General features: G+C 33.8%; 1 long non-coding RNA gene across 2 annotated transcripts; it reads right to left on the bottom strand.

Moving 5' to 3' along the window:
- Positions 1–15,314: 15,314 nt before the first annotated feature.
- LOC129061054 (uncharacterized) lies at positions 15,315–65,878 on the bottom strand. 2 transcript variants are annotated; one of them, XR_008528024.2, is made up of 5 exons: positions 65,722–65,878; positions 32,493–32,605; positions 28,874–29,022; positions 17,368–17,601; positions 15,315–15,824 (listed from the first exon to the last, which is right to left on the bottom strand). It is a non-coding gene; the product is annotated as an uncharacterized LOC129061054 (long non-coding RNA). The 2 variants fall into 2 exon arrangements; XR_008528023.2 differs by lacking the exons at positions 15,315–15,824; positions 17,368–17,601 and adding an exon at positions 25,719–25,872 and having other exon boundaries at positions 65,722–65,868.
- Between the last annotated feature and the right edge of the window lie 6,211 nt (positions 65,879–72,089).

The following is a 72,089-nucleotide window of genomic DNA, read 5'->3' as shown; positions in this document are numbered from 1 at the left end:
CCAGGTTCATTGCTAAGGAGCAGTAATATTTCGAAAGGAATCTTTTCTTTTTCCTGAGAAGTAGGTCTCAAGAGTATGCTTAAAATATGTAGTAAACCATACTGTATACAGTTGTGTTGTTGTCCAGGCTTCGTTGATTCCTTTATAGAGCACAGGTAGAGTAGATTTAGCGCAATTATTAAGGGTCCTAGAATTTGGGAAGTGGCAAATGAGCATTGGCTTCAACTGAAAGTCACCAGCTACATTAGTCCCTAACAAGAGAGTCAGCCTGTCCTTTGAAGCATTGAAGTCAGACATTGACTTCTCCTTTCTAGCTGCACAAGTCCTAGGTGGCATCTTTTTCCATTAAAAGGATGTTTCATCCACAGTGAAAATCTGTTGTGTAGTGTAGTCACCTTCATAAATTATCTTAGCAAGATCATTTGGATAACTTGCTGCAGCTGCTATATCAGCACTTTCCGCTTTATGTTCTGTTCTGTTCTGTTATGTTATGTTACGTTGTTGGTTTCTTTCCTCAAACCTCATGAACCAACCTCTACTAGCTTCCAACTTTTCTTCTGCAGTTTTCTCACCTCTCTCATCCTTCATAGAATTGAAGAGTGTTAAGAGTGTTTGCTCTGAATTAGGCCTTGACTTAAGAGGATGTCGTGGCTGGTTTGATCCATTCAGAACACTAAAACATTCTCTGTATCAACAGTAAGGCTGTTTTACTTTCTTGTCATTTGTATGTTCACTGAATTGGCACTTTTAATTTCCTCCATGAACTTTTCCTTTGCATTCACAGCTTAGCTAACTGTTTGGCACAAGAGGCCTAGCTTTTTGTCCATTTTGACTTTTAACATGCCTTCATCATTCAGCTTAATCATTTCTAGCTTTTGATTTAAAGAGATGTGAAATTCTTCCTTTTACTTGAATACTTAGAGGTCATTATAGAGTTACTAATTGGCCTAACTTCAATATTATTTTGTCTCAAGAAACAGGGAAGGCTGAAGAGAGAAAGAGAGATGGGGGAATGTCCAGTCGGTGGAGCGGTCAGAACACACACAGTATGGATTGATTAAGTGTGCCCTCTTATATGGGAATAGTTTGTGGTGCCCCCAAATAATTACAATAATAACATCAAAGATCATAGATCCCTATAACAGATACAGTAACAATGAAAAAGTTTGAAATATTGCAAGAGTTACCAAAATGTAACAGAGAGAAATGAAGTGAGCACATGCTGTTGAAAAAATGGTGCCAATAGACTTGCTATATGCAAGTTCTCCACAAACCTTCAATTTGTAAAAAATGAAGGAATTGCAAAGCATAAAAGAAATGAAGCACAATAAAATGGGCTTACTTGTATAAATAAATTCATTGCTCGATTAATAATGATAGTATCTTCTACTTGTGTAGTACTTTAAAACTACCTCTCCTATACATTATATCTTTCAATATTTACTATTATTTCAGATTTTACAGATACTCAATCAGACACAAGTTATATGTTTGCCCATCATCGCTCTGTTTGTAAATCAAAGAAGAGAAAATCGAATCCAGGTCTTGTTTTAAATCAATGATAAACATCATTTATGCTTTGAAATAGAAATTGTAATAAAAGCTAGTGACTTTAAGTGTGTCCAGATGGTCTTTTTGCCCTGTTGTAACTATATTGTAGATATATTAATTTGTTTATTCAGAATGTGAATTTGCTTATGCCTGCTCTAAATGTAGCCACTTACAATCTAAGTATGCAAGTACCCATGTCCCTGCAGAGTCTGGGTTTGGTTAGTTAATACCATGGCTCCATTTGCGTGACCACAGTTTTCACCTAGATGGTGAAACTTAGAAGTTACGTATTATTCCTGCTGTGTCATCAAAAGCGTTTAAATTAAGTATACAGTTGTCCACATTATTCATGGATTCCATATTTGTGAATTCACTGACTTGTGAAAATTTTTCAGGCCAAATCAATACATAGATACTGTAGGGGTCATTTGTAGACATGCTCAGAGCAGGAACAAATTTTAACTCCCCATTGTGCACATTCCCAGCTAAGGTCAAATAATGCCATGCTTGGCCTTCTTGTATCAGCTGTCACACTGTAAACAAGTGTCCTTTGTGTAGTCCATTGAATGTCATGTTTTTCTCAGTTTTGTGCTTTTTATTGGTGATTTCACAGTTTAAAATGTTCCCAAGCATAGTGCTGAAGTGCTGTTTATTGTTCCTAAATGCAATCCTGTAATGTGCCTTATGAAGAAAATATATGTGTTATATAAGTTTTGCTGTAGCATGAGTTATTGTGCTATTGGTCAGTTCAATGTCAATGAATTAGCAATATATATCAATAAGATGTTCTTCCTCAGAAACACACATAAAACAGGGCTATGCAATGATTGCTTAATGAAAATGTTGTGACCAGAGGCTTGCAGGAACCTAACCCTGTGTTTCCTCTAGGAGCAGTGGTTCAGTATTCACTAAGTCAGTGTTCCTGGTGACTTTACAGAATATAACTGCTGTGAATGAGGATTGACTGGACTGTACATGGTTGTGTCAACCACAATCAGCCTAACTCCAAATGCCTTCAGCAAAGACCACAAATTCTTTTAAAAAAAATTATAGACATGTCTTTTGTAGTAATATAATAATGTGAAAAGGGCAGAATTTTGATGTTTATTGTATAAAGGTTAAATATCTTACTATCTTTTGATACACTTAAGATGCAAAAATGAAGCCATTAGTGAGAGTTTTAGCAGGCCATATGATATTTGACTTTTAGGAGAGAGAAGGAGGCAAATAATATTGGATACGTCAGGTATGTTGTTCCTAAAACACACATATAAGTAGGTGTTATATTCATTTTTCTTCTTCCTATTAGAACTTATAATATACTGCCAAAAAAGTACTTCAAATATTTTATTATTATGCTGTCCGTGACAATCACATTTGTATATACATTTTTACATACATAAACACTTATTTCCTTTGGATAATTCTACGGACATGTTAGATTTTAGTACATGCTGAGAAACTATACTCAAGGAAGGGCATATTAACCCACATATCCTCAAACATAGTATAAGGATGCTGTTTTCCTAAACAATCTCTATGTCTGCACTTAAAAATTCTTCAAAAGAAAAATTCTTTTTTTTTGAAGGCCCAAAGCAATGCAATGCAAAAAAATCACAGATTATACAATTTTCATTTATTTTTGTATTATTTTACTAGATTGACTATTTGTAGTTGATTGAATAACCCTTCAATATATCTTTTGCCCATTTTCTCTTAAGGTGCCTGTTATTTTCTAATTCATTTGTAAACACTTTTTAAAATGGATATTCATCCTTTATCTTTGATATCTGAGTATGTTAATGATTATTTTTCAGTTGCAAATAAAATGAAATATAACTCAAAATAGCCTTTAGTAAGACAAGGGATATATTGGTCCATACAACTGATAAGTCCAGAGTGGATATCAAATATACATGTATTCAGGCATCAAACGACATAGCCCAGACACTGTTTTCCCATCTCTAGTAGACATCCTCATTCATACTCTCTCTATGTGGTCTCATGAGGTTTTATGGTAAGAGTAGCCTTAGGTTTACATTCTACCAGCTTACTTATTCTAGTTTTTTTTTCCTGATAATCCAGATTCATTTTTGGGAATTACTCCCAATTTGCTAGATTTGCCCCACCTTGGAACTGTGGGGAAAGAGGTAGTTATGTCTGCATGTCCTAAAACATTAAGGCTAGCAGTTGGGTAGGGATATTTTTGAATGAAAAAGAGGTATTGTTTCCCAAAAGAAAGGTAACAGATTCTATGCTGGCAATGAAAACTAATGCTGTCTACATGCTGATACATTTTTCCCCTGCTTATCATTTCTCTGTTTATGTTTATTCAAATTTATTTTATTATATGAGTTACACCTGTGGTGTCATGCTTAGAAAGTAATTATCTTTCTTAATAATATAAAATATTCTCCTAGAATTATTTTTGGCCTAAAAATCGAGCTTAGATGGAATTCATTTTTATGTTAGGTATGAGATATTTTCCCCACATTGTTAGCCAGTTGTCTCAACATCATTCATTCAACCATTCATCCATATTTTCCCACTTATTTGAAAATTTCTCTTTATTATATATTTAATTCTGATGGATATTTAGGTCTGTTTCCAGAGGTTAGCTTCTTCAAATAATGTGTTTATTTCTGTGCCACAATATTTTGGATGGAATTTAATTTCTAATTCATTTATTATCATTAAAACTTTAAAACAAGTAAAATAAATTTAAGTTTTTGTTGTAGTTCTGTGAGATATAGACATACATATCGGGAAGCCACCACCACAGTCGGAAAGAGAACAATTCCATTTCAAAGAATTTCCTTATGCTGTCGTTTGTATGTTTAATTTGCACTTCCCTAATGATTAATGGTGTTGTTTCTTTTTCTGTGCTCATTTGCCATTCATATATCTTCTTTGGAGAAGAATCTGTTCCAATCTTCTAGCCATTTTTACATATTTGGTTATTTTCTTATTTTTGTGTTTTGAGAGGTTTTTTTTTTTTTTTTTTAACATTTGAGGAACAAGTTCATTGCCTGATATGTAATTTGAAAATATTTTCTCCCCATCTTGGGAGAAAATACTGTTTTTTAATTCTCTGAACAATATTCTTTCCAGAGCACAAGATTTTAATAAAGTGTATTTTATCAATTTTTTCATTTATAGATTATGTTTTGATGTCATATCCAAGAACAATTTCCATGACTTAAAGTCACAAAAATGTTCTCTTATATTTTTCCCTTCAAATTTTATATATTTTTACATTTTGATCTATTTTAGGTTAAATTTTACATACAATGTGAGGTATAGGTTGAAGTTCATTTTTTCTATATGGATGTCCTCGTGTTTCAGCATCATTTTTAAAGAACTGACTTCCTGCATTGAATTATCTGCAATGTCTCTGATTGAATGTTTTATCTCATCATTTATTCATACAAATTTATAGCCTATTTTTTATTGTTAATTACTCTAAATATAATTTGGAATTACTTGCTTAATTGTCATCCTACCACTTAAAAATCCATTTAAAATTTTGATTAAAATTTGATTAAAATTTTGATTAAAATTACATAAATTGAGATAATTCATATTCATAAAGCAAAGTTTTATATCTATTAATGGTACTCAATAAAATTTTCTAGTTTTTATATAGATTCTCAAGATGTATTTATTGTCAATAATTTTATATTTGTGTTGCTATTGTGAACGTAATATACATCTATTATATTTTCCAAGTGATTCTTTCCATTGTATAGGAAAGTGGATTTCATATGTTTGTTTTTAAAAAGTTAGTATTTCTGAAAATTTTCCAATTCATTCTCTAGGATGTTCCAGATATTATATACAAATAAAATGTGTCTCTGCATATTAAGTTCTTATATTTATAATTTATTCTTATTCTGATTGCAATGTCTAAAACTTCCAGAATATCAACATCAGGCATCCTCGACTAGTTTCAATATTAAGTGAGAATGCCAAATTTCATCTTAATGCTTATTTTGCTAGTGAGTTCAGATAGATAACCTTTATCTTTTAAGGGAACTATCTTCGATTCATGGCTTAATAAATGTATGTTTTTCTTTTATCAAGAATTGAGGTAAATCTTATCAAGAGCCTTTTACATAATGATATAAAATGATAATTTCAACAGGACTCTACAGTTGTATTTTGGGTTATAGATATTTGGTGTCTGTTGTAGAATGTGAACATAATTTAAAACAGTCTTTCTAGGAGAAAATGCTTTGCATTCCAAACAATGAATTGATATACAAATTAAAGAATGACTATATCTACTTTTAAAACAGAAATACTTTGAATAATTTTTGTCACCTATTTCATCTCTCTTTACATGTCTTTTCTAATTATTTTTTATATATTTTAGACACAATAACAAACAAAATTATAGAACCAAGAAGGAATGTGTCATATGTGCAGTTTGGCTTATGTAATCACTAGCAGTTCTAACCTATGTGAGTCTTTTATTCCTACCTGCAAACCCAAGGAAACTATTTCACAAACCTCCTGGACTCCATTCTTCTCAACTAAAGCACTCTAGGATTTGAGAACTTCACCATACTCACTGCATTCCATGTCTGCCATATTTCTCATTCTTTTCTTCCAGTTTATTCCCTTTCCTTCCCTAATATTGTTCATTTTAATGTTTTAAATATTAAACTGCACTGCCTCTCCTTTCCACAATGCCAAAGATCTAAAATCAATGCAACGTTGACCTAACCTGAACAAACTGATGCTTAGAAAACTACTCTCAGTAGGACTTCTACCAGTCAGACACTTCCCAACAGGTACTCAAAGCTCTCCAGGATTTATTTGCGAGGACATCAAACCTCAACCAAGATAATCCTGAAACAGATGTTCAAACTCTGTTGCCCCAAAATTTTTCAAGGGGCATTGTGCTCACAGTGTACTATGGTGGCCAGCTTAGTAGGTATTAACAGCAAACATTTCCTCGATATTTATGTTCTTGGGATCATGTAAATAATTCTTTCTAGAGGCTGTGAGTGCTACCACTAATAGTCTTCTAGGGCTTCCAAAGATTTTGAGTTTACCCATGCAGAGCTGGAGTCTTAGTGATGACTAGAATTAAATTTTGTGGAAATAGACTTGCCATTAAACTCTATAGAGTTTAACCAGTTATTAGAAATTCCAAAGACTGCAGCCCCATGGCCAAATTATATGTCAGCCTTAAGCATTTAGAAAGCTAATATTTGAAGAGTAAAATAAGAATTATCCAATTCAAAAAGGAAGAAAAGATGTTTCTCAAAACATATGGAGAAAAACAGTATGGAATAGTTGGAAATGAAGGTGAACATTTTAAATTACCCGGAGCACTTAGTACTTGTTCTCAAACTCATGCATCCAGAAGATGACCGGCCACCTAAGAACTCGTGTGTTTGACTTTTTTTTTCTTTTTTTTTTTTTTGTTTTTTTGAGACAGTGTCTTTCTCTGTTGCCCAGAATGGAGTGGAGTGCAATGGCATGATCTTAGCCCACTGCAACCTCCGCCTCCCCAGTTCAAGCGATTCTCCTGCCTCAGCCTTCCAAGTAGCTGGGATTACAGGCGCACACCACCACATCCAGCTAATTTTTGTATTTTTAGCAGAGATGGGGTTTCACCATGTTGGTCAGGCTGGTCTCAAACTCCTGACCTCAGGTGATCTGCCCACCTCGGCCTCCCAAAGTGCTGGGATTACAGGGGTGAGCCACCGCATCTGACCGGTTTGACTCTTAACCTAAGATACAGGCATTGAAGTAATAACCAATTCATCAAAATCTAACTCGACAATCAGAGATGTGGTGGCTTCATAGGACACCAAAGGCAACAAAATGACGTCAATATTAACTAAATGTTGGAGCATCTAGTACATAGAAGGCATTGTCCCAATGACTGAAATTATTTAAAAAAAATTGTCCCCACACTATGGCTGGTGAGTTTGATTTTCACAAATTGGCTGATATTATTTCCAAAACATTCTCTCGTCTAAATGTGGGACCTTCTGTAATCCTTTCTCAGATTCAGAAACAAATCCATATTTTACCCGTTAAGATGGAGGTAAGTATCAATATACTCATTTTAAAGATGAAGAACCCAAGACTCCTCAGCTCTCATAGTTACAAAGTGGCAGAGCCAAACTGTAAACCCAGGTTTCTTTTGATTCAAAACACAACCAAAATATGTCTGAGATTCCCTGTTATCCAAGCCAGCATGGTAACATTTGAACCCAGTTCTCATCTATATGCAGCAATGTCTCTCCTGCAAGCTAGGTTTCTTTAGTTCTCTCAACTGATGCTCATATGAAATAATATTATTTCTTTACATGTCTCGCTATTTCATTGTGAAGATGTGTCTCTAGCTCTTTAAAGACAGACATTAATAACTGACCACTTTTTTTCTGACCAGCAGAGAAATATATCTCACATCTTAGCGTCCCTGGACTTCAATTTTCTGCCACTAGATATATAGAGATTTTAATTATCTATTTCACAGAGTTAGTGTGAATTTCAAATGAAATTGCCTGTTGAAACATTGTAACTATACAGTGCTATATTTTGTATACTAGTATTGATATTATAAGAATGGTTGCATTAAAAATTTAATACCATCAAAAATTATCTTCAGTAATAAACTTCTCTTGTTAAATACACTTTCTATTGAAAAACATTTTACTTTCTTCAAAAGATCTCTAAGTATTAGCTTAGCATTTTGTATGATACACAGACTGATTATATATTGTACTATCTCTAATTTGCAAATAGAAATAGACATGAAGTAGGAACCATTTGGTAAATTAATGAAACATTTAACAATTATACAGATTTTGTGACTCCAAATCAGTACATTAAGGCTTTTGATTCACTTATCTTTAATTCATGTGTAGTTCATTGATGCAAATGTTTTGTCTATAACATTTCTATTGAATCAAACATATGGTCCATTAAAATCTCCATGTGACCTTAGGGCCTTATCTGACTTTTTAGCTTAACTCAGTGATGTTAATGATGGAACACATTCTCATTTCCTGTAAATTTGTAGAGCGCTTTCATACCACTGCTTTGGGAAATGATTGCTCAGTAGCCACTGGTAGCAATTTTTAGCATAAAGAAAACTTGTGTGGCCTTTGTTTGCTTTCTTAATTTACTTGATTAGCATAGTGACAATTTTTTACCTATTTTACTTTTAATGTAAGATTTGAAATGCATAAGAAATAGACATGGACAAAGAATAATTTCAATAAGTAATGCCAAGAAAATGAGTCATTATATTAAAATTGCATTGATGTATATATTTTCAGATTTTTTACTCATGTTTTAAACAGTCATGTTTTACAGTATGCTTCTTTACTAAACAATATGTTGTAAACATTTCTCAAATCAATAAATACATTTCTTCAAAATCTTTTTTATTAATCTCTAAGATTTCAAAATGTAAACAAAACACAATTGTCTCAATCACTCTCTACTGAAGGACCTTTAGATACCACTTTATTTATTAAGTGATTCAACAATAACTATATTTGTTTAAATATTCACCTTGATATTTCAGTTTTATTGTTTTTTTGGAACAGGTTATTAAAAAGGGAACTGCAGAATTTTCAAGGTTTTATATATGTATGTGTAACCATCTGTCTATGTATTAATTCAGATAATGGTTTTATGAATTCTAATGAATTCACTTATTCGAAATCCATCTCCTTGTTCCAAGACAACAAGGGGTGTAGTCATTTGTAATTGCTGAACAATACATGATACCTTCTTGAAAATTGAATGTCTTTCTGAATCATTATGTTTATTAATATGTTATTAGCCATTTTATATATTCTGCATAGCTCATTTTTTGTCTTGATCATAAGTTTAAGGATATTAACTTTATGTTTGGATTTTTTAATCTATTTTGAATTTGTAATTTTTCAATATGAAATTTTAATATGTTTGGAATATAATTTTTCTTTCTGTTTCATATGGAAATATATTAAAAATATATGTAATCAAATTAGTATTTAAATGTATGATTTCTTCCTTTGTTGTAACATTTTAACATCTTTTCTCACCGCAAAATTATATATGTATGCATATTTTAGTACTCTCATTCTGTTTGACAATTTTACTATTTTAGGAATTTTTTTGATTTATGGTTTTCAAAATCAAAATAATATTTTGGTTATTTTTATCAAAAGTGTTATAAAATAATTTGTTCTTTTCTACAGATTTGAACAGCAGCATTTATATTTTTGTATTTACTGATATCTATTTCTGAAGTTTCTTTCCTGATGCATTTATTTTGCCTCTATACCATTACCTCAATACCAAGTTATCTTAAATAGTAACATTTGAATACTTATGAGGATAAGCTTTCTTATTATTTTACTGCTCTAAAATACAAAAAAAAAATCATTCCATCAAGTTGTAGAGAAAAAGTTACTATCATTGTATAAAGATTATATTAAAATTATGGGTTAATTATGAAAGAAATGACATCATGAAAATACTAAATCTTCTGAACAAGGATACAGAACGTATTCTCAGTTATCCATGCACCTTTTATGGCTTTAAGTAAAGTGTTTAAAGTCCTGAACAAAATTAGTTTCTTCATTTTGATAAGTATACCATGGTCACATAAAACGTTAACATTAGAAAGCTGGATGAAGTGTTTATGGAAACTCATTTCTGTATTTGCAACTTCTCTGTGAATGTAAAATTATTCCAAAATAAAAAGTGTATTAAAACTATTATTTTGTGTTTTTTGTTGCAGTTTATATTCATTTAATAAATATTTCAAACACACATTTCACTGGGCTAAGGTGAATATTATGATAATGAAAGCGAATGAACCACCCACCTAAACAATTACATAATTATTGTTTTCAGGGATTGAATATAAACAAGAAAATCTCAGTAAAAAGCAGAAGATCACTGAGCCAACAAAGTTTCTTGAGATTCTGTCTTTTCTTCCTCCTTGTCCTCTTTATTCCCCACAAAGAATTTATCCAAGTGTATGGGTGTTCAAAATGTGCAAAAGATGAGAAGAGTCTTGTCTCACTGTTTAGTCCATTTGTGCTGCTAAACAAAATACCTAAGAAAGGGCAATTTACAAAGAAGAAAAATTTATTCTGTCACAGTTCTGGAGGCTGGAAAGTCCAAGATCAAAGTGCTGGCATCTGATGTGAGCCTTCTTTCTGCCTTCTCACATGGGGGAAGGTGAAAGGAGAAAAAAGGACAATGTGTCCTCACATGGCAGAATTGCAAAAGGAAAGTCAATCCAGTCCCACAAGACCTTGGGATAACAGCATTAATTCATTTATGAAGGCTCCAGTCCTCCCTAACGCCTGACTCCCAATACTGTTGCTTTGGGGATCAAGTTTCCAACACATAAATTTTTGAGGGGACAAAACCATTAAGACTATGACTCTCACTCTTGTAAAGAGGTTTGTTGCAAACACCACACCACAGATGCAGTAAGAAGACATGGAGGCACAGACCTGAGTCAAGTTTGCCCAATAATTAAACAAGTAAACCTCACAAGATAGCAACCACAGGTGGCTAGCAGACCCAAGGACATTGATCTGGACAATTCAGCTCCATTAAGTCCTGCCTATAGACACTTATCCCCCTTTGACTAGACCATACAGCATAATAAAGTCACAAAAATATGAATTTCTAGAGACAAACATTACATATATTAGTTTTGGCACTTAATAACTATATACCATGTGCAAGGTATTCCACATCTCCTGCCTAACTTACATCATCACTGAAATAGGGTTACTCTTTCACATCTCTGTGCCTATGCCCCATATGTATTTGTATCTTAATCTTCTCAAACTATGTGTTAACTTCTTCCAAATATACAATGAAAGGAGACAATGCGGCAGCCATTGTCATAGGTGCTGGTGATACATTAGTTTCTATTTCACCCACTAGATTGAGTTATTTGATGTCAGATACCATTTTTTATTCATATTGGCATTACCACCCTGCGCCAACTAGCTCTACTAAGAGTTTAGCAAATATTTAAAAGAGGAATTTCCTTCACAGCAAATGTAGTTTCAAATATTCTAAAGCTGCTGAAGTTTCTCACCAAGTTTACTACAGAAGAAGTCCTAGTGTCTCAGAAAAATTCCATTTGTTGTTTAGGAAATTATTGAGGACAAGAATTATGTCTACACAAAGAATAGAGGGGAGAAAGAAAGCTATTTATATCAGGTGCTGCTTGTATAATCTCTTTTCTAGATTTACTGCCATAAAGTAGAGAAATGCATGCATCCAGTGGAATTGTCACAGTAGAAAAGTTTGCAAATTTTTTAAGGAATATGTACGTACCTATGGGAATGTATCTATGAAATGAGGATATTTTCCTGTTGTGAGCTTCATACAAAATTATTGAGGCTAAGGTCATGTTTGCCTAGGTAATTCAGATGAAAAGGCCAGTGCAACCACAATGACCAAATGAAATACAGGAAGCCCTCTGGGTTTGTGGACTAAAGATTTCCAGTGTTCAGTATTTATCATCAACATGACATGTGTTAGGTTGATTGATGTTCCTCTGGGTTGGTTCAGCCCCATTTGTTTGCTGCATTTTCTTGACTGATATAGTCATACAAATGGTTCTAGGCTGGTTATACAAGCTATGTATTAAAGAAGAGGTTAGCAAATTAAAGAAAGGTTTTCAAGGCAAACAAGCTCTTAATATGTATCTCCTCCATGGCGTAATTAGGACTTAAAAATTCGGGAGAAGCAAAATGAAACCTTTGTGTTGTCCTGTCCTGAGTTACTTTGCTTTAGGAGGAAAAAAACCTGTAACTTTTTTGTTTGCCCAATTCCAAGTGTTTTTTTTTTTTAAATTTAACTTTCCAAGAAAAAAATATTCTTGTTTATTTATGTACTCTGAAAATGAGTTATCATGAGATTTGATATGGAATAATGTGAACATGAAAAATAAATATATGACTAGGGTATATCTTTCAGGACTGTTCTTCACATCGATGTTATTATGAGGAGCCAATGTTGGTAACACTGCAAACATAAGAAAAACATCTGGACAGTGTTGACAGTTCCCCCCCAAAAAATCTCTGATCTTCAAACTCCTTTATGTCGGGAACCAAACACAGTGTTTAAGGACATGGAATTCATATGTGCAAACATATTGGGAAAGCATTGTGTCAGATGCTTAGATTTCATCATGCAAAACATGTGGTTATCCATTGTTTTTAAAATTAAATATTGTTGTCACTAGCACAGTTGGAAACCAGGAACATTATGGGAATATACAATTGACAGTTAGAAAAATACAATGGACATTATTTTACATCTGTTTAAGGGTGAGGTTATAGCCAAACATAATTCCTGGTCGATGATAAAATGTAGGCTATTGTGATTATGCCATCTATAGGAGTCACTTAGACAAATGGAAAGCGTAAAGATTTGTGAACCATCCTTAACCCGTTTATTTTTGAACAGGGTTTTTTCTAAGTGTGTGTGCGTGTGTATGTGTATATATTTTTGCATTCGTTATTAAAGTATTATTCAAACGACATAAAAGGTAGTTTTGATTTGAAACAAAATTAAGAAAATGCTACTAAGAAATAGACTCATAATACTATGCGCTGGTTCCTTATACATGTTGTAGTTACGGTCTGTATTTTTTAATTCTGAAGAGACTAAAGATTATAAATAAAGTTTTAAAATTAAAAGAAATTTTAGAGAATGTGTAGTAGTTTTACTAAGGTAAACTTGTCAGACCCAAGCCATAACCTCAATATTACACAATTGTTTAAGAGATTTCATAGAAAATAAACTTTATTTAAAATAAATTTTTAAATAAAAGTACAGAAGTTACCATCTGAGAAATCAAATCTGCAGAGACTATACCTTATTTTTAACCTAGAGTCCTATTACACAGAAAGTCATGAAAAAACACTCTGCTTTCCAATTCATATGTTTACTGCAGAAATTACCGAGTTATCTTTTTCTTCCTTTTGTAATATTTCATTTCCCCAGTAAACTGAGCATGAAATGAATCTTAAGCTGATATATGCATAAATCCATCTTGCTTAGTTTTGAAATGTTGATAAGCACAAGCTCATATGTCTTTTTCTTTTATTGACAAGTAATTTTTTATTCTTAACCATTTTTCAACTCATTTTACACTATGATTTTGTGGTTTATATAAGAAAAAATGCTCCTTGTGGTACTTTAAATAAAAGTATAATTGTTTTTAGAAGTGATTGATTGATTGATGTTTACAATATTAAGACATGAGAGGATTTCATACCTTACAGTTTTTATGCTAGAAGATATGCTTAGTTGTACCTGAAATAATATTTTCTGGGAAAATATGATTCAAAGGTGTTTTCTCAATGTTGGGCAAAGACAAAGTCCCTCTAGTGTATACTAACACAATCATTTGTATAGTAGCTTTCACTTGCCATCTTTTCTCTCGATATAAATGCTTAGCATCAGGATGAGCATCCCACAACATTTGTTTTCTGGTAACCCTTCCTACATACCACATGTTGGGATGTGATTCAAAAAGTCCTTAAAGTATTTCTTATGACCATCTCGTTTCAACAGATTTACTCCTATACTAATCTACACTGGAGGATCTTGTTCTTCCAGGAATGACTTAAAAAGAATAACAATGACAACTACAGAGGAGTAGTCCAAGAGGCCAGATTTCTGAATGAATTACCAGTTGGCATTAGTGTCTCAAATTTAGTATGAACCTGAAAAGGTAGCAATTAGTCTGAGAAGCAAAAGAAGAAAAAAATTGATATTAGGCAAGGCATTAAACTGCAGAACAGTTATTATAATGCTTTCATAATACAGTGCAACTCTTTATTCAACGTCAAATCATCAGTGAACCTAGCTTGTTGCAGTGTGTGTCCTAGCTTAGCCATAGAGGTGGATCTTCTCTTTTATTTGGAAGCAGTGGGTTCATATACATGCTGAAGAGTAATGTGCTATGGTTAGCCCTTTGTGGTCCCTGTTCTATGGCAAGATCACTGAACAATTCATTCCACTTCTAAAAGGATCAGAGTCTTTGATCAACAGAACATCATACTTTCAGTTCTCTTTGCCATTTAATAATCTTATCATTTATGAATAATAAACTATCAGGCTCTAAACTATTAGAATCTTTGGCTTAATAAAATTATGTGACTATTTGACCTGCTACAAAATGGAATTGTTATTTTTTTCTATTTAGCTTAAATAGCTAGTGGTCACTGTTGTAATTTCTGAAACGTAGGCAAGTACGCGTCATCTTTGAAAATCCATCTTGCCTGTGTGGAGGACATATTTTCACCTTTTAAGATCTAATTATTTTCCATCCTGTACCCTCCTTCATCTGCCCCCATTATAGCTAACGACTCTTTCCTCTGCGCAGCATTTGAACCTTCTATATAGCAATGTTGGGGGACTTTTAACATTAATTAGAATTATTGGTTTATCTGTTTACTTCTTATACCAAATAATGTGCTCATTTGAGCACATTAAATGCAGTATATTCTGTGCCTACACTATAGTAAGCACCAAATAAATGTCTATAGAATGAATTGATTAATGTATTGCATCTATTTTGTTATTAGGAATTATTAATGAGAAATATTAAGGTGTAAAACATATCATTTTTAAAGAACCTTTCAATTCTAAAATCATTACAGAAGTTAATGCAAAGTTAAAATTTTTTCTACATATACGAATCACAAAAAATATTTAATAATTATGGTAATAGTTTTTTTTTGTTTTTATTTTTTTATTTTTTACAAAGGCTTTTAGTTTATTCTCATCAGTATCACTGATATTCTCATGGTTCACATTTGCCAACGCCGCTCCTCTCCTTACAGTAGTTAAATGTGCAATCTCACTTGGGGGCCCAGGGAGGGGTGGGGGCTCGGCCCAGGGTGGGGAGGGCGTTGGCACTTCACGTGGACAGGGTGGGCAGCCTGTCCTGCATGAAAGAGGTGTGGGTGAGTGGGCAGCCAGGGAAGGGGAGTTAGCAGGGGAGGGCCCCACAGTCTTTTTTCTCTGGTGGTTGGTGATTCTCCATTCAGATTCCTTCCTGGCTGCCCAGGGTGGGGGAACCATGCAGCTCAGGGCAGGGCAGGGCAGGGGAGGAAGAGAAGGAAAAAGCAGCCGGCCACCAGGGGGAGGGGTGGAGGGTGAATGGTAGGGCAAGGGGGGCACAGGGGTGTCTCCTGGGGTAAGGCACAACCCTGTCTTTGGCTCTTCTCGTGAGGATTTTCCTATGGTAATAGTTGAAGAAGCTGAAAGAAATGTGAATATTGTTTTCAATTTTATTGTTTTCATCTGGGAACTTACTAGTATTTGAATATACTCTAAATTGTGGCTTCATTTTATTCTGCTTTTCATATAAATGTATTAGATTTAAGCTAAGAGTTGATAGCAACAACAAAATATAAAACTTGAAATTTGGAAACACTGAATAAAATGCACCATAATAAATGTTTTTCTTGATAATTATGGAAGTAAGTTTTCCTGAAGTATGTATTTTAGAAAACCAATAACGTCAGTTCCCATTTTTAATGTAACTTATTTCATAAAAGAGTACTTTGGTCTGGCACTTGCAAGTGATTCAAAAGGAAAAATAATACAGTACGTGGTAGAATTTTGTGCTGAAGACTATTTTATATGGGAATCAAAGGATAGACTCCTAAGCACCATTTGGTTCCTTTGTACAAACACTAAGTTACCTAAACACTTTGGCACACAAGGCAGAAATAACTGTGTATTTACCCTGTAATTATATGATACTTAACCTTATAATTAAAGGAACAACAGTTGCCACATACACAAAGTGCACTTACAGGAAGTAAGTGCTCTATAAAATAAAGCAATTACTGCAATAAACTATATAATTAAAAATCTCTTAAGGCACCAACAAGGCTTGCCCAGCTGATTCTAAAAGTACCAGAATAGTTATTCCAGATGCATTATCTCGTAGTTTACAAAGAATTGAAAATGTATCTTTTTCAGAAGCCTGTTCTCTGGAAAAGAACACAAACAAGCTAAAACCTTTTAATTTGTTCCCAGAGCTAGTACAACCACCCTATTTGGGGAACAGGCTGAAGTTAGAAGAGCATTCTAAACACTAATGTCCAAATGCATTTTTGATAATAAGTGATGATTCAAAGCAGACCTATCCATTGGCATTGAGAGAAACAATGTCTCTTTTTAAAGGCACATCCTGGTAAGTACTATGCCACTTTTTCAGAGAAACCCTAAATGTAGTTGGGGAGATATTTCTCTTTCAGAGAGCCACATATGTTTGATTCTGACTATCCTTTGTTACAAACTGGTAGAAAATAATTGAATAATAATGAGGGAAAAACTTGTATGTTGTTCTCACCAACTTTCAGTATACAGCCATTTCTCTAGGAACATCCTATGTTTTATCCTTATCTTTGTTAACTTTTAAAATAACTACTTTTAATTTTGTGCTCTTTTGGGGAGAATAAGGCCTTTTTAATTGATTTTATATCACAGATAATGCAGAGGAACTAGCATGTATGACTTCTAGGTTTTTTACTTATAAACCCATGTGGATGGAAGGTCCATTCACTGAGACAGAAACAACTAGAAGAAAAACAGGTTAGTGTAGAATACTATGCATTTAATTTTGACATGTTGGATTTGAGATGAGCTTAGAATTCACAAATGATATTTCAATTATGCAGGTGATTATACATACAGTTGGCTGTCTGTATCCATGAGTTTTGCATTCATGGATTCAACCAACTGTGGATCAAAAATGTAGTACTGGGGGCAAAAATACTTACACGTACTTACCAAAAGCAAAACTTGAACTTTTGGCTGCCAATTACTATGCTGATTCCAAGTGAGTGATTTGATGTGTAGGCATTGCGCACTGTATTTGGTATCATAAGACAAGAAGCCCCAACCCCAGGCCACAGACTGTACCAGGATGCACAGCAGAAGGTGAGCAGCAGGATAGTGAGTGTGGCTTCATCTGTTACTTACAGCTTCTCCCCACGGCTCGGATTACTGCCTGAGCTCTGCCTCCTGTCAGATCAACAGCAGCATTAGATTCTCATAGTAGCGTAAACCCTATTGTGAATTGCTCATGTGAGGGATCTAGGTTGCACACTCCTTCTGAGAATCTAATGCCTAATGATCTGTCACTGTCTCCCATCACCCGCAGATGGGACCATCTAGTTGCCGGAAAACAAGGTCAGGCTCCCACTGATACCAGATTATGATGAGTTGTATGATTATTTAATTATATATTATAATGTAATAATAATAGAAATAAAGTGCACAATAAATGTAATGCACTTGAATCATCCTGAAAGCACCCCCGCTTTCATCTGTCGAAAAACTGTCTTCCATAAAACCGGTCCTTGTTGCCAAACAGGTTGGAATGGCTGTTATAAGAAATCTAGAAATGATTTAAAGTACATGGGTAAGCTATTTGCAAATACTGCGTCATTTTATATGAGACACTTGAACATCCTTGGATTTTTGTATCCACAGGGATCTTGAAACCAAACCCCCATGGATATCAAGAGGTGACTACATATGAACTCAGGAGAGATATCAATGGTACGGAGGGTCATTGAAGTCATGAGTGTAAGTAAGTTTTTCTAAGGAGAGAGCCCATTGGTGATAATAGAGCAGGCCTAGGACCAAGGTTGAGAAACACTAATGGGGAAAGACAAGGTGGAACGAGTTGAGAAGGCAACGAAGGCACCATGAGTTGTCTGGTAGAAAGAGGGACAGGCGAGTATGGTGTCAAAATATCAAGGAAAAACATTTTTCAGTAAGGCAGGGACAGCCTACAATATTAAATGCTGCTGAGACACAGGAAAACGAAAACTATAAAAATATCCTTTAGATTTAGTATCATGGAGAACATTCACGACTATCAGAGTCATCAATAATGGTTGAGCTTTCCAATATTTATGTGAATCTGAGGACTTATTTTTTTAAGTCAAATGACTGTACAGAAGTTATTTTAATGGTAGTTGTCCATCTAGTATCAGATCACTGATAAAAGATAATATACTCTTAACGGAGTAATGCTTTTGAAGGAACTTTCAACAACACACACTTGAAAATAGGAGTACAGATATAGTTAAGCAGCAAGATTTATTCATACTTTGAAGAATGCATATGAATTGTGTTCTATTTGCTATAACACTGTGGTACATTGCCCTTAAATCAGAACTTCTTGAACTACTTTAATTCATTTTGATAGACAATTTTACAAATAGCAGAAATGACTCCTTTTGAAAAAAGATATTTTCATCCACTTTTATTCTAACCCCATGTGAAAAGATAGATAATATAAAATGTAAGTAGATGCCCTCTTCTTTTTTTTTTCTAGTTTTGAGTATCTTCTTTTGTATACTTTTCTTGGTGATTTCCTCCTTATAATTAGTTGATCCTTGTATTCTTTTCTTAAATCCCTATAACTCAGTAAGTCTTTTTGTCAGGAACAGAGCACTATGTCTTGGTCATAATAATATCCCTTTCAATGCCTAATGTAGAACCTTGAATGTGGAAAGGACCTTATGAATACTTAGTAAATAAAAGTAATAGAAGTCTAGGTGCCTTTTCATTCCATTGAGCACACACAATTACATTTTAGTTAATTTGACATGTTATGATTTTTGCTGATTCAAAGCCTTAGAGCAGCATATCCACAGTCCCAGGTTACACTCATTAATCCAGTAAGTATTCTTCAGTTTCCTACAATGTGTAAACAGTATAGCGAAAACAGACATAACTCTTGTCCTTGCTGGATTAAGACCACAGAGATGTGCCCTGTTATAACAAAGCCTGAAGCCACCAATCACCTCTTTTTCTTTTATATGAAGAACAGATTTTCTTTGGAGCTTTTGGAACATATAGATTTGCTTGATTTTTATTTTCTTTTACTTTATGATAGTGAATTTCTTTTCATTATTTCAAATTTCTAACTCAACTACAACCTCCAAAAGATATATAGCAACAGTAAGTGTTTTTTTTTTTTTAATTTTTCTTTCAGAACTCTATATTCCAATAAGGGCTGTACAAAATAGGGGAGAAAGAGGACTATGGGCTATTTTTTGCTCATTATCAGAGATTCTTTTTAATTCTTAGCATCTTGTCCCACTGTGTCCGGAATTGGTGGGTTCTTGGTCTCGCTGACTTCAACAATAAAGCTGCAGACCTTCACGGTGAGTGTTACCCGTTCTTAAAGATGGAGTGCCCAGAGTTTGTTCCTTCTGATATTTGGACGTGTCTGGAGTTTCTTCTTTCTGGTGGGTTCGTGGTCTCGCTGACTTCAGGAGTGAACCTGCAGACCTTCCTGGTAACTGTTACAGCTCCTAAAAGCAGTGCATCTGGAGTTGTTCCTTCCTCCCAGCGGGTTCATAGTCTCCCTGACTTCAGGAGTGAAGCTGCAGACCTTCACAGTGAGTGTTACAGCTCATAAAGGCAGTACGGACCCAAAGACTGAGCAGCAGCAAGACTCATTGTGAAGAGTGAAAGAGCAAGGCTTCCACCTTGCAGAAATGTACCCAAGCCAGTTGCTGCTGCTGGCTCTGGTGGCCTGCTTTTATTCCCTTATTTGGCCCCACCCACATCCTGCTGATTGGTCTATTTTACAGAGTGCTGATTGGTCCATTTTATAGAGTGCTGATTGGTCTGTTTTGACAGAGTACTGATTGGTGTGTTTACAAAACTTTAGCTAGACACAGAGAGTGCTGATTGGTGCATTTACAATCCTTTAGCTAAACAGAAAAGTTCTCCAAGTTCCCACCCCACCCAGACGCCCAGCCAGCTTCACCTCTCACTACCAATTATGTGTCTCACACAGAAGGAGGTGAAATGAGTTAGGTAATTCATGAACTAGGGAAAGAAAATCCTCCCAGCTCCCTGCCACATTTCTCCCTGCAGGTTTCCCCCAGATAGCCAAGGGACCACCAAAAAGTAGAGGTTCTGCCCTCACTAATCCATGCTGTTAATTTTACAGGGAGACCTGGGAAGGTCTGTGTTTGTTCAGTAGTGACTGTAACTGGTTGTGTACATTCATATAATTTTAGGAATCATTGTTAGGAAATACTGCCAACACAAAGAGCAAATTTTTTCAATATCACGTTCGTAAAAATGGTCTGTGCCTGACTCTCCTCTCTGTCTCTCAATAGGTTTTACATTCCGGCAGGGGAAAAAAGGCATCATTCACTGTGCCTTCTGAAAATGTTTACAAGTCTAAACTTGTGTGGAGTCTGGTGTTTCCTCTGAGATGCTGAGCTCTCCATTCCGACTTTGCTTTTTGGGTCACTTAAATACAAAATCCTTACTTTGCAAATTTTATGTTTTCTCAAAGCTCTCTCATACTATCTGTATTTTCATAATTTTCTGTCTAAATTGTTAAAGCAAAGTGTTCTTTGACTATATAATACATGGAATACAACAAAATATAAATAGTATTGTTATTTCCTTAAGGTAGCAAAAAAAGCTTAGATTTTAAGTGTTCTTTAAAAATTTTTGGCTTATTCTTGGCTGTCAACACAATGTTTTACTTCTGATTATAAGAGCATTGTGGAAAATCTGTAAATAATAATTATGAGTAAAGTTGGTATGCACTCAAGTGCAGTCCTTGACAGCCACTGCTCTCCATACATGACCAAACTGGAATTAAAAAAACTTTAGGGGTTGGGAGTTGGGACAAGTGTCTGGCCCAGGAGGCCAGTCTCATGTTCAGACGTTTAAGGAAAGAGAACTAGCTCTAGATATAGTCATTGAGGAAGACACATCTGCATATCCCATTTAGTGATATCACTATACAACAAGAAATAGACCATTAACATTGGTGGACATACATTTAGACAGCTTGAGTTCGAATCCTGGCTCAGTCATTTACAAATTACATTGCTTAAATTCCTAACTTCTCTATGCTTTCATCAGTAAAATAAAGAAAACAGTAGTATTACTTCACAGAGTCTTTATGAGGAAGATACTAACATAGTGATTGCTCATTAAATGTTAATTATTATTATTACAAAAGGCAACCAGATGGCCAAATTTTTTTCATGCAAATTTTTTTTAGCCTAATAAAGTTTAGCAATCATGGGCTTCTTAGTATATGGCACATAAAAAACACACCGGAGTGATAGTGAAAAAACTTGCACTAGAATCTTAGAATGTTCTGGAAAAAGGAATCAAGACCCTAATCTGTTTTGCATAATGTTTAGAGATGTTTAAAACATCTTTAAAGAACTATAGTGTCCTCAGGCATTCTCACTGGCTAGCCTCGTTACACTTACACACACACACACACACAGTTGAGTCTAAACTGGTGATTCGGCCTCCCTATCAGAGTTAGGTTTCCTGAAAGCAGGAGTTGGAATCTATTTTTGAAAATGACCAGATAGTACATATTTTAGGATTTGCAGGCCATACAGTCTCTGTCGAAACTACTCAACTCTATCATCACAGCATAAAACAACCCTAGATAATATGTAAATAAATGTGTATAGCTGTGTTTTAATAAAACTTTTTTTATGGACACTGAGATATTAATTTCACATAATTTTTGTATGTCACAACATATTGTTCTTCTTCTGATTTTTCCCAACAATTTAAAAACATGAAAACCATTCTTAGCTCTTGAACTATGCAAAAATACATGGCAGATGGGATTTTGCTTGTCGGCAATAGTTTATTAAATCTTGCTTTAGAGCATTCCTTTTGTCTTTGCAAACTTGATCCTTCTGAAACTGGCCCAATTGTCCCATAGAGCTAATATTTATGGTGTTATGAATAAACATAGAAACTGACCCTCCCTGGTATTAAAACTTGAAATTTACATTTGTCTTACCTGAGTTTCTCCCTTAGGCAAGAAACTGAAACTCCACACCCAGACAATTAGATGCCAGACCCCTCATCTCTCATGATTTCTACATTAGTTTTTCCAAATTTCTGTTTTCTTCCACATATATTCCTTCTCCACTGTATAAACCCTCAATTTTAGTCAGTTGGGAAAGATAGATTTGTGATTTGGCATCCATCTCTCTCACTGATGTCACCCAACTTAAAAGCCTTTCTTGCTGGCAGTGCTCATTGTCTTAGTTATTGGCTGTCAGTGAGGGAAACAACAGGACCTAAACCCTTAGATTTTGGTACCCTGACCAGGAATGCATTGATCATGGCTTGGCTACCCCATGGGTCAGGACAATCTTGGAAGCCCTCCTAAGCAGCTGCCAGCCCATTTTTGGCCTGAGGTGGATTTCAGTCTCTCTCTATTTGGCCCTGCCACTGCCAGCCCCAACTGTGTTCCTGAGTGCCTAGGAAGAACATCCTTTGAAATATGACATTTAGCTCTGGATAGGTGATTGTCTTTTGTGAATACCAGACAGCCAGAATGACTCTTTTCAATTTGGGAAATTCTGGAGGTATTTCCATCTGCAGGTTGAATCAGCCCATCTGATGAAAGAAGCACCCTAAATGCTTCAGTTTGCACACTCTTGGGGCTTCTTAGTAATTGTTTATAGGTGTGGAGACAAGTGAGTATCCTTTGTGAGTCCAGAGAGTGGGATTGGCTCCTCTCAATTTGAGAGATCCTGAAGGAATTTCTGTTGCAGACTGAACAAGACTAGCTGATGGAAAGACTAACTGAAACAGATCAACTCTTTCAGTTTGGATATTCTTGGAGCTTGTTGGTTGCTGCAGTGGTTGCATTATGTTTTGGTGATTGTGTGTATGTCGATGTAGTCATGGGGGTTGGGATTCGATCTCAGAGTGCAGCCTGCTTGCATACATTTTTCGTGGTTGATCTGAATATAGTTGTAAGTCGATGGAGCAAGGGAAAGTCTATGACCACACTACTCTGGACGTGCCCTTTTTTGTCTGATCTTGAAAGGTTTATGAATTGTAGTGCTGTCTTACAAGTGGATTCATTTTCCAGTTGAAAGGAAAACCAGGATGGTATTTCATGTATCCAGGCTTTTATGCTGCTTTTTAAAGCAGGATTCAGCCCGATAAGTACATGATGGTCTTCTGTTGTGTTATTTGGCCCCAGCATTCTTGGGAGTCTGGGAAGGTTTAGTCTTTAAAAATTGAACTGCCATGAAAACTGCTTTACCCGAAATTTTAGTTCACAACCTTCACTGGATGACTAATCAGGGCAAAGGTCAGCCATATTAACATGTTTCTAAACCAGTGAGTTTAACTGTTATCTCATGGCTGGAATTCTGAGCTAAAAGCTACTGGATCTTTGTGTGTGTGCGCACGTGTCCATGTTATGTGTTGTGTTTACAGGGTACCAAATGGGCTCATAAATAAAAGAGCACTCATATTAACTAAATAAGTCCAAGCATTTTTCAGGTTTACCTGACTTAAGTAAATCTTTAATAAACAAGCTGACTGTAACATTACTGGTAAAATAGAAATAGAAATGTCTTCAGAATTTGTCAGCATGTTTTTGTCTGGCTTTACTGATTATTTTACATTTACCTCTGCTGGATATTTTAAAGTGTCAAGGTTCAGCAAAAGTTTATAAGACTATAAATTCAGCTAAGAACAAAATGAGATCATTATATGTGTACTTTATTTATTATTTAATTTTTTGAGACAGAGTCTTGCTTTGTTGCCCAGGCTGGAGTGCAGTGGCATGATCTCGGCTCACAGCAACCTCCACCTCCTGGGTTCAAACAATTCTCCTGCCTCAGCTTCCTGAGTAGCTGTGATTACAGGCACGAGCCAACACACCCAGCTAATTTTTTTATTTTTAGTAGAGATGGGGTTTCACCATGTTGGTCAGGCTGGTCTCGAACTCCTGACCTCGTGATCCACCCACCTTGGCCTCCCAAAGTGCTGGGATTATAGGCATGAGTCACCACTCCTGGCCAATATGTGTAACTTTTTAAAAATAAATATGACTAATTTAATAATGTTGGTTTAATGAAAACAGCTGAATATTCTAAGTTTTAATGAGTATACCCACATGCTTAACTTTAAGTTAAAATTTGGTAAATATCTGATAAAATCTGATAAATTGGTAAAAATCTGATAGATATCTGATAATTAGAGACTATAAAAAATGGTTAACAAGGAAATAAATTGAAATGTTGACTAGCTTTTTCTAATATCTCAGTTTTCAGAAGTAATCTAAATAAACTGATAAAAATGAATAAATTGAGTACATATAAATGGTATTAAATGCTTGTAGGTAAACTTTTTGTGTAATTTAAAATCCCAAAATTATTTTAAATTCAGTAACGGATGTTCATTGAATGTCTCTGTCATTTCCAATTAAGAATGGGTTATGATATGAGAAAACATGTTTCTAAAAATTTGTGAAGTACTTTCATCCATAAATTGCCAATATCTCATAGACAGTTCAGGATTTCTTGCTTCCTAGATTTTTCACTAAAATTTAAAGTTACTAAAAGTAAGAATTCTAGTTAACATATAATTCTTCATATAAAATGTGCCAAATCAGAAGGTCCAAGCATGTCATAGATGGTCTGTGTACATAATGATAAAGTTGGTGAAAAAAGAATTTGTAAAATAAATTTTGTATGTGATTAAGTTGGGTATAATTTAAGAGGAATTATTTATAATAGTCTTTCTAAGATTCTTCCCCTATGTTAAAACAAGTTTTGCTTAAAATTTTTATTGTTCTTAATAAAATTACAAAACGTTTTCATTTTATTCTATAATCTCTTTCTGAAAACTTCTCTGATTTATATTTCAGAAGTGCATCTCTATTGTGTCTTGCTGCTTTGGCCTTTTTTTTCTCCCCTTGAAAAGGCCTGAGTCATTCAATTTTTTTTCTCACCTCCTGTAACTTTATTCCTTTGGTTCTAACTGCCATTGTGGCCTGATACTAAACTGTCTATCTTGAAGGTCTGGCAAAGCTGTGTTTTCTTTAAGTATAACTTTATTCTACACTCTTGAATTTTCTTGGTATGGCTAAAATGTTCATCAGGTTTAACTTTCAATTTATGTCTAAATTGTTCATCAGGTTTGACTTATGGCAAACCTAAAGAGGCTAGCCATAGAAACCATCACATTACAGAAGGTATTTCTTTGCTTTTTGGTAACTGGTATAAGAAATATATTTTACATTTTATCAAGATAATTCCTATTGGTTTTTTAATTGCTTCAAAAAACTGAGATTGAAAAGAATTAGGGTTTTTATATCCGTGTAATTTTTTATTGCTTTTAATGTCCTTGTGCTGTTAAGTCAGAGCTTTCACTCCTGGATCTGAAAAAGGAATCAACTCCTGTTAAATCTTGAACATTGGTTCCAGTCAAAGCCTCATCTTCTGAATGGAAAGAAGGCTACAATCAAAATAAATCGCTTTGTGAGACACAGGGTCAGAAATTAAAACTATTCAATCTTTCTAGGCTCAGAGACTATTGGAAAAGAGGTGGGTATATGAGATTGTAAGAGCTGATTTTTAGGGATAAGAACATTTCAGAGTTTTTCTATAAATGAAACATTAATTTCAAAAGCACACTGATGCATCTGGGCACCTGTGCTGGAATAACAGAGTATTCTTGAAGCATTCATCTACTCTTTAGTTGAAAATTGTAAAACGTTATAAAAGATTTATGGAAATTTTATCTGATGGTCAAATTGATTAAAATTAGATGGGATTCTTTAGAAAGTTATATTAAAATTAACTTTAGGGGCCTTGGAAGTCTAAGAGTACTATATTAGTGTTATTTAGTATGCTAAAATTATACAGGAAAGCATTGTCAAATATGAAATGATGTTTAACTTTCTTTGGATTTTATATATGTGTGTGTGTGTGTGTGTGTGTGTGAATACATGTTTCAAAATTGTATAAAATTCCTAAAATTCTGATATGTCTTAGTATATGTTATCAAAAATAATTATGATTATTACATTAAATTGTTGTATGCCACAGAAATAACTAAATTTCTTTGTCTATTGTGTCTTTAACCATGACTGAGTTGCTGTTTTACTTTTTGTCTATTGTGTCTTTAACCATGACTGAGTTGCTGTTTTACTTTGATTCTTCTCAAAAAGTGTTTTTTAATCAGCTACAGCCAAAACTTGCTTCTTTACAGGAATTCACGAAAAGGGCTATTGAATGAAGGTTTCCAATAACTTTGGAGATTGTGACATTTTGACAAGAGAGAAAAATCCTAGGACTGTCATTAGAGAGCTAATGTGTTCATGAGTCCCCATATTGAGCAGAACAGGGATTAATTGCATGGGCTGTACTAACAGAAGTTTTTTGTTTTGTTTTGTTTTTCAGAGTCAAGAAAACATTTTTCTTTCTCCCTCCCTTCCTTCCTTCCTTCCCTCCCTCCCTCCTTCCTTTCTTCCCTCCCTCCCTCCTTCCTTCCTTCCTTCTGCTCTCTCCTTCCTTCTTTCCTTCCTTCCTTTCTTTCTTTCTTTTCTTTTTCTTCCTTTTTTCTTTCTTTCTTTCTATCTCTCTGTCTCTCTCTCTCTCTTTCTTTCTTTTCTTCTTCTCCTTTTTTTTTTTTGAGACATGATTTAACTCCGCTTTCAAGGCTGGAGTGCAGTGGCACAATCAGGGCTCACTGCAGCCTCAACCTCCCAACCTCATCATCCTCCCACCTCAGCCTCCCAAGTAGCTGGGACTACAAGCATGTGCCACCATGCCTGGCTAATTTTTTGTTCTTTCTTTTAGTGGAGGCAGGGTCTCACCATGTTGCCCAGGCTGGTCTCAAACTCCTGAGCTTAAGCAATCTTCCCACTTCAGCCTCTGAAAGTGCTGAGATTACAGGTATGAGCCACCACCTGGTCACTTTTTTCCCTTTGAGTTACTCACAGGCTTTAGCAATTGGGTAGAGTATATATTCTTGTATACAAAATTTGAAGCATATTTCTCTCTCTCTACTTGATTTCTTCAGAATTTGGAAACTATTTGTAAGTATTTTTTATTTATGCCAATATAGTTATTTGCATAAGTTCAATAAGAGTCTGTTTTCTTTTATAACAGGACCCAATTGGAGGCACTAGTTATTTTACAAAGGCTTTAACTGAACGACATATTTTCACATATGAACAGACTGCTGTGAGGAACTTAGATTTACTCTATACCGCTGATAAAAGCTTCTTTGGAAAGACTGGCCTTTTACCTTGTCTACAAGATATCTTTGCAGGGTTCCTGATGTGTGATAAGAAAAACATGTTACTTTCTACTGGCCCAAGAATCTCAAGTTGTTCACCCAATTTATACAGGTATCTGCAGACACACGTAAATCCTTGGCTGGGCTCAAGAGGTCTTTAAAAGTTAATTCTGAGATTCTTTAGGGAAAAAGTCCCAACAAATTACATTTTAAAAAGTCTCTATGGATAAGAATTCTTGTTGCACTTTATGCAAATAACCAGGCCAAGTATAGTAAGACTGAAACTTATTTTGTAAATAATTTGGTCCTTTTATGATTTGTCTATGTCAGAAATGGGGGACTAGAACTGGAGAACTGAGTCCTGATGAAGACTTGAAAATCATATCCTGCTGAAAATCAACTGCAACACAGTAAGTATGCCTTTTTGAGGTTCTTCTGACCCTAACCCTAACCCATAATTTTTCTCACCAAATTTACCTAATTTTTTTAGTAGCTTAGCATCCAAGGTTTTTTATAGTTTATATCTGTCAAGTTAGCTTATGCTAAGCTGTGGATTCACCATATTTGGGCAAAACCAGTCCCTCTGTCATCCTTCCAGCAGAAATAGTCATGGTCTTGTGAATCTTCATATGACCTTATGTTAATATTCAAAGACCAGCAAAAGACCCTAGATAAGAAATCATAAAAGAAACATGCACTTTTCAGGTTGTTATTGTTCTCCTCACAACCATGTTTTTTTTTGTTTTTTTTGTTTTTTTCCATTTGGGATGTGATGAATCAGGAATAATTTTTGGTAGGCTTAGGATTGTTCTCTTGGATTCCCTGGAGGATCCACTTCATATCCTCTGGTATTTTAAAATTTGGCTTGCCTGTGTAATGACACATGGACAACCTTAAAAGGTTGTTCTAAAACCAAAATAAATGTATATAGATCATGGTGTTCCAATAAGCCAGATGCCAACCAGGTATTCACGAGTACTTCTAATTACAGGTGTGACATTTTTATTTTTCATCATTATCCCATGTTGCCCCTCTTCAGCATGAAGGAGCCAGAGGATGGGTGACTAGATTCCTCATGACTGAGGAACTGATCAATGGAAAAGGGGGACTGAAACTGGCCCAATTGTCCCATAAAACTAATATTTAAATTTTTGAATAAATATATAATTTGACCCTCCCTGGTCTTAAAACTTGAAATTTACATCTGTCTTACCTGAATTCCTTCCTCAGGAAACTGACCCTCAGGCAACCAATGGAAACTCGTCATATTACTGCATCCAGACAATGAGATGCATAAAGTAAGCAGCCTTTTGTGGCAATTGCTCGCTTCTTGGAAGTTTTAGGGGAGTCTCAGAGTTCGTCCTATGGGAATAAAATGATAATCACAGAGATTAACTAACTACCCTTAGAAAGCCTCTGAAATCTAAGACTTGTCCTAGAAGGTTAGATTCAGTTGGAGACAAAAAGTTTTTCACTATAAACAAAATAACTCCTTTGCATTCCTATATTGTCACCCATTATAATGCCTCCATGACATAGCTGAATTTCTACCCCGTTCTAACTCTACTTATCTAAGAAACAAGATGCCTGCAGTAAAATTTCCCTTTTTAACCAGACCAGCTGAGACTGGCTATAGCCAAGACAGCCAACCAAATGACTTCAAAAATATCTCAGGCTTTATTATAATCTTATTTCCATGCTAAATGACATTCCCATCACCATCATGACAGCTGACAATTGCCATGAAAATGACCAGAAGAACCCATAATGGACAAAAAGAAAGGTGACACTCTGGTTCTGAGTTCACTGCCCATTTCCAAAATACATATGAATATTTCTCCCCTCACTTCCAATGTCCTCACTTTTAATGTCCCTGTTATTAGAGAAACCCTATATTGTAATCACCTCATCACTTTCTAGTGGAGAGGTTGCTTTGCAAGCCATGCTCCCGCTTCTCCATTCTTTGGCCATGGAATAAAGCTTCTGCTTGATGCTCCCTTTTGGTTTCATGTATTGGCTCTGCAATATCAAACAGGGAAAGATCCCATCTTTGGGGACTACTGAGTTTAATTATAACAATATGAATTTTGGAATCCATCTGGCTGTTTTTGAAAAAAAAAAGCTGTCATGGCTTTTGATTGCATTTTAATTGAATCATAGATCAACTTGGAGAATATTGCCTTTTAACACCATTAAGTTGTTTGATCCAGGAATGGTATACTTCTCTATGTTTTCTTTAATTTGTCTTAGCAATGTTTTGCAGTTTTCAGTGGACATGGCTTGTATTTTTTTTTGGCTAAATTTATACCTAATATTTTATGTATCCCTGATGAGAAATTCCCCATTCATGTACTTTTTATTATTTGAGGATAATTTGCCCTTCAAACTTGGTGTTTCTAAGATTATTTTTCTGTGTCTAATAGTTCTGTGGTTTCAGTAATTTATCTTTAAATGTCGATTTTGTTTTAGGACTAGTTCATGTTTTTCTAAAAAAGGATGGATATTTTTATTTGCTTTTGAAGACTCTCTAGATATTGTCATTTCAATTATTGTCCCTTTGCATTCTTTCTATTGATGTTGCTTTCCCCTTGAAATATCATAGACTTTTATCATTTTATGATATGTTTCATTCAGTTTCTCTTTTTATCTTTCATCTCTGTATCACATTCTAGATTATTTCCATAATAATCCTTCTTGTTCATTAATTCTCTTTTCAATTGAGTTTATTTTGCTTAATTCAGTAAATTTTGAACAATATTTTTAATTTTTAGGAAAGTTTTAATTTTGATTGTTTTTGTATGGTATATTTTGATAATTTTAGTTTCTATTTAATTTTTTGTCTTATAATTTTATTCATTATTATTTTTTAATTTTCTTCTTATTGTGCCAGTATCTCAAGTTCCTGGGGGTATTAATAATACTGTTTTTGTGTGTGTGTGTGTTTTGACGCTCCATATTAATCCAGTTTATGTGGTGGACAATTTTTATTTTCTTTTACATTCTTTGTTTGTTTGTTTTTTTCTTTTTCCTTGAGAAAGTCTCTTGTACCCTGGGTTGTGGAAATATTTTTATATTGTGGTTTTGACATTGTGGCCTTGTGGTGGGATACCTATGCTTTTACTATCCCAGGACAAGTTCTTACATTAATTTATTATCTTGGGCTTTCTGCACCTTCAGATAGGTTTATTTTTTTCCCCAACACTAATGTGTGGCCCAGATTTGGCCTTCTTACATTTTTCAACAGATCATAATTTTTCTCACCAAGTTTACCTTACTTTTTTAGTAGCTCAGCATCCAAGGTTTTTTATACTCTTCTTGTGGCAGAAGTGGTCACCTTAAGAGACTTCCACCACTATGCAAGGATAAAAGTTCCAGTTTCTTTCACTTTGTGTTGCCCCAGTGGTGCCGTTTTGTCATATGAACATTGAAACCCCAGTTCCCAGTCCCTAAGATCTCAATCTGGATCTGACAGGCATCTGTGATTTTGTTTCTTCCTCTAAATGTTTGAATTTTGAGATTCTTATTTGCCTTTGACACCTGGTGATTCCCTTTCTGAATCATCCTTTTAAAATATATTTCTGAATAATTAGAATCTGGATCCAGAGTTCAATACCCTGGATTTAGAGTTAGTGCTGCTTTCAAGTAGGATGAAATTGGATACATTTCTTAACCCACCTATGATTGTTTCTTAATCAGGAAATAGATCAGAGATATAAAAAATGCTAGAGATTGAGATATGAAAAGTAGATCGTTGCTCATGGCTTTGTGGCTGATTTCTGGCAAATGAAATAGGAGAGGAAATAATATGGGCCACTTCACATCTGATCCATAGAAATGTCACATACATAAATCTCCATTCCATAAGTTCATTAGAGGTCAGTGGTTGTAGATTTAACCACTGGAAGAAGGAAGGGGCCTTAGTCTGTGAATCACTACTTCGAGAACTGTATGATTATTATTAAATTCTGAGAGCAGCAAGAAGTATAATTTATGGTGTTAAACCAGAGATTTGGATGTTACACTTTCAATTGAGAAATGTATACCTTTTAATTGGTGTTGGATAGTTTGTTACAGGCGCTGCCATGGCAAACGTGCAAAACAGTAGGCTGTGGCATAGCACTCAAAGTGGAAACTGATATTGGGGACCAGAAAAATGTTAATCCATGATATGCAGTGACAAAAAGCTTAGGAAAATGTTACCTGTGATAATATGCAAGACAGCTTTAGAGGAAGTGACTAGAGTGAATCAAAATTTTAGCATGTAATTGTCTACATTAGTCTGTGTTTGACAAGGCATTCCAAAACCAAAATGATCTCTGGTGAAAATTGCCAAGTTTGACAGCAAAAATGAAAGGGGTAATAAAAGGGAGTCTGGAAATACAGACTTTTGAAAAGAGGACTGCTTCTAGATCCCAATCAGTAGGAGTTAAAACTGAAAAAGGATTTGAGTAATAAAGTTCCATTAAGAATCAAGTTTGCAGCAAAGACCAGATTAAATGTGGTCTTTTCACTCAAGCATGATAGCCTTGAATAGCTTCTTAGAGGGCAAAGCCTGAAGCTATGAAGCAAAATAACAAGGGAATCTTTCAGGAGAGCAGAATCAGAACCAATCAAGGAATTTCACCCACTGATGGGGTTAAAACCCTTCACAACGTCTGCACAGCAAGATTTCAAAATTGCTTTAGACAAGTCTACTGTGTTATATATCAATCTGTCTTTCCTCAATGGGATTTATTATTGTGGTTATCCCACCCCTGCTACACTATTGTATCCTGGGTATATAAGTGTTGGAGTGGGGGCAGAGTGCAGAGGTGATGGAGAAGATATTTTACCTCTTTAGTTACAGTAGCTGAACTGGGAGCCACATCCAGAAATAGAATGAATATCACCTAAAGATAATAGACTTTGAGCTGGATGCAAGGACTGGATGGGACTTCGGCTCCTTCTAGGGAAAACAGAGAAAATCGGTATGTGGTGAGCAGGGGGTCTAACATCTATTAGTAAAGACTAAATCTATGCTCATCCTGCTTAGTTTTTGTTATTCTTACTTGGCACATTCATTTCTCAGCCAGTTTGAAGTTGGGCTGACTGAACTCTAGCCAACCAATTGTGGGTGGAAGTTATGGATATAATTTCTATCCGTACCCCATAAAAAATCCCATTTACAACCTTCCATATTCTTTCCCCATCCCCGAGTGATCTGAAGCCACATATTGACAATGGCAACCTCCCAAGATGGAAGACGTCTGAGTCCTTTTGCTATATGGAGAAGAGCCATCTGAACTTTAATAGATCATGACATGAGTGACAAATGAATATTATGTTAAGCCACTGTGATTCGGGGGTTGTGGCTTATTTTGCCCTTATTAATACACTACCTCAAAGGGTTATTGACAACATCAAATGAGTTAATACATGCAAAGTATTCGGAAGCCTACCTGTCATATAGAAAGTACTTCATAAATATCAGGTATTCTTACAATACACTCTTCAACATTTTTGTGTGTTGGATGGGACAGTTGTCTACACTAGCTAAATCTACCATACTGTAATACTTTTTGGAGGATGGGGTAAAAGTCTAGAGAAATTTGGTCTTTCTTTAAAAACACAAGTTGATAAATGAATTGCTTACTAATTATTAATACATAAACTGATTGTTTAATTAGAATCCATTTTACTGGACCAGTTATTGAACTAGGTAGTGAACTAGTTATGTCCTCCACCTCTGATTTTAAAGAAAACTGAATGAATTAATTATAGACATAGTGAATGTTATGGTCAAGGGCACATATTTTCACAAGTAAAAACTCTAGGGTATTATGACACTTAAGTTCGTGTGTGTGTGTGTGTGTGTGTATTTACATCTACTTCTATATATGTATAACTACATATCTATTGAAATATAGATACGGATATTCCCTAACCTATAGGGTCAGGAGGTACAAGACAAAATCTAAAAGTGTGGTGTAAAACATACTTTTACACCATAAAAGTATGTTTTCTAGATTTTCTGAAATCCAGGCAGCTGCAGACTGATTCCTTAGCCTCCTGGTGTGAAACATGAACAACCTGGGCCAGAATTATTGTTTTTTTGTCGCAGCAGCAAAGGGAAAAAGCCAAACCCTTTTTTCTTTTGCAATGTTTATTTGTCAGTGGTGTCTCTGATGAGATACATGGTTTGTTTTCTTATGATTTAATCTTGGTTCCTTTTTCATTTTTATGTACAGAAGTGGGTAATCACACCAGGAGTGAAGTATGTAAAAGGAGAGTCATTCTCCCTAATAATATGACAAATTGTGGCATCTCAGTAAGTAGTCACCATGGCCCCACATTGGATTAGATGCTTTCTGTTCCAGATAACAATGTTTGCTCTTTAAAGCTATGAAATTTAGGTTGATTTAAATAATTTAGTTTGTGGCTTTTCTGTATATCTTTGTTGTCAATTAAAAAATTTAGGTATGAATATCACAATTAGGAATTAGAAATTTTGCAGATGGTTACACATTCAGAATTATCAAGAAAGCTCCAGAAAACAATTATGTTATACGGTTAATACTTTTCAAAAATTGATGTTTATAAATTTTTTAAATAAAATATTTGCCTTCCCTGCAAGATTTCACACTCTTAAGAACTGGGACTGTCTTTCTCATCATTACTTGTCTAGTTTCCTGGCACAGTCGCTAGCACAGAGTAAATACTCATTAAATAATTTTGAAATGAATGAATAAAAATGTTTTCCATTTGTTGATTACACTTTCAGAAATGAGTTACCATGGAAAAAAATAAGATGTGAAAAACTATTCACTGCATAGTGCCTTCAATGACAATTCGTTTCATTAAGAGTGACTTCTAATTTAAGCTGCCCTTAAATGGAGAGCATATAGCAGCTAAAGTCCAGCAACTGGCAGTTCACATTGATTGAGACCTTACTATTTTTCTAGTTATAGGTTAAATGTTTTACTTCCAGTGTCTCACATTATTCTCTTAAAAATCATATATAGTACAAATATTATGCTGATTTAACAGATGAATAAACAAAGGCTAGGAGAGATTAAGTTTCCCGAGATTCAATAGCTATTAAATGAACATTGTGGGTACTAAAGCAGGTCTGTTTGACTCCCTGAACACTGCTCTGCACCACAAGGGCATCAGCAATTAGGACTGTTGTCCCATTAACTCTATGTTTGTTTCTAGGAGATTGATCAACTTGTATGAGTAATTCACAAAGTTAACAAGCAAAGAATTTTCGAGACCTCTGGCCTCCTTGACAATGAAAGAGTCGCTTGGATAAATCCTTTTGTGGCGTGAGAACCATTCTCTGATTTAGCCCTTTCATAAGTTTGGATTTCTAGTACACTGGGTAATCTTAAAGTGAGGCACTTGGGCACTTGAGTTGGAATTACCTGGATTATCTAGGCAAAATGTGTTTTGAGCTCATGGGGACTTAATTACTGGAGCAGTTGCACAACTCTCCAAGATATAGCAGCCAAGTAATTGAGATGGTTTTGTCAAATTGTGGTTTCCCAGTCTTATTGTTACTTCCTTTAAATTGAAGCTTACTATTGCCATCCTTCATTTCCTAAGACGATAACGTTGATAAGGGTTTTGGTGAGTATGTCTAAGTGTGGCTTTAAACACCAGCAAACTTCCACTAGGTTTTACTCCTCCATAAACAAGAAAGAGACATACTTTTTTCATAAAATAAAAAGTTAAAATATTTTATTACAATAAAGCAATCTACTGGGGAAATATCAAGAAATATAAAGACCTCTTTTTACAGTACATCTAATCAAGGAAACAAATACTGTATAATTTTTAGAAGCGCTGAAATATTCAGCCACATATATATGTAAGTATAATTATACATACAAATGCATATCATCCTTTAAGGTTTTTCTACAGGGACTTTAGAATGGCCATTAAACAGTAGTAGAACAAAAAGCAGCAGGAGAAAAATTAAAAGATATAGTATATTTCTAAGTAATAAAAAAGTTAAAATATAAATACGACTCAACAAAAAAAAATTGCTGTGCATGTAAAATTGCTGTGCATGTAAAATTGCCAGTATATGTGGTTCTTTTCTACTTTTAATCCTGACTCGTGCAAATCTCCTCAAACTACATCTTTGATATCACATAGATTTTCAGATGTCAGTGAAAGCACTACTTGGTTTGTGTCACACACTGTGAATAAATTTGAAAGAAATTATACTCAGTCTAAGGAAGAGACCTTAGCTGTAGTTACTGGAGTAATGAAATTGCCCAAATAAATTCTTGGAAGAGAAATTACCTTGACAACCGCCAATAAGCTCTTATTTGAAATCTTAAAACCCTAGATTGGGTAGCATCTGGAGCAGCTGCCAAAGTACTGTGATGAACTTTAATACTGTCATATATTAAATATAAATATTTTCTGGAATACTGTAATGCAGATGTCTTTCCAAGGCTATCCTGAGAAATGTTATCACTGAGTCTAATCTGAAACATTTTAAAACCTCTTCTTTATAAACATTACAAGTGAAAGGATACAGCATATTACCAAGGAAATAAGATTAAGAACAATTCTTATCTAAAAATGTGATTAGAATTCTTTTCTGATTATCGTGTGAAAAATCACTTAATCATTTGCAATAACTATGATTACTTATTGATTGTCTTTAAAGTTACCAACTGCAAAATTTGTACTAATTGTTGTGTTTATTCCTCCATGAGATTACAGTCTGATAATTCTAAAGTGAATCTGTATGCATGTATTACAATCTGTTTCTTTATCTCCTTATTTTCTGTGATTAAGTATTAAAATATGTGCTCTGGACAGAAGTCCTAGGGTAAGTATTTTGTGCCACTGTATGATGGACAGCTCAGCACCTGAGTTTTTTCATTCATAAAGTGATTAATAGATTAAATTAAAAGAGATGAAACTATCTTTATTTTTCGTTACATTGGTAAAATATAATTATTTGTAGATTCATTTTCCTATCCCAATCTGAGCTAGGATTGTACCAAAAGATTTTATTTTAGTTATTTTTTTTCATAAATTATAATTGAAAGTCTACAAAATGTTTTCAATATTATCAATCAGTATAGTAAATCTTGCTATGTATTTATCAGAGAAAGAAGAGTAGACCAAATTCAATCTTATTATGAGTACAAGATAGGATGATTAAAGGGTCAATGATATGGGAAAACATCATGCTTTCTTAACTTGAAACTTTTCTTTTTTTCTTTCCTTTGAGACAGGGTCTCATTTTGTCACCCAGGCTGGAGTGCAGTGGTCCCATCTCAGCTCACTACAACCTCCGGGGTTCAAGAGATTCTCCTTCCTCGGCCTCCCAGTTAGCTTGGATTACAGATGCCTGCCACCACCACCTTGCCTGGCTAATTTTTGTATTTTTTGTAGAGACAGGGTTTCACCATGTTGTCCAGGCTGGTCTCGAACTCCTGGCCTAAAGTGATCCGCCCAGGTCTGCCTTCCAAAGTGCTAGGATTACAGACATGAACCACCATACCCAGCCTTAACTTGAAACTTTTCTAATTCAATCTGTTAACAGATTTTGAATCTGAACTTGGCTAGTTTGCAAGTCACTTTTTATTTAAAAATTATTCACTGTAATTAAGGTCTAAATTATTGTGGTAGGTATGTCCTCAGAATAGTTAGAGTTCGGTTTATGAGCAGGAAAGATAGTAGTTGAAAATCTCAAATCTCTGAAGAAAAAGTCATAGTTGAGCTGAAGGCATTTGAGTGTGTTTGAAATATCAGTAATGCTTCATATTTCTGAAAACATACTTTGTTCCAAAGTAAGCAACCACTTCATCACTATACAAAAAAATCTCACACACTGACTTCCGGCTTGTTCATATAATATGAATCACATCTCTGTTTCTGTTTGTCTGTCTCCAAGCTCATCCAGTTCTCTGCAGAGTCATGAACTTGACCCATGATTGTTACTTGATGCAAGGTGGTTTGAATGAAATTGTATGTGTCCACTTCACAACTAAGTGAATCTTCTATCTTCCATTCATCTTTTTTTAACTCTTCTCCAATATTTTCTCCAGTGGTTGTGGCTCGGAATTCTCATGAGATAATCTATGGTGCATTTGCTGAAATAAAAATCAGAATACCCTACCCAAAATTATTTGAATATCATAAAACCAATGTCACCACACTTTTGGAAAATTATAAATAAAAAATGGGCAAGAATCACGTGGAAATGGAGCCTACATAAGTAATAGAAAAATGGTACTTTCATTATTTTTTGGGTTTGATCATAGCACTTTAACAATTAACTAAAAATTTGGTGCCAAATATTTAATATATAGCTAATTTGTGGTGACTAAATATTCTATTTTATAAACATGGAATTACTTAAAATAGATTGTCATTTATTGTCTTAGGAAACAGCCACAGAAGTGGTTGTACTGTTACTGTTGCATAGATTCACACGATTTAACAAAACTAAAAAATATTTTTTGTCATGTCTTTTGTGGTATAAAATTGCCTTAAAATTTTATGGAAGAAAATAATACTCCTTAATAAAAACTTTTCTGAAAAAAATAGATTTGTGCTTATTTCAATTACCCCAAATATTTATTCTTATTTTTAAAAAACGTAAAGACCATTCTCTCTCTCCCTGAGTGAAGCACTCCTGATTTTATAAGTATTTAGTAAGTGGGTCAGTCTAATCAAGTAATCACTTGCAAATTATATATTAAAAAGATAGTTTGAGTGCATAGTTGGACTAAATTATTTTTACTTTGATCTATTTGTGAAATTAGTTAAGATTTTTACCACTGTCACTATAATCACCGGAAGGAAACAATACATTTTATTATGAATTATGTTGCAATGTTTAACTGTAAAGCAGTTATATAGGTATTTATTACTGAGGCCTTTAATAATAGCTTTGCCACATCAGATTATTAATCGCAGGCAATAATTAGTTCAAGCATTTGTGTACATTATGAGACCCAAGTAAACATTTTCAGTTGGTTAACAATTGCACTTGACCTACCAAATCTATTTCAGAATACAATTATTTGGTAACTCAGCAAGAGATTCTGTACATAAATTTAATCACCTAAACCATCAACCCCTATACATCTTATATGGTCCATTGGAAGATAGTTAAAAAATAAAATGATGTCAAGAAGGATATGACATAGTGAACTCATGACTGAAATCATTTTGGCTCCCTTGTATCTATGCAATATGAATGGAACTTAGTGAAGCTGTCTACTGAAGAATGGCTGAGTAAGCCTCAACCAATTTAGTTATAATGTAAATTCAATAAATACAATTCCATAAAATACTAATTCCAGGTCACTTATTCTGTAATGTAAAAAAAATTGCACAGAAAAAAGTCTCAGATATTGTATTTTACTAAAATTAAATGCACAGAACTATTAAATGTTTTTTAAATATATGGAATACTATTAAATTGGTGCAAAAGTAACTGGTTGTTGCCGTTAAAACTTTTGCACTAACCTGATATAAATTGTAATGCGTATATAGCATACAAAAATTATTTGATATAGAGAAAAATAATGGCAGGCACAGTATTATAATCCAATTGACTTTAATTTTCCATTGTATACTTGAAGTTACTTTTAGTAATAGTTGTGTGATTACTACCTTTACATGCCTGGAAACCATTGTTGCTTTTTAAAAATATATTAAATAAGATAAAAGATGTGAAACTATGTATATCTATAGAATAAAAACCATACAGCTTATATATTACACAGCTGTGTAACTTTGATGAGGGAGTTGCATTCAAACTAGCAATTTATATATTCTATATCCTTATAAAAACTCTTTGTGGTATAATTTTGCACTTCACCAAAACCTCATTTTGAAGAAATATTAGGATTTCAATATGTATATTTTAAAAGACCCGTTCATATTTCATATATGGAATTTTAAAAGCACTAGGATATTTAACAAGATAAAAAGGAATTTGATTAAAATATTATTGTATATTTAATATACAGTTGGAGAGGTAGAGAAATAGCAGGTGCCTCAAATCTACTTCATTTTCTTAATCTTTTTGTTTTAAATTTCCCAGTTTCTCAGTTGATTATTTTAGGAAGAAACTTCAAAGATGGAGCTGATATCTTTGAAGCATCATATGGGAAACTGACTCTGAATAGCCCTTTTTACAAAGCCTTGAATCTAAGAGCTCACAAGTCTCAAAAAGAAAATGACCCTGCCTCTGCTCCTTACACAATAAGGGTCAGGCACAGTTTTGCATTTACAATATAGTTAACTTTGTAATTCTTCTGCATGCTGTGGGACATTTAGTTATTATAATAAGCTGAATGATGTTGAGCTTGCAATTTAGAATCTAAGTGAAAAATTTTAACATTTGCCAATTTGAAATGTACATCTCATCAAAATTTGAACTTGTTCATAAAAGAGTTGCTTCTTCTACATGCCAGACCATTTTTCCTACTAAGAATGAGCTTTTAAGTAGATAAAGAGAAAATCATTTAAAATAGACCAGGAAATAGAATTGGCATTTCTTATGTTGAAGAAGTGAAGGAATGAGTTCTTGGTCCAATATTCATCTCTTGAATAAATTTCATCTCAGGCTGTCTTGACATAAGCATCTGCATTCCACTGACCTTTATTTTGTAGTCTAGAGAGACTGAGACCACACAGAATTGGTGCTGTTATAGCTAACTGTACTTAAACTTTGTGTCTGATCAACTTAAGTGTATTGGATTTGAAAACAGTTAGTCAATTGTTTCTAGTCCCTAGGTGGTGGTTTATGGTAATGTTTGCATCAATACTAACAAAAGCCATACCACAGTACAAAGTACATCAAGGAAATGAAAGACAAGGCTGCCTGTTGTCAGTTCTGTCTACAATAAAGGCAGGATTCAGAGCCGGGGCAGAGATCGTTAGAGAAACACAAAAATGAATGAACCACAGAAATCGTAGGGCTGATGGTTCACATCAAAGGTTTGGGGACTGGCTAATGGGCAAGGTTGCACACAGGCCACAAGACATATACCCTGGACTCATTTGGCCATACAGAAAGGTCACCAAAAAGAGGGGAAAAAGCTCATAAGATAGCATAAAGCAGTCTTCTGTAGAAACTGTGTAAAGAGAAGGAAGAGGAAAAAAGCAGCATTACCATTGCTGTGTAAACTATATCCATATCAAATGATATTTTTGGTGAACAAATCTATTTATATTTTTATGTCAGACAGCAAAATTCCTAATATTGAGAAATATAATATGATGCTTTACATTTGCTGGAGTATTTTCTGTCCACATAAGACCAATATAATGCATAAAGTGTCAATTCAGTAAAATGTAAATCCTCTGAACCTTCTCTTGTATAAATAAAATGGTCCTAATCATTTTCTTAATTGTTTCAAAGAATCGTATGCCTGGAGAACAGTGAGTTGTATATGTAAGCAGATGTGTACAAATAGAACAATAATAACAGAATTGATTTTGATATTTTTCTCGCTTTGTATCAGCTTATCATGTATAATTTTAAAAGCACAATTAAAGGAACTAAATGCTACAATAATATGACATAGTCGTACAATGGCATCTATTAACGTAAGAATGTAGTTATCCTTTATTTGAAGCCTAACCTCCAGATACCTGCTGTGCTGCTAGATGCTAGAATGTCAAAGAAAAATAAGTGAAAGCATATCTCATCATGGGGTAAATTGCCTGTTGAAAAGAAATGTACTTAGTTTCTCATTTGAATGCTGCTTTCAGTTAAAAAATGGGAAGGATTGTTATCAAGGTAAGGACTAATCTTTCCTGACCCAAAAGAAAGAGACAGAGAGAGAGAGAACAGAGAGAGAGATAAAGAGAAGGAAAAAAAAAATGTCTATTTCAACAAAAGCAGCAATTCAGAAAAAAAATTAAAAACAGGCCAATAATGATTTTCATTATACTTTATGCCTATTTTAAGCTTTTATTGTCAATTAATACAATGTAAAATCCACTTTAAATTGAAAAAATGTGCAAAATTGGTGATTTCTATTATGAAAAGTATCTGTTATAAAGTTCTTTGTGATTCTTATAATCCTATTTAATCACATATACCTGAAAATTATTCATAATATGTGAAATACATGCCATGCTGTACCTTATTATCTTAATGACACATATTAGTCATATTTCAAATGGACAGGAATCCCCTCAAGTCTAATAGAAATAAGGATTTTGCATATAAAGATGCATATTTACACAGGTAAGGCATTTTTGCAAAGGACTTTTGCATAGAAACAACTATCTAGCACTTTGTAAATAATATTACATCATTTTACTTTATATATATTTTCTTCTTTTTTTTGCTTAGCATTTATGAAATGGCACAAATGTTAAAGCAAGGAAATAATTATTTCCATAAAAAACTCAAAACATACACTTAATTTTTTAATATAAATATCAATTTAATACTAATAGAATAGTATCAAATTGTCATTAACATTTTTTTAAATATACCAATGCTTAAATAAATATCAAATTTCTTCAATCTGATTTATGTGCTGCAAAGCACTAATTCCGTTGCGAGGTCTGTAACTAATTTACCCAACAATTTTTTTTTTATTGATTTACAAACAAGATTAATTTTTCATAATTTGTTAGATATTTTAAAAGCTTACACATTTGACTGTGAACACAGAAACATTTATCTTTTTAAAAAGAACACTACCTCATTAATAACTGGAGCATCATGTTGTTTACAGATAAACATAACAATTTTAATTTTTCTATAGGGCAATTTTTATACTAGGTTCACAAGTCCCATGACATTGTATTTTTATAATATTCCAATGCTGCAATTTAAAATAGTTTTTAAAAGAGGAAAAGATAAATCTTTTCTGAAACATGTTATTGATGTAGGCTTACAATACAGGAACACAATTTCAAGCTAACACATAAAATTTTATTAGACAAAAAATTGTTCAAAAAATATTTAAAACAAACAAACAAAACCCAATCCATTCAAAATAACAAAATGTGTTTGCCTAGATATGTAAAAAATCCAAGGACATTTGAACGTTAGCTGTCATTATGGTCCAGTTCACTGTTTATTTCTTTGGTATGCATCTCCTGACCTGTATATAAAATTCATAGTTTCAAAAGTGACATGTGCAAGCCTTGGACAACTGGGGAAAAGGCATATTTCCTGACCTTGTAACCATAGCAACCACTTGCTGATTGGTAGCAGGCAGGCTCTCCATCCTTTACCACTGAAGGCAAGTATGTGAGGTTGCTGGCTTTGTTTGTGACTCGGGCTTTATTTACATGCAAACAGGAATAGCGGACTTGAAATCACTTTTTTCTGTTAAGCATCCAATTATAGTCTTAAAAAATTAAAAAAAAACTTAATTTTACAGCTTTATAATAATGTTACAATTACAATAAAAACAGAACACATATCCCACTGAAGCTGAGTGTAGAAGCTTAACTTAGGATCTTTTTCCATTTAGCTTTGCACCCCACTATCAATCCTCAAACCCTAATAACAGGAAAAAAAGTGTACATATGTATATTTAGCAATATGTAACTTTTAAAAAATTTTCACAAAATCGGTGAAATACATTTGATAAGATTTTTATGTAAGGAAAAAAAATAAACTCCTTTAAATTGTGCTAACACTCTATTTCCAGAAACTCCCTTAAATGGTAATTAGGCAAGCATGTAATACATAACTTTGCATCCTGGAGAAGCTAAGCCATTTAGAATTCCCTTCCGGAATGACCCAATACAAATTTCTTTGGATGTCTTTGCTTCACATGCAGGATATTTGCTTTATGAAAGTAGAAACCTTCCTCTTCATTTTCTTTTCCCCAACCTTTTCCACTTTCTTCTCATAACCAGCTATTCATGATATAAAAAAAAAGTGGAATTTTGTAAGACTCAGTTTGGTGAATAATCTGTTCATGGGATTCAGAGGATGAACCAGGCATATACTGAATCAACTCTGACCCTTCAATTGAAGTTTCTCTCCCATGCCAAAGTTATCTTTCATGATGGAGAAGTTATATGAAAGTTCTTCTTAGCAAATCCTTGCTTGAGTACGGTATAATGAAAGAATACAAAGTGAGAATTGAACATTATATTAAAAGACATTTATGTGTCATCTTCTAAAAGCAAATGCTCTAACTTTAATATGATTATATTACTGAGTTTGTATTTGTTAATAAGGTTTGTTATATGCCATTCTATGAAATAAATTCCATGAGCTATACAATTAATATTTTCCTGAATTCCTCCATTAATTAATATGAATACACTGATACATTGTTTTATCAAAATGTTCTGCATTTGTTTATTATATAAGCACGTCTTCACAAATGCAAACGTGCTTATATCATATTATGCAGTAAAATAAACATGCAATAAACAATTTCTGATCATGTGAGTTCAAAACACAAGTAGAATTCCCATAAAATACTTACACAAATTATTTTTACTTACAAAGCTCATTTGAAGTATAAAGTTTGTGTTATTTTGCATTAATATTAAGATACACATATGACAAGCAAAATTCCAAAATAAATTGAATTTTTAAAAACCATCATGCTAGTAGTTTTATCCAATTAGTAAGTGCCGATTTTGATTATAAAAATGCTCTGTAACTCTCATAAGATGTATCATAATAAAATTTAAGAATTCACTATACATGTTCACAGTCTCTCTGGCACCTACTTAACAATTCTACATAAAACTCTCAATCTTACTTCTTTTTTCCTTGTGGAAAGGTCATTTTCTGACTTATTTGTATTTTTAAAATATTCTTGAAAGGGATACAATTATTATTTCTTGTTGTTGTTTAATAAAGGAGTTTAGGTTAATACTAACAGTTTTATAACAAAACCCTATATTTTCTCATAACCTTTATAGATGTACATACTTTAAATTTTTAATACTTTACCTCCATATTATCATACTTCTATATGGGGAAAAAGAAAGCAAAATTGTTGCCTTATATAAACAGTAAAAACATCGAGCTTTGTACTAGCACTTAACCAAGATTGGGGAACAATTTTTCATTTTTGTACATAATGGTGGTATTCAGACATAATTTGATTTTAGTATAACCTGTAAAGTTCTTTCCCTGCCCTGACGTACTATATAAAACATTTCTTAACTCATTAATGTCAAGTATAAATTAGTTTTATATTGGAATTTTAACAGTCCAGCCTCTACGGGCTACATAAAAACCAGACCATTGTCAGAAATGGTGTTAGGCTGCATGCAAATTTAAACCAGGTATCATCTATCATTAAAGAAAATACAAGATGAATTAAACTTTGGGGTGTCCATTTCACAATCCCCAGCACCACAAATTATTTTGGTTTATCTATACTTTAAAAATATCAACAGTTTTTGCTGAACACATGCAGAGCAATTTCAGCAATAATATTTTAATGTGCTCTCTGGATTTACCAAATCAGAGTATGACTAATAGTCAATGTTCAAATGTCTAGGATACATTTTCTCATATATATGCTCTGAATATCTGAACAGGCACGTTGTATTGTATTAATATCATAATTCAAAGGGAAATTTATTAACCCTCCAGTATTCCCATCATTGCTAAAAGTTGCAAATTCTAGGTGGCAGAACCTAGACAGTAGTATCAAATTTTAATAACAATTCCTCTTCTTCAGTCAGGGCTATACTGGAGAAAAGCATAAATTGCTGTGACTGACCGTTGGTTGTTAGAGAAGCAATCTGACTTCTCCACACCCTTATTTCAGTGTATCTGCTCTGTCCCTCAGCTCTATTAATGATAGCATGAAAGGTCACATGATAAACGAGTGACAAAAATATCAAAACATATTAGCCTGTAGCTTTGTTATCAGTGTATGACAGAGATGACAGAAAATTGTATTTTTCCCCTGAATAATTTTGCGTTACATTTTGCTGGCTAGGCAGAGTGAATTAGGGAGAAATTCCTGCCTCTGACTGTTTGTCGCCTTTTCTGACATACTTGAAGTAATAATATACATTAATAATAGGGACTGTTCCCAGAAAATGGATAAGAATTCGAGATCCAACAGTCAGTTTCCATTCTACAACCTGCTCTCCTTGTTTTTTTTTCTAACAGGAACAAATATTCTTGAAAAATATGCATAAAATTGAACATTATCAATATTAGTGCTATAATAAGCTTGGGTAGAATATAGAGCCGGTGAATGAATCATGGAACATTGACCAAAAAGATAAAAAGAAAAGTAACCTAAAAAGCAACTTCAAGGCACACAACATTATATTTCAAACCATACTATTTCATATTTAGTGAGAAACATGTTCTCTAATTAAATAAAGGTGATTTTAATAATTCTTAATCTAACTTGTTGAGATGTGGACCCAGTAATTACAAATTAGAAGCAGAATTTATACCTGCTGATTTACAGACTGTCAGGGATTGTAAACCCTGGGGAGATGAGGTTTGCAATCTTGGAAAAGAGAAAATAGGAACTGGCGAGGGCTTAATGTCTTGCAGAGGTAGGGTGTAGTCTCCAGTGGTAGGTTAAGTCCTGCCTTATCTACGTCATCCTTCCTTGGGTGAATAACAACATCGTCAACTCAGTCCTATGCCTCTCTGACCACCGTAAAAGGCATCATTATGGAATTAGTTACAAAATGCTGGAAACATTATTAATAGGCTTTTTTTTTCCCAAAAGCTCTTCAATGCATAAAACTATGGAATATTATTATATAGGTACATTTGATTATACACTTAGAAAAAACTTCATACTTGTAGAGATATAATATTTTTGTATTATAACTTAAGAGTAAATTTAAAAGAAAACATTTCTAATTTTAGTAAATATGAACCAGGCTTTGTCCTAAGTGTGGGTGATATAAGAGTAAATAAAACCAAGTCCTTGCCCTCAAGGAGTTTAAAATTCAGTGAAGGAGACAAACTAAATGGTGAGTACAAGGCAGCGATAAACTGTAAAGTCTTGTGAAAGAAGAAACATAGTGTGCTATGGGAGTAGACAGAAGGTTTGGCTACCTAGTCCTGTCTTGTAGCTTCACAGGAAGCAAATTTAAGAATACAGCAGCCTGTATCGCCTCTATCTTTTTTTCTTTTTTTAATGGAGTTTTGCTCTTGTTGCCCAGGCTGGAGTGCAATGGGACGATATCAGTTAACTGGAACTTCCGCCTCCCGGGTTCAAGTGATTCTCCTGCCTCAGCCTCCCAAATAGCTGGGATTACAGGCACCTGCCACCATGCCCAGCTAATTTTTTGTGTTTTTAGTAGAGACGGGGTTTCACCATGTTGGCCAGGCTGGTCTTGAACTCCTGACTTCAGGTGATCTACCCACCTCAGCATCCCAAAGTGCTGGGATGCAAGTGTAAGCCACAGTGTTTGGCCAATATTCTTGATGTATAACCAAAGCCAGAGATCCTCTACTTCAAAGAAAATGAATTTTCTCTTACATATACTCATTTTTGATATGATAGGTTCATACACAAATTGATCTTAAATGGATTATCTTAGAAAATGTTTTAAAAATTTCTTTGAAATTATTTTCACCTTTTGTGTATAAAACAACAACAAAACTATATGAGGAAAGCTAAAATGAAACTCAATGAACAACTCAAGCTTTCAGAAAAAAATACGTATTCTAGCTCTTCTAGCATTCTAAAGGTGGGCACTTGTTAAAACTGGAGAAACATAAACAAAATCTTCAACCATGAGGAAACAGAACCTAAGACAGGCAAACAGACACATTTTTTAAGACCTTCCCTTCCCAATTTCTTTTGTTGTTGTTCAATGGACTGTGGTAACATAGAAGTGTCTAGTAACAGAGGACAGATTTGAAAGAGGTAAGATTTTACAGGATATCAAAGGAAGAGATGAAAGTCATTCAGAAAAATACATATGGGATAAAGTCCTAGGCAGGGACCTGAACTACAAGAATGTAGGTTTGAAAATGCTTACTATGTTTGGAAAATGGTATTTAGTTCTATTTGCGGAAATGGTAAGTTGGCAAGAATTAATGTGCATGATTTACTACTGTTTATGCCACAAGTCAAGAAAACTACTATCGGTTATTTAAGCTATTAATAAAAAAGTAGATTCTCTGCTCAACTAGCAGCACATAAGTGTAATAGTTTGGGGATTTATCGATTCATTAAGACACATGGGGGCAACAACACACACTGGAGCCTGTTGTGCGTGTGGGGGCAGGGAGTGCATCAAGAAGAACAGCTAATGGATGCTGGGCTTAAGACCTGGGTGATGGGTTGATCTATGCAGCGAACCACCATGGCACACATTTACCTGCATAACAAACCTGCACATCCTGCACATCTTGCACATGTACCCCCGGAACTTAAAATAAAAGTTCATTAAAAGGAATAAAAGAATTCAAGAGCTTCCCATCGTTCCCCTCCAACATGAAAGAGTGTTGATTTTCATCTTTGGGCTTGATAAACCCCAAGCAACCTGTAGTCAAATGGTGGCTCTTGGAGTTGAAGACATTGTTTTCTTGCAATCATGACCAAAGCAGAAAGATTAGTAAGGGAGCAAAAGTTGATCTCTTTACATACATAGCACTCTCTCTTTATCATGGCGGAAACTACTGTCCAGAAGATCCTTAGTGATTTCTTTGTCTTTTCTGAATCATATGATCATCTCTATCTGCAATGGAAGAAGGAGAAAATTTATCTGCCACCTCCATTAAGGGAAGAGGGCAAGGGCTAAAAGAGTTACAGATGGTGCCTTCCTTCCTTCCTTCCCTCCTTTCTTCTTTCCTTCCTTGTCTCCTTTCTTTTTTTATTCTGTAGATAATGGAGAGCCAATAAAGCTGGTGAAACAAGTTGAAGCGTTAAATCCAGTGACTCTGAGAAGAGAGGCTACCATGAGAAAAGACAAGGTGCTATTGTAATAATTTAGAAGACACAAAAACCCTAATGAGAGGCTGTCATGGTGATGACAGCCAGAAACAAAAAATAAACAATATTTTAGAGAGCAAAAATCAGCAAAATACACTGAGTGACTCTATAATATGGAGTTAAGCAGAGGAACAGGTAAAGAATGAGGATATTTCTTACTGGCTATGGGGCCATCAATCAAGATAGACAGTAGATGTTTTAATGAGGGATTATGGTATATTAACTTATGGGCATATACTGCATATGAGATATAACTCTGATCTTCCAAAGTAGCTGTCTAACTGAACACTGGAACCATTATGGAAGCTTTTGGACTGAACTAAAAAAGAGCTATGGAATCTGTCAACAAAGCATAGTCACGAAAGCCACACAAATGTATGAAAAAACTTAGATAGCAGAGTCTTTTAATCAGGGATGCCCTACATTTGGCTTTTGGGAATCTGTGAATCTCCTGACATTACCTTAAAATTTGATTTTTTATAATTTCCTCTGGGAAGAAGAGTCATATTCATTGGATTCTCAAAGGTGTCAGTAAACTAAAGAAGTTTGAGAACCGTAGAAGTTGGGTGAGAAGAGAGGAGGACAGGAAAGGTGACCTGCTGTATTTAAGGGATGGTCAGAGGATGATGACTATTGGGAGGAGAATTGCTGGAGTAGTTCGGGAAATAGAAAGAATAGAAATGCCGAAACTCAGGGAGGAGGGGATTTTCAGAAGATTATGATACAGACAAGCAAATGGAACTAAAAGTTTTTCATTTGATTTGCCAGCTAAGACATTTTGATCTCTGAATGAATAGTTTTCTAAATCTGTGTGGCAAAAGTCAGATTAAAGTGGCTTATTGAACCAGCCTTGCATCCCAGGGATGAAGCCCACTTGATCATGGTGGATAAGCTTTTTGATGTGCTGCTGGATTCTGTTTGCCAGTATTTTATTGAGGATTTTTGCATCAATGTTCATCAAGGATATTGGTCTAAAATTCTCTTTTTTTGTTGTGTCTCTGCCAGGCTTTGGTATCAGGATGATGCTGGCCTCATAAAATGAGTTAGGGAGGATTCCCTCTTTTTCTGTTGATTGGAATAGTTTCAGAAGGAATGGTACCAGCTCATCCTTGTACCTCTGGTAGAATTCGGCTGTGAACCCATCTGGTCCTGGACTTTTTTTGGTTGGTAAGCTATTGATTATTGCCACAATTTCAGCTCCTGTTATTGGTCTATTCAGAGATTCAACTTCTTCCTGGTTTAGTCTTGGGAGGGTGTATGTGTTGAGGAATTTATCCATTTCTTCTAGATTTTCTAGTTTATTTGCATAGAGGTGTTTGTAATATTCTCTGATGGTAGTTTGTATTTCTGTGGGATCGGTGGTGATATCCCCTTTATCATTTTTTATTGCATCTATTTGATTCTTCTCTCTTTTTTTCTTTATTAATCTTGCTAGCGGTCTATCAATTTTGTTGATCCTTTCAAAAAACCAGCTCCTGGTTCTGGCCAGGGCAATTAGGCAGGAGAAGGAAATCAAGGGTATTCAATTAGGAAAAGAGGAAGTCAAATTGTCCCTGTTTGCAGATGACATGATAGTATATCTAGAAAACCCCATTGTCTCAGCCCAAAATCTCCTTAAGCTGATAAGAAACTTCAGCAAAGTCTCAGGATACAAAATCAATGTGCAAAAATCACAAGCATTCTTATACATCAATAACAGACAGACAGAGAGCCAAATCATGAGTGAACTCCCATTCACAATTGCTTCAAAGAGAATAAAATACCTAGGAATCCAACTTACAAGGGATGTGAAAGACCTCTTCAAGGAGAACTACAAACCACTGCTCAATGAAATAAAAGAGGATACAAACAAATGGAAGAACATTCCATGCTCATGGGTAGGAAGAATCAATATCATGAAAATGGCCATCCTTCCCAAGGTAATTTACAGATTCAATGCCATCCCCATCAAGCTACCAATGACTTTCTTCACAGAATTGGAAAAAACTACTTTAAAGTTCATATGGAACCAAAAAAGAGCCCGCATCGCCAAGTCAATCCTAAGCCAAAAGAACAAAGCTGGAGGCATCACACTACCTGACTTCAAACTATACTACAAGGCTACAGTAACCAAAACAGCATGGTACTGGTACCAAAACAGAGATATAGATCAATGGAACAGAACAGAGCCGTCAGAAATAATGCCACATATCTACAAGTATCTGATCTTTGACAAACCTGACAAAAACAAGAAATGGGGAAAGGATTCCCTATTTAATAAATGGTGCTGGGAAAACTGGCTAGCCATATGTAGAAAGCTGAAACTGGATCCCTTCCTTACACCTTATACAAAAATCAATTCAAGATGGATTAAAGACTTAAATTTTAGACCTAAAACCATAAAAACCCTAGAAGAAAACCTAGGCAATACCATTCAGGACATAGGCATGGGCAAGGACTTCATGTCTAAAACACCAAAAGCAATGGCAACAAAAGCCAAAATTGACAAATGGGATCTAATTAAACTCAAGAGCTTCTGCACAGCAAAAGAAACTACCGTCAGAGTGAACAGGCAACCTACAAAATGGGAGAAAATTTTCGCAACCTACTCATCTGACAAAGGGCTAATATCCAGAATCTACAATGAACTCAAACAAATTTACAAGAAAAAAACAAACAACCCCATCAAAAAGTGGGCGAAGGATATGAACAGACACTTCTCAAAAGAAGACATTTATGCAGCCAAAAAACACATGAAAAAATGCTCACCATCACTGGCCATCAGAGAAATGCAAATCAAAACCACAATGAGATACCATCTCACACCAGTTAGAATGGCAATCATTAAAAAGTCAGGAAACAACAGGTGCTGGAGAGGATGTGGAGAAATAGGAACACTTTTACACTGTTGGTGGGATTGTAAACTAGTTCAACCCTTGTGGAAGTCAGTGTGGCGATTCCTCAGGGATCTAGAACTAGAAATTCCATTCGACCCAGCCATCCCATTACTGGGTATATACCCAAAGGACTATAAATCATGCTGCTATAAAGACACATGCACACGTATGTTTATTGCCGCATTATTCACAATAGCAAAGACTTGGAACCAACCCAAATGTCCAACAATCATAGACTGGATTAAGAAAATGTGGCACATCTACACCATGGAATACTATGCAGCCATAAAAAATGATGAGTTCATGTCCTTTGTAGGGACATGGATGAAATTGGAAATCATCATTCTCAGTAAACTATCGCAAGAACAAAAAACCAAACACCGCATATTCTCACTCATAGGTGGGAATTGAACAATGAGAACACATGGACACAGGAAGGGGAACATCACACTTCGGGGACTGTTGTGGGGTGGGGGGAGGGGGGAGGGATAGCATTGAGAGATATACCTAATGCTAGATGACGAGTTGGTGGGTGCAGCGCACCAGCATGGCACATGTATACATATGTAACTTACCTGCACATTGCGCACATGTACCATAAAACCTAAAGTATAATAATAATAATAATAATAATAATAAAAGAAAAAAGAAAAAAAAAAGACTGCTAATATATAAAAATACAGCTGATTTTGTATGTTGATGTATGCTGCAACTTTTCTGAATTAATTTCTTAAATATAGTAGTTTTTATGGAAAAAAAAATGCTTGTTTTTAAAAAAAATAAATAAATAAATAAAGTGGCTTATTGTGTGAAAAGGAAAGGGAAAAAAGAGAGACAGGGAAAATAAAGACCAGAATTAAAGTGAGTTAGACTAAAACTATAATATTTATAACCATGTTGCTTAATATAAATTTTCATTAGTTATTTAATGTTGCCAATGTAATACTTAAAACATCATTTACTCTTATGCAAATAATTTACTTAGCATTGTCAAAGGTAAGGATTTACTTATTATGTCTCACTAAACTATGTAGATTTGCTTCTCAGCTTTATAGCCCTGTGTCCACTGATAATATAAATTCAGTTTAAATAATTTAAGTGACTGTTTTTAATCAGTGGAGATAGATACTTCAGTACATATTTACCTTTTAGATAATGTCTAAACTCTTTTTTTATCTCTCCAAGCTTAGCAGTAGTCAATGAAATATAATTGCATCTTAATTATCCATTTAGAGAATATATATTTCTCTGAATAATTATGGAACATTTCTTGACCTACAGAGAGTAATTTTACTTAAATTTTTTAAAATCATAATCCATTTAGCTGTGTAGACAAGGTTGCCTCAAAGAACTTCTCTTTCTCTGATTATATAAAATTAGATTTTTTAAAATTACTGGTACGATAATTTTCTCTACCTTTACTCTTCCTATCCATTATTTATGTAGTATAATTGGGGTACATGATATCTTATAATTTACAATCTAAATTGCATTATAGCCATGGCTAAATCATGTATTTAAATTCTGATACAATAATACTGAATACTAATTCCCTGAGTTTTCCATGGGGAAGAGAGGTTAGATTTCAATGCGTGGGCAATTCATAATGCGTATGCTTCAGATCTGATCTCTGAGGAATTTTTCAATCCCTGATTGTGATTCACACATCACTTATGGCAGAAATAAATGTGATTACAGATCGCCTTGTAAATACTAGGTGGTATTAGCTTTTGAGGATACTATTTAATATACCAACATATAACATATACATACACATATATAATATTTCAATATGTTTATGCATCTGTGTAAATGTACACACCTGTACAGAAAGAGAACATTATCTAATTGGTAAAGATTTTTTAAGTTGTTTCATAGAGAATTCCACAAGTTTTTTAATTGGAAGCATTTTTCAATGATTACTAATAATTCAATAGTGCTAATACAGATAATATTAATCTTTTATTGGAAGCTTCATTTCAGGAAGTCATCACACTAAGAAATTCACACATTATAGTAGTTGGTATTCAAGTTCTCCACTATAACAAAGACCAAAATAAAAATGATTTAGGCAAGATAGGTTTTTCTCTCTCACATGTGTAACAGACTGTGAGTAAATGTCTTACATTCTTAATATTCAATGTTCAGTCCTTGGATCAGCAACATAAACACTTTCTGAGAGCTTCTTGGAAATGCACTATTCAGTTCCCACCAAGATCTTTCGAATCAAATTTTGAATTTCCACAAGTTACTCAGATAAGTTGTACACAATTTAAAATTTGAGAATTTTTCTTGACTTGCATAATACTCTGTGTGGATATGGTGTCTTTATAGAGGCAGGGCTCCAAGTTACTAGCTCTTTGCTTCTGTTCCCAATCCAGAGATTCTACTTTATGATCCAAGACCTGCATTCCCTACAAGCAAAAAAGGGAACAAGAGAAGAGAGGGCACTCTACTTTCCATTATGACAAAACCTGAAGCTTTATACATTACAACTATAGATATTTCATTGCGTAGATCATAGTAGCGTGGCCATGCACGACTGCAAAGGAGGCATTGACTATGTGTCTATGTGGCTAGTTAAATCTGGACATTGTATTACTAAGTTAGGAAGTCTGAGATATGATATTTGTTGAAAAACAAGAAGGTTCTGCCAATCTCATGCTATCTGATTACTCCTCACAAAAGATATTGTGCCATTCGCAGATGAAAGAACCAAGAGTCAAAGATGGTTAAGTCATTTACAAAAGGTCACTCCTATTTCTATGTTATAATCCTTCTGATTCCAAAATTTATACTATTCAGTGCTATATAATACTTACTACTCACTATAGGCCTAGGAAGAGTTCCACAATTCAAATTGATGTTTTAGACATCATTTTCAAAATAGTCTTATTTATTAGCATAGTTCAATAACATGTTTCATTAGAATTATGAAACTGCCCAATAATAATCAGAATAAAAATTTTAGATTAAGAAATTTGATAATCAAATGAGAGTTAAACCATATCATTGAATGAGCGTTTTTAAAATAATAAATGAATCATTTATTATTAATTTTTAATGTTATGAAAGACAATGCAAAATGAAATTCATGTATACTTGGAAATATAAGGTTAAAAGGAATAATCCAAACTAATGATGCAGACAACAGACCCAGATTTTTATGCACATATCTGAGCTGAAAATGATAATTAAAGATATATTGTCCAATTTAATATCATATTATATAAATTTAATTTAATTAAGGATGCTCCCTTAAAATAATTGGCAACTTTTGTTTCTTTGAAAAATCTATAAGATTGCTTTACTTATAAACACACATACATAAACACTCCTGGATAAGCAGGAACAGCTTCTTGTGGTTAAAATTTATACTGAAGGCTTGGCACAGTGGCTCACACCAGCACTTTGGGAGGCTGAGGCAAGAGGATCACTTATCACCAGGAGTTTGAGACCAACTTGGGCAACATAGTGAGACCCTGTCACTATAAAAATAAAAATAAAAATAAAAAACTTAGCCAGGCATGGTGATGCGTGCCTGCAGTCTCAGCTAGTCAGGAGGCTGAAGCGGGAGGGTCACTTCAGCCCAGGAGGTTGAGACTGCACTGTGCAGTGATTGTGTTACTGCACTCCAGCCTGGGCTACAGAGGAAGACCTTGCCTCAAACAAACAAACAAACCCACGGAAACTGAAGTTATTCATATTTGCCATGTGTCTGTCATTTTACCAGATATCTGATTTTGGACACATTTCTTGACTTCTCAAAGCTTGTCCATCTGCCCATAACTGAGTGAATTGGATGTAATAATTTGTGAGGCATGCTGGTATCCCTGCTCATGTAGAAGCTCATACATAGTAGCTACTCACTGAATGCTAGTTTCTGTTTAAAAAAAAATGATCAAGTAAACAAAGAAAACTAACAAGACAGCTCAGAAATTAGCCATTGAAGGTAGTCTTTTACCATTACAAAATCCAACTATGTCTTTTTTGGGGGAACAACTTGAAGTGCTTGCTGTGTCCTTCAATACATTTTTTCCATAAAATATTTCTCTTAGAATTCTCAAAAGATGAGGCAAAATGTTCTACATTCATTCTCATGTTGAAAACAGTCATTATATATTCTTTCCTCTGATTTGATCTTTACATTAATCCTGGTTGCTTTCTAGTATACCCTATTCTGTAATAGTCTTGATCTATGGGATCTCATTTTGACATTGGTAAAACACAATTTTTCCATATGCAAAAATACAGTGTGCCTTACCATAGCCTCAGAATACAGTGCAAACAAGAATACCACTTGTTCATCATTAATTTCCATATGCAGTTCTCACTTCTTCCATTTGCATATCAAAAGAGTATCATATTTAACAAAATGCTTAGAAAATACATTTCACACAAATAATATGGCACCATTAGTGCCTAAGAGCACATAGAATTATTTCATATTTCACAGATATGTCCAAAATTTGAGTCTTGCAATTTATACTGAAGTGACTGTACTAAGTTACATCACTGGTTAAAAAGATAAATTACTGTAAGTAGTAATTTATTTACTGTAAGACAACAGACGGAAATGCAAAAATCAGAATTGTAATTAAATGAAATCGCTCATATTTCTTTTGGTATAAATGTTGCATATATTGGGCTATTTATATGTGTACACTTTCAATAGTCAACTAGCAAGTTTATTGCCTTAAATAATTAAGATCAGGTAGTTTTAGAAGCATGATAACTTTAAAAACAAAGTTTTTAGGTCATTGATCATAATTTTATATCTTTTTACAATGAGTTTGTGGTTTCATAATTACATGTAAATTGCCAATGATACTTTTATTTTAGTAGTGGCCTCATTTTATACAATACTTATCTAATTTTTAAGATATAGTAATTTGATATTTATGCAATATAAAATTTGATATTTACACAATATCAAATATCTAAGAAAATGGAACCTGTGTATTTTAACATCAGTTTTTAAAACATAAAATTCCAGAGCTACAGACTAGAGTAAGGGCTTTAATTTAAATGTTAATAGTTACCGTATTCATATTTGTAGTTTTGATACATTGACAGATGTGGATATATGTGGGTACATAAATGTATAAAATATCATCAAGGAGAGGGTAGAGGATGTCTCTTCATGTCTACAATAGTAGATTTCAAGATTCCTAGAATGTTTATATGATGAATAGTGAGGAAAGTTTAAAATAAGAGGCAGTAACATGCATCGTCTAAAACATGTGTACTTATTATCATGAAGCACAACACTTGTTCAAATTATGGTCGAATTAATTTTTAAAATAATACATCATGCCTGAAATAATGGTAAGATACTGGTATGATAAAGTTAATAATATAAATGAACACTTATTGGGTATTTACTATTTTTCCAGCACTGTGCTAAGCGTTATATTAATCCTCACATTAATCCACTACAGTAGAAAGGAAAATAGAAGTAGCAAATTTAACTGAATTGTCCTCCCCTGTTGCTCTGCTAGGAGGGAGAGATAGACTGACATTGAACTCAGGTCACCTGATTCTTTCCAGTGATATTGTGGCAGTCAGGACTCTTCCAGTGGCAAATGATAGGAACCCAATTCAAATATGCCTAATTACACAGTAACAAAAAAATGAGATGAAGGATTCATAGAATAGAAAACATAGGGGTGAGTTCAGAACTTACTAAACATCATCAAGATTCTTTTTACTCTTTGCCCTTCTCTCAGCTGTTTTGCTTGGCATGTTGGCAGATGGCACTTTTTCCAGGCAGTCCAGGGATGTTCACAGAAACTCCAAGTTTATATCAGCTGGCTTAGCAAACATCAAGGCAAGAATTTTCTTCCCTGGAGTCATATCCCATGGAAGTTTAAAAATATTCCCCAGGGAGTATCCTAGGGAAATTTTCAATTTATAGTTTTAATCATGTGTCAGCCCTTGAGGCCAAAGGGATGGGATTTTATCCACCGGAGTCATGTGGAGTAAAAAGGGGGTAATCACTGTCCTCTAAAAAATATAGATGTTTTCATTTACTGAAGAATGAGGATTGAAAAGTGTGAGTTGAATTCTGTGAGATATAAGCATATTTCGAAAGTATATTTTTTAAATTTGAAAAAATCTAAAAACTTAATTGCAATTATTTTGCAATTAAATTCTTGTTACTTTTACAAATCTAAAAAATATACATTCAAAAGATATGATAAAGGGTAATTTTGTTTTATGATATTTGCGTTGCTGATATTTTTAAATTCTTTCACGACATATATTACTTCTATACTTCATTTATTAAAAGAAGAATATAAAAAGGAATAGCAACTTGCTAACAATCGTTTATCAGAAATATTAATACTATATATTAGTAATTAGTATTCAGTAATATATTAGCTTTTACTTCCAGTTATTTTAGAAATGTATAGTTTATGACCTGCCCAATTACAGTAATCATTTGCTTAGACACTATTTTAAAATAATTTTAGAATTAAGAGATATTCCTTATCAATTTTTGATCCTCTATTATAGGCTATGCTTTTCACATGTTTGAACAACCAAATGTAGTTAATATTCAAGTATTTTATGTGAATTGAAACATATTTTCAGATAATTTGTAATTGAATTTATTTATATTTTTTCTCACTTTAGGTTTTTCCTAACAGATTTCCTCTATTATGAATTTCTTGTGGTTTCATCCAACTTATATTTACTTAAAAAAATAAGGTAGAAGAGACACTTCTCTGATTCTTGATTCATACCTAATTTAATTTATGTCCTTTGATGATTGCCTCACATATTTCTATTAATATTTCTGTTTTCAGAAATATGTAAATTTATTGTGGATTTTAAGAAAATATTGCTGCTCTTTTTGTTGCATTCATTGCATACAATTCCTTGTTTATGGTCTCATACTTTTACTAATTGAAGTGCATTTATCTGCAGTAGTAGCACAGATCCTAAATGTGCACTTCCGTGAATTTTGACAAATGTGTATATCTGTGTAGCTACAACTTCCATCAATGTATAGAACATCCTTGAGTTGTCCAAGAAAGTTTCCTGTGTTGCTTTACAGTAAGTCCCCCACTCCTACCAGAGACAACAGTTGTTCTATCAAAATAATTTGTTTTGCTTATTTTTAAAATCCATATAAATAAAACTATAAAGACTTGTAGTTTTATGTGTCTGATTTTCATAAGATTTTTGTATTGTATATTGTTTTCCATCTTTTAAATTTAGTCTAGATTTGTTTTTATATTTAACATGAGTCTTTTTAAGACAGTATATAATTTGAAGCTGCTCTTTATCCAGTCTGACACAATCTGTTTTAGCCTGACTGTTTCACTCATTCACATTTAATATAACTATTAATGTGATTGAATGTAAATCTACTAACCTGCTATTTGTTTTTAAATTTGTTCTATTTCTTGTTTGTTCTCTTATTCTTTTCTTAACTTTTACTTTTTAGTAGCTTATTACATCTATTTTTTGTATTTTTAGCTATACTTCTTAGTTACATTGTTTTCTTAATGACTTTAAATATGCTAACAACATATGGCAGAATTAATATTTTATTAAGTCACATGTAATATATGAAACTTACAAGAGAATAGGTCTATTTACTCCATCTTTTGTCAATTGTTATCATATATTTCACTTCTACATTTGTTATAACCCTTATAATGCATTAATATTTATGCTATTAACAGTTAATTCAATTTTAAGAAATATACATATTTAAGAGAAAATAACAGCTTTTTATATTTACTCACATATCTTTAATTTTTGATGCTACTCTTTTCTTCATGTGATTTTTCTCTTTTTTTATTTTTATTTTTTAATTTTAAGTCATGCGCAGGCTTGTTACATAGGTAAACTGTTGTCATAGGGGTTAATTGTACAGATTATTTCATCACCCAAATATTAAGCCTAGTACCAAAATATTAAGCCTAGTACCCATTAGTTATTTTTCCTGATCCCCTCCTTCCTTCCACTCACCACCTGTGTGGGCCCCAGTGTGTACTGTTCCCTTCTATGTGTCCATGTGTTTTCATTATTTAGTTTTCACTTATAAGTGATAAAATGCAGTCTTTGGTTTTCTGTTTCTCCATAAGTTTGCTAAGGATAATGGCCTCCAGCTCCATCATTTTCACTGCAAAGGATATTATCTCATTCCTTTTTATGGCTGCATAGTATTCCATAGTGTATATGTCCCATATTTTCTTTATTCAATCTATTTTAATGGGCATTTAGGTGGATTCCATGTCTTTGCTATTGTGAGTAGTGCTTCGATGAACATACTTGTGCATGTGTCTTTATAATGGAACAATTTATATCCTTTGGTTATATATACAGTAATGAGATGGCTGGGATTAGTAGGTATTTCTGTCTTTAGGTCTTTGAGGGTGATTCTCAGTTTCCATCTACTACCATTCTCTTCCATCTTGAAGAACTTTTCCTAGTATAGTATTTTTCATATTACATGACTGCTTGCAATACATTCACTCAGTTTTTTTATTGGCTACATATTTAAAGGCTGATTTTTTTTCTTTCAGTATTTTAAACAATATTCTGTTGTCTCTGGTCTCTTCTGAGAAGTCAGCCTTCATTCGAATCATCTTTTCCCCAGCATACAATGGGTGTTTTCTTTCTGGCTGTATTTAATATATTCTCTTCTTTTTGTTGCCAGCTGTTTGAGTATGATGTGCTTAGGTGTATTTTTTTCTGTGTTTATCCTGTTAGTACACTTTGTGCTTCTTGGAAATAGGGGTTGGTATTGTCGATTTTTTCTTTAAGAAATAGGCCTATATTACTTCCTATTGCTTCTCCCCTTTCCCTCTGGAGCTCCAATTATGCTAGCATATTGTTTCAGGGGCCATTCAGATTCTGTTGAGTTTGTTACATTCTATGCTTTACGTGGACCTGTTTTCATGTTCACTGAGTCTTTATTCTCAAGTTTAAAAACTTACATTACAGTGATTACAAAATAAAAATTCTTGAAAGCCTTTAGATTTATATAAATAAATAAATATATACATATATATACACTATACATATATTTATTGAGGTTCTTGTCTTCATTAATTCTACAATCTCCTGCCTCTGTTTCTCAATTAATCATTCAAGTATGGCCCCAGAATAAGATTAAATAAAGTGAGAAGAATTCAAATTACAAACATCTATATCTATAATGCAAAGCCCTAATAACAAGCAAGTTTATATTATTATGATGCCTGAGAATTTGGATTTCTCCATAGATTTCAGAGAGCTGTAAGATTCTGACTATCATCAAGGAAAATTACCTATGAGAACATTGACAACATAGGAACTCGATAAATAACTTGCTAACTCACTAACATTTGATTGATAGTTTTCACTTTTATGTCAATGATTGTTTCCGTTCATCATGATCATTCTATCAACACTTTGCAATTATTACCAAGGTAAACTGTGATTCCCAAGGCCTTTGCTTTTGTCACTCTCCTTCTTTATTGATCCTGATGGTCCCCAGTGATGTGAATTTCCATTAATCTGATATTTGTATACTGCTCTTTTCAAGAAAAAAATATTTTTAAATCTAAGAGGCACAGCAAAATGCACTGGCAATAAAGTATTACCAGGGTCCAATCTCATTTTGACAAACATTCTCTAGACGAAAAATTTCAAGTTTTTGGCATTGAGATGGCAAGACGTTTAGTTCTATATGAAACAAAGGCATTAATGTAATTATACAGAAGTGTCAGGGAATCAAAATGAAAGTGTAAACAAGAAGTACAACTAAAAGGCAAGGTGCCTATGGTAAAAGTAGCTAAATTTTCACTGCATAAAGTACTTTCTCTACAATTCAGCAGAATATATCTATTCAATGATCCGGAAGCTTTTCAAAATTGATTTCATCATCTATAGAGAAGAAGATGGGATCTGGCAGCAATAGCTTCCATGCAGCCAGAGTTCCATCTTCCATTCTAAAAACTCTTATTAGGAGGTGTCACAACATAGGCACCATTTTGTATGCACGATTATGCATGCATTTTTTCAGGAATTTATTTTTGTGGCTTTTATTAGATTCTGAATACAAGTCTCCTAATCTGAAGAAAATATTAATTATGATGGTACAATTTAGAAGTGTGTGCAAAGGCCTAACATTTGTAATTAACTTCCTACAAAAGAATACTAAGAGAAAATCCTTTAAAATCTTAGTTTATTTATTAGAAAATATCATTCCAATTTAAACTGTGATCCTAATATCTAAACATTCAATTAGACTTTATTAAAATTAAAAATGTTTGTCTGGCAAATAAAACAATAGTGAAATATAACCTACAAAATGGGAACAAATATCTGTCAATCATTTATCTGAGAGAGGATTAGCATGCAGAATATGTCAAGAACACTTCCAACTCAACAATGGAAAGACAAATAACCCAATTAAAAACAGGCAAAGAATTTGAATTTATATTTTAACAAAGGTATACAAATTATCAATAAATACATGAAAGGATGCCCAACTCATTAGTCATCATGAAATGCAAATCAAAACCACAATGAAATACCATTTCCCACATACTAAGAAGGATAAAATAAAGAAGATAATAACAAGTGTTTACAAAGCAGAGAAATTGGAGCCTACATACATTGTTGGTAGAAATAGAAAATGGTGCTACTGCTTTGGAAAAGCGTTTTTTAGTCCATCAAAATGTTAAATATAGCGTTACATATGACTCAGCAATTTCAATCCAAGTGCCCAAGAGAAATGAAAGCATATGTCTATGGAAAACTTGTGCATGAATTTTCATAGCAGCATTGTTCATTTTAGCCAAAAAGTAGATAACCCGTGCTTTCTCAACTGGTGAATGAATAAACAATGTATAGTATATTAATACAATGACATATTATTTAGCAATAAATAGAAAGAAGTACAGCTGCACGCTATAACACAGGTAAAGTTTTAAGGCATTAAGCTAAGTAAAAAAGACACCAAAAAAAACATGTATTATATGATTCCCTTTATAAGTGAAATACCTAATTTTTTTAATTGCAAATCTACAGAAAATAGATCAGTTATTGTCACGGGAGGAAAGGTAAAGAAGAGTTGGAATGGAGAATGACTCCTAATGCCCATAGGATTTTCTTTTAGGGTGATGAAAACGTTCTAATATTAGATTATGGGGATGGTTGCACAACTCTGTGACTATACTAAAAGCCACTGAACTACACACTTAAAATTGATTAATTTTATAGTGTGTTAAAGGTACCTTACTAAAATTATAAGGAAAATTTAAAAGACAAGCCTTCATGAATTGTTAGAGTTTAAATATTTGACAGTACTAAAACTGACATTTCGTTTGTTGTGTTTGTTTTGAGACAGAGTCTCACTCTGTCACCCAGGCTGGAGTGCAGTGGCACCATTTCTGCTCACTGCAGCCTCTGCCTCCTGGGTTCAAGTGATTCTCCTGCCTTAGCCTCCCAAGTAGCTGGGATTACAGATGCACCACACCTGACTAGTTTTTGTATTTTTAGTAGAGACAGGGTTTCACCATGTTGGCCAGGCTGGTCTTGAACTCCTGGCCTCAAGAGATCCATCCACCTTGACCTCCCAAAGCAGTGGGATTACAGGTGTGAGCCACCGTGCCTGGCCTATTTGTTTGCTTTAATGTTGCTAAGATGTTTTATTATATAAATATAATTTTTAATCCAAATTAAGCACAAACTTTACCCAGGCTTCTACCAAACTTGCATCTGCTTTTATGTTTTATATTTTTTCCTGTTCCTGTCCATAAGCAAAGTTTAATGTAATTGTAATTATCAGTTAGAACATCTCTTGCCTTTTGTCTCCATTCTTTTTTAAAGGATAATGACATTTAAGTTTTGTGACTAATTCAAAGTATTTTTCAAATACAAATCATTAGTACTATTTGTGTATGAGTAAATCCATTAACCATCCCTCTCAATTGTTTTCTTGTCAAAAGCAGGTAGACAAAGCTATGCAATGCAAAATGCTGAGATGACATAAAAACAAAAATAAGATGTAGAAACTATTATTTTAAAAGATGAGCTTAGCGGGAGGGTAAGTTGTGACTAAAAAGATTGTTAAAAGCAGCTTCTGTCTTTTCCTGACTTTTTTTTTTTTTTTTTTTTTTTTTTTGGCAAGGATGAGTCAAGAAAGGTTGGGCTCAGATGGTCTGTGTCATATCATATTCTTCTTATACCTGAAATCACAACATTATTCACAGGCAATAACACTGGTTTACTCTGAGAAAACTTCAATGCTAATATGTTTCAGTATCATTTTAAGTATTAAGTCATAACCACAAATGTGTTTTGATTCTAAAATAAGTGAAAAACTCATGGATGCCATTAATGTGGTTTTCTTCTTTTGAATTGAGTCACGAAATTTTCTAATTTTTTTTTGCTAAGCAAATATAATTTTTTAAAGAATTAGTAAAATTTCTAGTTAGCAATTTTTTCTGCACACCTTTAACAAAATAGGAACTAAGTAACTATATATCAAATGAGTTTATCTAACCTGGATTACAAAAGCTGTTTAAAATGAAGAATTAAAACAATGCAAGAAGGTTGAATTTTTCTAAATTGAGTTTTATTATATTGAATTTTAGCAAATTCTAAAATATAAAATATAAGTTGTTATGAATAAAAGACCATATTTTATCTATACAACTGAAAAACTAAAAATAAAATTAAAGCATTTTTATTTGGAAGTGAGATTTATAATTACAAATTACTGAGTTTAAGTCATATTTTTTCCCACAGTATATAAAAACAATGGAACACTATCTGAGATCACTATTTGATATCCTTTTCTGTATGTGGAATAACGTGGGTTACAATCTAGACATTCATTATACTCCATGTTTGTAAGCACTCGTTAATGCCAAAATAATCATCTTAAAGCCAAGTACAAAGTTGCAAGCAAAAATCTGCTAGAAAAACCCATTAAAGTTACTTTACATCCAATGTTCCAAAATATTATAATGCTAACAAAGCCTCATACAATGTCCACTGATGAACGTCTTTTCTCAGTATGCATAGCCCTACATAATAGACTGTGCACCTCAAGATAAACTTATGTTTTCCATAAATCAGCTTAGGGGTGATTTCCAACTTTGCAGTTAGATGCTGTGTTTTATAATCTAAAAGAGTTATCTTTTCCTCTTTTAAAAACGATTTTAAGTTACAGCATTGGTATATTATAAAAATATAATTCAATGGAACTTGTGAACCTAGTATAAAAATTGCCTATGGAAAAATTAAAATTGTTATGTTTATCTCTAAACAACATGATGCTCCTCCAGCTATTAAAGAGGGAAAGTGTTCTTCTTAAAAAGATAAATGTTTCTGTGTTCACCGTCAAATCTGTAAGCTTTTAAACTATTAAAGACAAATTTAAAATATGTAAAGACAAATTGTTTGTGAATCGATAAAAAAAAATGTGTTGGGTAAATTAGTTACAGGCCTCTCAAGGGAATTAGTGCTTTTCAGCATGTAAAGCAGGTGGAGGAAATTTGGCTATACTTATTTAAGCATCGGTATTAATTTACAAAATTTTAATGATAATTTGTTACTACTTTTCTATTAGTATTAAATTGATAAGTGTATGTTTTGAGTTTCAGTTTATGCAAATAATTATTTCCTTGCTTTAAAATTTTGCCATTTCATAAATGCTAGGCAAAAAAAAAAGGAAATATATGTAAAGTAAAATGATGTGATATTATTTACAAAGTACTAGATAGTTGTTTCTATGCAAAAATTCTTTGCAAAGATGTTTAACCTGTGCACATATGCATCTTTATATGCAAAATCCTTATTTCTATAAGACTTGAGGAGATGCCTGTCCCTTTGAATTATGACTAATATGTGTCATTGAAATAATAAGGTAGAGTTTGGCATATATTTCACATATTATAAATAACTATAAGGTGTATGTGATTAGGATTATAAGAATCATATATAATTTTACAACAGATACTTTTCATAATAGAAATCACCAATTTTGCACATGCTTTCAATTTAAAGTGGATTTTTACATCATCTTAATTGACAGTAAAGGATTATAAACAGGTCTAAAATATAATGAAAATCATTATTAATGATCTATACTCTAATGTTATTTTTTTCTCCAATATTGTATACAGGTTGAGCATCTCTAATCCAAACATTCGAAATCTGAAATGGTTCAAAATTTGAAAATGTTCAAGTGCAGGCATGACACCACAAGTGGAAAATCCCACACCTAATCTCATGTGGCAGGGTCCTGGTGGAAACACAGGTGCACAACTCACAGCTATTCAGAATGTCTCCCCATTGCTAGAAGATCCACTTTTTGGTCCTTTAATTGCTTCTATGTGTCTTCTCACCTAAAAATTAAAATCCAGTGTATGGTAACGTTTTCATCAAAACACAGTGCCGTAGGTAGAGACTGAAAACCTGCCATTGTTTGTTGCTGCGGTTTAACAGCTGATCCAGGTATTCTGGTCATGTTATTGTGTTGCCTGGTTACCCTAAACACATTATTTCGTCACTGTTTTAATGGTGTGTCCTATTTTTCACTGTTAAGTACTTTTGCGTGCATAAGCACAAGAAAATGATTTCTTATGGGTAGTATGTAAATTTAGAGTCAAGAATGATGGTGATTTTGAATAAACACACATTGTCCACATGGGGCCCTGAGATAGTGACACCGTTGCTTTCTGGTGGTTTAAAGCATACAAACTTTGTTTCATGCACCAAATTATTTTAAAATATCGTATAATTTTACCTTCAGGCTATGTGTATGACGTGTATGTAAAACTAATAAATTTTGTGTGCAGACTTGGGTCCCACCTCCAAGATATTTCATTGTGTAGGTGCAAATATTCCAGAATCTGAAGAAAAAAATCAATAATTTGAAACACTTCTGAGCCCAAGCATTTCAGATAAATGATACTTAACCTGTACTCTCATCCTCAACATTTTGGGGTCTTTTGATTTTTCACGTTATCCCACTTACTCTTTCACATGGAAATCATATTAGTTTCCTCATCATTTTAATCTTCATATATTTGAGTTGCTGTGGACAATTTTATAACCCCCCTGGAGTTCCTGGGCTTCCTTGACCTTCACATGTGTGATATTGATGGGGAAAATGGCAGGTAAATTTAAGTCATATTGTCAAAACCCTGCCTTGCTTTCCTGAGAGCAATTGTGACACACTGTAGAAAATGTTGTTAGAATTCTGACAGTCAATTCTACTGCTTTGAACTTACTTTGTCCAAATATAATAATATAGGATAAATTGTTAAATATAGTAATAATAAGAGTTCAGCGATCCATTAACATGGTTAGCCAATTTTCAGAAAAACTCTCATATCAATTTACATTTTGTGTTCTTATAATATACAGACAATGTAATATATACACCATTTGATATAGGCACAGATGATCCATGGTTTATCCATTCTCTACCGCAAAATGAATAATTTTGTCTTTTTTTTTTTCTCATTTCAGAAGCACTTCTGAAGAACTGGGCTTCATGAAGAATTCTAATTTGAAAACCAGTTGGAAGTGTTTTGATTTCTTCTGAACTTGTATATTTATCCCCATAAATATATCACTGAAACTGAAAAAATATGGTATCAAGATTTACTTTTCTTTGTTTTCCTTCTCTCAACTCATTTCCTCCAATATAGTTTGTTTACCTACCTATAACATAAAGGCTAAGACACCACGTGAGCTGGCTCCTAAAAGCATCTGGTGATGCCATCTGCTCCTAGCATCTACCTTTCCTTCTCTTTGAAAGAAGTTTCATGGAGGAGAGCATGCAGGCAACCAGTATAAATGCATACATCTCTCATATAATAATTTCATTGTTTCTCATTGTCTTTTGTAGGCCAATTCATTTTTCTCTAACTAAAAAGTCAACCTTACTTACCTATATGCTATACTAGGTTTCTGGAGTTTTGTCCAGTCATTTGAAGAGATCATCTGAAACATGTGAAAGAAAAGTTTAAAATGGGCCAGGCATGGTGGCTCACACCTGTAATCCCAGCACTTTGGGAGGCCAAGGTGGGCAGATCATTTGAGGTCAAGAGTTCAAGACCAGAGTGGCCAACATGGTGAAATCCAGTCTCTACTAAAAATACAAAAATTAGCTGGGCATGGTGGCACATGCCTGTACTCAGGAGGCTGAGGCAAGAGAATTGCCTGAACCCAGGAGACGGAGCTTGCAGTGAGCCAAGATTGCACCACTGCACTCCAGCCTGGGTGACAGAGTGAGGCTCCATCTCCAAATACATAAATAAATAAAGTTTAAAATGTTTTAAACTACTTTTTTAAAATTGTAAGCATGTGCTTTAAATAATTCAAGAAACTTTTAAAGCTTAGATTGAAATAATTTTTATTAAAATTAAAAATATCTTCTTATAATAAGAAAAAAATTTTAATTTTAAAGTGTAAAGCACAACTTTGAAAACAAGCATTACTTCTAAAATTTGGAAGACTCCAAATTACAGACAGGAAGAGAAGAACAACAACCAGTTATGGACACACCAACTTCTCTAAAATATAAGCTTTGATTATCTTATCTAGAATTTTGCAGTGAGAAATATAAAGATAAATTGTTCTTTGTTGAACTTCAGTATAAATGTAAGTTTTATGTTTCATATTTTAATTTTGGCATTAGTTTAGAATTGAGGTTTAGAATGGTATATAACAGTACTTATGCAGTTCAATTGTCTAAAAGTCTTAATCTAATACTAGAGGGTAAGAAGAGGGGCTGACGGTAAACAAGCCTTCTGAACGCTCCTTTTATACTTATTTAAATAGTATTCATCAAACACTTACTATATGTAAGGTACTAGTGACACAGCAATGTATAAAGCAGCTGTCTTTCTTGAAACTTTTTACAAGCACCAAAATAGTTTCAAGAACCTGAAACGCTGTCATTCTTATAATATCTTTCCTCACCCATGTCCAGCTTCAGTGAATCTAGGATTTCTCCAACACAAATGTTGCTGTGAAAGAATTAAGTGGACCTGCATGGCCTAGTTAAATTCCACCAGTTTTATTCACTATTCTTCTAAGCACACATAACTCAGAATATTTCTGACTAAATCATTGTTATAAGCTGTGGATTCAACACTCAACTTAAAAACTCAACTCTTCGCCATATAGATTCAATAATCATTCTTTCTCCACCCACTGCGAGATATTTCAGCAAGCCTCTAAAACACTATATGCTCTTGCCTGGATAAGGACACTTGAAAAAGAAATTTTTGTATGATTCCATTACAAAATGAATTTTAAAATAATTTGTTTACTCTTTAGCCACTAATAAGACTAATAATGTCAATCAACATTAATAAAATAATAAATATATAAATTAATTATAGTATGTTCTCTATATAATCAGTGGTAACTTCCACCTAATAATTAATATTATTCAAAAAATATATTATTTGAGCCAATGAAATATAACAACACTTCAACTGAAGTTTCTACAACATAGCAAAAAAAATTCAGAAGCTATCCAAAGAAATCAATACTTATAAGCAAAGTATTTCTTAAAGATACAAATGATACTTACAAGAAACTATTATCAAGTTCTTTCTGTTCTACTCTTATTGGACTCTATGGAAGTTAAATAAAAGCCAATTGCTTTTTTATAATTTTAGAGCATTTATTCTAAAAGCTATATAAGCTATATGCTCAGAGAATTATTTGATGCTGCATGCAGTAACACCAAAAGGAGTTTTAGGAAAAGGTGGTACTTTTCTATGTTTTATATTTATATATTATGTACGGCATATTTATGCTATAGTCAAATGTTAACAATAGCAACCACAGAACCACAGAGGATGAAGAAAAATAAAATCAAAATCAATATGCAAATAAGAAATCAACAACCGCAGGCCATTCTACAAACTATGAAGGATTAAATGGCATGGATTTGTTTCTTAAGAATCCATAATCTAACAGATTTACAGTATAAATATAACCTGTGTTTATATTAATAAAACACTTGACATGATGATAAAGTCACATAATTGTCAGATGCCAAATCATCACATAACAGAAAGAGAAACTTGAAAACATAATTTAAAAGACAAACCAAGTAAGTCATTTTATACTCTAAATTCTAAATACTCAAAGGTAAAAAAGGATTAAGAATAAAACAGGGATAGTGTCCCAAGGCAGAAACCATGTAACATGTTGTCATATATTCAGATGATAACTCAGCATCTGGCACGGAGCAAGAACACAATAAATCCATGTACAAAGAAATGATGCAATAAATAAACAATTGAATGAAGCAGCTGGATGCTTCAGTCAGTTAAGTGTTTGATTTTCACAAGACCTAAATTTTACTTTCAACATCTACTTATCTCTCAAAGTATTACAATTTGGTGAAAAAGAAGTGGAAGAGTGTTTTAGAAAGAAAAATTGTTCACATGAGAGAAACAGAATTTCAGAGCTGAAAGTGTCTAGCTTTTCTCCTTAGGACACACTGCGTAAGAGCAATGATGCCTAACAAACACGGACCTTTGTGTACTCTACAAACAACGTCTAATAAATATAGCAGACAATAAAAATAGACAAATTAAAACACGCATACCTACACACAGAGGCAATTTTCCAAGAACACTTTTCAAGGTTACAGAGAAAAATGTTTTACTTAAAACTCACCATCAAGAACTCAATGAACAATTATAGCCTTCTGTACGAGCATACAATAGCCAAACAATGGTTGATTCAACAGTAAAGTAAATTGTCTGCTACAGACAGTCCCCATTAAAGAGGAAAATGAAGAAAGAGAATATAAGAACTGGAGAGCAATATCTTGCAATGTGTTGGGACAAGTAGGCTGCAACAGAGAAGAACTGAGTTAAAAAAGGGATTTAGAGAATTACTAAGAAAGTGTACACAACTAGAATACGTGAGTTAAGAAAAAAATTTTAAGCTGATTTTTTTTTTTTTTTTTTTTAATTTAAGACGGAGTCTTGCTCTGTCATCCAGGCTGGAGTGCAACGGCGTGATCTCAGCTCACTGCAATCTCCACCTCCCAGGTTCAAGCGATTCTCCTGCCTCAGCCTCCCGAGTAGCTGGGACTACAGGATCATGCCACTGGGCCCGGCTAATTTTTGCATATTTTTTTAGTAGAGATGGGGTCTCACCATGTTGGACGGGCTGGTCTCGAACTCCTGGCCTCAGGTGGTCTGCCTGCTTTGGCCTTCCAACGTTCTGGGATTACAGGCATGAGCCACCACTGCTGGCAAAAAGCTGATTTTTATTTCATGAGCCTGAGGAACAAAAAGAATAACCGTCCAAATACTAAATAATATTTTAACAACCTGGACACTTTAATTTAATTTAAGGATACCAAATTTAAGACAAAATAGTTTCTGACAGATCTCCTTTAAAAGCTGTAGAATGATTCCAAAAATCACTGTGTGGTTTCAGTGCTTACTGGTATCAAAATATGCCTAGTGAAATAACTGACATTAAGAAAATGCCTTTCAAATTTCCAGTATTTCAAGAAAAGGCAATAGCCTCACTCCTGGCAGGATCCCAAGTTAGAAACCTATGTCACCCACTACTTTTCCATTTATTCTCAGTCTCATATTAGTCACCAGGTCCTATAAACTCTCTTTCCAAACAGTCTTTTGAATCTGGACATTCTTGCTGTTCCTATAATGCCCTCAGTTTCAGCCCTCATCTTTTTTTTTTTTTTTTTCTTAAATTGTGCTTTCTCTGCAATTTCATCAGAAATCCCAGCCTCCAAAATAGAACTGGAATCTGACTACTCTTCTACATTAACATCCACTTGGTCTGGTCTAGACACCATGCTCTCTGACCTAAAACAAGAGCTTTCTCTTCATGCTTCCAGAATCTTTCTTCTTAATAAAAATAAATAAATCTGGTTTATCACCCAGTTAGCTTTAAGTCCTTTGATAGTTTCCTTCTGCTTTTCCGATAAAATTCCTTAAAATGAGCAACGAAATTCATCTAGAATTGCTCTTCCTGCTCCTTAGTGAGCTTCACTTGAGCATTCTTTTTTCTCCACCTACAACACAATCCCTTTCTTGCCATGGTATCTGCATTTAGCTGATACTGCAAACTTCAGTGTCTTTCTTTCTTTTAAAATTAATAAATTTTTATCTTCCTTTCTTTCTTTTTCTTTTTTCTTTCCTTTTTCTTTTCTTTTCTTTTTTTTTTTTTTGACACAGTGTCTTGCTATGTTGCCTATGATGATCTCGAACTCCTTGGCTCAAGCGATTGTCCTGCCTCAGCCTCTCAAGCAGCTGGAACTACAGGCACGGGCCATGACACCAAGCCCTATCTCAGTTTTGACAGACCTGGTCCTTCTCATCTTTTATGTTGATCAAGGGCCATGTCCCTTAAAGAAAGCTGTTCTGCTTACCCAATCGAAATGGTGAAGTTCTTTCCTCCTTCCCAGCTTGAAGGACTCTAGCATATCTCCCTTATTATTATACTTTTGACTTTTAAAATATTTTACTATTATTATTTTCAAAGTAGTAAATGCCCCATAATTTCACACTTCAAATGACTTACGGTGAAAAGCACCTGCATTACTCAGCATTAGCCACTTTCCATTCTTTTCTGTTTGCTTTGGTGTTTAACTTCATGCTTCTAAATAGTTTGCTAATACAGG

This window comes from Pongo abelii, chromosome 7, assembly GCF_028885655.2.
Source record: "Pongo abelii isolate AG06213 chromosome 7, NHGRI_mPonAbe1-v2.0_pri, whole genome shotgun sequence".
NCBI lineage: Eukaryota > Metazoa > Chordata > Mammalia > Primates > Hominidae > Pongo > Pongo abelii.
Note: the sequence above shows the minus strand (reverse complement) of the source record. Positions and strands in the feature narration are given on the sequence as shown.